This window comes from Crocuta crocuta, unplaced genomic scaffold (genome assembly GCF_008692635.1).
Source record: "Crocuta crocuta isolate KB4526 unplaced genomic scaffold, BGI_CrCroc_1.0 scaffold709, whole genome shotgun sequence".
NCBI classification, from domain to species: Eukaryota; Metazoa; Chordata; class Mammalia; order Carnivora; family Hyaenidae; genus Crocuta; species Crocuta crocuta.
The window spans coordinates 2,564,724-2,636,812 of record NW_027530619.1 but is presented as its reverse complement, the minus strand read 5'-3'; positions in this window follow the sequence as shown (position 1 = coordinate 2,636,812).

The window sequence follows — 72,089 nt, the reverse complement described above, 5'->3', positions numbered from 1 at the left end:
ATATCACATTTTCTTTATCTACTCATCTTTCATGAACAGTTAGGTTGCTTCCACAACTTGATTATTAAGGATAGTACTGCAATGAACATGGGAGTGCTAACATCCTTTTAAGTTCCCGATCTTAATTCTTTTGGATAAAGTGTCAGAAGTTGGATTGTTGAATCATACAGTAGCACTATTTTAATTAAAAAAATTGATTAGTGGTGATGGGAAAACTGGGTATCCACATGCAAAGAATTAAATTGAACCTTATCTTATACCATACAAGAAAATCAACTCATAATAGATTAAAGACATTAACATGCAGTTCTGGAATTGTAAATACTCTTAGAAGAACACATAGGAGAAGAGGTATATGACATTGATATTGACAATGGTTTTAAAGATATGACACCAAAAACACAGGCAACTAGACAAGTGAGATTGCAATAAATGAGAAACCTCTACAAAGGAAAGGGCAAGAGAATCTACAGAATAAATGGCAATTTATGATGTGATAGAAAGTATTTGCAAATCATATGCTTGTTAGGTGGTTAATTTCAAAAATATATAAGAAACCCCTACAACCCAAGAGCAAAATAGCTAATATCCCAGTGAAAAATGGGCTAAGTATTTGGATAAACATTTCACCAAAGAAGACATACAAATAAATGGCCAACATATATAAAGAAGTGCTCAAACATGGAAAGAGCCTAAGTGTCCATCAACAGATGAATGGATCAAGAAGATGTGGTTTATCTATACCATGGAATACTACATGGCAATGAGAAACAATGACATCTGGCCATGTGTAGCAACATGGATGGACCTTGAGGGTGTTATGCTGAGCGAAATAAGTCAGGCAGAGAAGGACAAATATCATATGTTTGCACGTATAGGAGGATTAGGAGGAACTTGACGGAGGAACAAGGGGGAGAAGAAGGGCAGAAATGGTGGGGGAAAGGGAGAGACGCAAACCATGAGAGACTCTTGAATGCTGACAAAAACTGAGGACTGATGGATGTGGGGGGAGGGGGGAATGGGCATGGAGGAGGACACTTGTGGGGATGAGCACTGAGTGTTATGTGGAAACTAATTTGACAATAAACTATTAAAAAAAAAAAATTAAACACTAAAAAAAAAAAAAATTATTTTAACTCTTCAAGGTTCAAAAAAAAAAAAAAAAGAAGTGCTCAATTTTACTGGTCATGGGGGAAATGCAAATCACAAACCACAATGAACCTCAAACTTCTTAGGACAGCTATTATTTAAACAAAAGTTTAGAAGTATAATGAAGATGTTGAGAAATTGGAACACTTGTGCACTATTGGTGAGAATGCAAAATGGTGCAGCCATTACCAAAAACAAAGCTACATTTTACTAAGAAATTTCAGTACCATGGTGATGGTGATTTAAGACAAGAGTGGAAGATATACTTGCCTATGATTGAATTCTTTTTTCCCTAAACTTATATTGTGTAAGGATGGTGACTTATTGTCTTGCAACTTAAAACATAATTATCTCTTTGGTCAATTTGTTAGGGATGGGGGTGTTGCAATGGATTGGTAGTTAAACTGAACAAATCTATTAGATTCTGATCACATATCATAGCATCTATTTTCCTATGTTTATGGCACTAAAGGTTTTCATTTATTTGTATATTATCTTCAGATTATTACAGATGGCTAAGGATCATAAGGATCATAGGAAGGGATCATACCAGGGAAGTAAATATACACACATTCTACTCTTTTTGAAGGTGCTAATCACATCCATGATTGTGTTTTATTTATAAACTATATTGGAAAGATCATAAAATAATATAAGTATATAGAGAAGGAAGTAAAATAACTTGTTAAGAGAGTGGTATAATTAAAGGTCTCTTTGAATGTTTCATTCAGATTTGGCAAGTTAAACAAAGGTACCAATGGACAAAAGCAGTTGAGAGAGATTTATGCTGTAATTCAGAGTTCTATAATTGCTCTTGATACAGCTGCCTTCTATGAAAAGAGTAAATGTAACATGGAAAATAACTTCAGACATCTTTAAAGCTACCATTTACTAACATGTTGAGGCTGGTATTAGTGAGATGTCATGATATTATTGATATTTGGAAACAAAAGCTGAGCAATAACAATGAGTTGAAAAACAACTGAGAAAAATGAAAAAAGGGACTTTTTCCAATTATCTACAAGCAGTAAACAGTAAATTTGATAAATAATTTCAGTCACAAATAGTTAATCTTATGCATAAAGTAAAAATAATTTACTGTATTCTAACATATTATAAAAATATTAATACTATACCAAATTAGCTTGTTAATGAATTATGAAAATATATCCAAGTATGATATTTTTGCTTCTTATTTTACTGTGTAGTTATTCTGTACTAGAAGGACATTAAAGTTGAAAAACAATGATATGAGGAGATTTTCATATATGTTTACTAAAATTGTTACAATTTGTTTTGTTAGTATGTAAATTTAACTAACTTTAAGTTATCTGTTTTATGATGAATTTGCTTTTAGAATACTTTGCAATATTTTATTCTACCTGGTTCCAAATATTTTGCATATTTCTAAGTGATAAATTATAGTAGGAACTTAAACATATCAACAAATTTTCCTTTGCAGAATACATTTTAGTTTAGTTTTTTTATTTGATTTTTTAGAGAAACATCCTAAGTACATGTCATGTGTTCTCAGAAAAAAATTAATAAAGTCATCTGCATTAAAATATGTATATGAAAGACTATTTTTCAGATGTTCCAATCAGCGATTGTAGAAAGATGCTAAGAAGTGTTGTACTGGATAAATATTATGATTGTTATTTTTCTTTTACTGAGCATAATACTGTTTTTTTAATTTGGCTACTGTCTCCTACTAAGGTTATTTGAATTCTTTCTTTTATCTAAATATCTTATTATAAAAGCGCCACATCGACTGAAAATTCTTGATATTATAAATTGAAAAGTTACTTGCATTCATTATATCATCAATAGTGAATAGCGCTGACATTGATCTCCGGGATTACCAGTCTTGAAGGGTGATAATGGCTATGAAGAGAAGCAGAGATATCTTCTAGTTTGTAAATTAAATTTTATAGCAGCAGCTTCTTGTCTGTGATTTGTGTTCTTCTTGTAGGAGGTCTATATTCAAGATTTATTTGACTTAATTCTAAGTTGATTTAGATTTCATGTTCTTGGCTTTTAATGGTTTTTAGTTTTCTTGCTAACTGACAAGTCATATTTAGCACTACCAGTTTATTAAGAGGTTTTAAATCTAAGTAGTCCCTTATGATTTGAATAGGTCAAATAAACCTGTGATGCTGGCAGTTTTCATAGGCTCTGGGTCTGGAGTTCTTTCTTGTCCAGCAAGAGAGTAGGATGCAGGATTAAAAATGTGAGAGAGGCTAATGTCCAGGAGGAGACAAGATCCCCAAGTAAGAGTCTTTGCTCAATTTTTGTTAGGATCAGAAGGCTTACAAGCATGATGAGCGTGCATAGAGAGATAATGAAATCATGAATATTAACTCACGGGTGTGGGGGAAAAGGGGTTCTGGAGATAGTTGGTGTTAGGGCATTGGGTCAATACAAAACAAGATTCTGGTGCTGGGTGGAAGGTTGTCTACAGCAAACATGAGGCCCCACCTCTGTTTACCTAAAATGACCTAGGGAACAAGAAGAGCTAGCATGCTACCTCAGGGTCAACAAGGCATCTTTCTTTTGCTAATTAGCTCTGCTCTGAGCAACTTTGCCCTGCTTCAGTCTATAGCCCTATTTACTGTTTACTTATTGTGGTCCTTTCTTCCTATGAAAGCAGCTTTCTGCTATTGTCCTATACCTTTGTCCTAGACTGGAGGCCTTTGTCCTGGTTACCTAATCTTGTTTACCCAAACTTGGGTGTGTACATCCTATGGCTTTCTGATTCTTTATGCCTCATTAACCCATCAGTTCAAGCTCAGGGAATTTTTAAGCTTATTCCCCACAGGCACCATTAACAAAACTATTAAATAAAATTTAATGACATTTTTAAATTATTTGTAATTTCATTGGAGATATAGATCAGTATAATTTTTAATTTCTCAATTTAAAAAACTCTAAAATTTATGCCTTTAAAATAATTGCAAAAAAGTCTGGGGTGACACCCTGTCTCAGTCAGTAGAGCATGTGACTCTTGATCTTGGGGTTTTGAATTCAAGCCCCATGCTGAGTGTAGAGCCTACTTACAAAGAAATTACATCTATTTTCCTCGATGTTTATAGCAGCATTACCAATTAAAGCCAAATTATGGAAAAAGCCCAAATGTCCATCAGTTGATGAATGGATAAAGAAAAGGTGGTATATATAATACAATGGAATATTACTCACCCATTAGAATGAATGAAATCTTGCCATTTGTAATGACATTGATGGAGATAATACTATGCTAAGCCAAGCAAGAGAAAGACAAATACCATATGATTTCTCTCATATGTGGAATTTAAGAGACAAACAGATGAACATAAGGGAAAGAATAAAAAAGGAGAGGGTCACAAACCATAAGAAACTCTTAACTATTGAGAACAAACTGAGAGTTGCTGGGGGAGAGGTGCGCAGAGGGATGGGTTAAATGGGTAATGGGTATTAAGGAGAGCACTTGTGATGAGCACTGGGTGTTGTATATAAGTGATGAATCATGAAATTCAACACCTGAAACTAATATTACACTGTATGTTAACTAACTGGAATTTAAGTAAAGACTTGAAACCACAAAAAATAAAATAAAATGGCACATTCAAATTTCAAAAAGAATTACAAAAAGTTTCTTTGAACTTATAAAACTTAATTTAGCTATTAAAATGAAACACTTCAATAATTAAATAAAAATATCTGCTTTTTGATTTGGACACTATGATACTATAAAAACAAGTAACCTCCTATAGTTTGCAACAAACTGTTAAATAACTTCAGAGATAAATTGTTGGAGTCAGACCGTTTTTCCCCCCCAAAAAATGTTATTTCTGGTGTTCTTTAAACTCATTTTCTGTAATATGACATTGGCCTTCTGATTGCTTCATTTATATCACTCTTTTTTCTACACAACATTTACAATGACCTTTTCAAACATTTTCTTGACAACTGTGGTTCCAAAGGTTAATATAGTTTTTTCCAAGATGTAATGAATTAGAATGAACAAAACCCCTCCTCTTCCTCCAGTCTGACCAGATGTCTTGATCTATAACCCACAGACATTTTACATATGATGCTCTCTCTGCCATGAATGACTCCTCCTTTCTCTTTGAGTGAACAATGTGAACTCATTTATTAGTTCTAAGCTCAGCCTTGCCTGAGGTCTGATCCTGAAAACATTATCAGGTATGTATATACTCACTTAACATTATATACACTTTTAAGCATTTACCACACTTAAAAATTTATACTTATTTATGCATTTCTTAATTAAATTGTAAAGCCTTTTTCCCCAGTAGACTTTGAGGTCCACAGAGTCGGATCATTTCTTTTCTTGCTCATCGTTTTATTTCCAAAACCCAACACATGTTACGGCACATAACAGATAGTGAATGAATGTGTGTAGAATGAAAGTGCAAATCAGTTTTAATTTTCAGGAAACACAGAAACCTGACAAAAAATGATGTACAAATTCTAAAATATAAAACAATTTAAAACCCCAAATTTTCATATTTTTGGAAAGGCAGCTTTGGAATATAACTTACTGCTAAGGTGAACTCATATCTCCAGATGGATAATTATTCTGGACAATTGGTTCCTAGTTTGAATCTTCTGCTTCCTTATCTCCAAAACTGGAATAATAAACATGCTCACTGCTGAGTAGGAGGCTATTATAAGTATTTAGTGAGTAATGTATATAAGTATTATCATGTCTGCTATATAGAGCTTAGTAGGCAGGATTATTATCGTCAATCCTGATCAAGTGTCAATCATAAGCTAGCTACTATGATATATGGATAATAGTGATCTCTTGCCTTAATAAATATCCTTTTTTTTGGAAGAAAGGGAGAGAGAGAGAGAGAGAGGGCATGTGTGTACAATCAGGGGAGGTACAGAGGGAGAAGGAGAGATCATCTTAAGCAGGCTTCATGCCCAGTGGGAAGCCCAAAACGGGGCTCAATCTCATGACTGTGAAATCATGACCTGAGCCAAAATCAAGAGTCAGACACTTAACCAACTGAGTCACCAGGGTGCCCCCTTAATGAATATTCTTTAATGAATAATTAAATCAAAATGGAATTATAAAGAAATATGGGATAGGGACCTTTCTTTGGGAAAAGAAAGAAGTTGCTATTGATTTTAGCATGAAAGATCAGCAAAAATTCAATGAATAAATAACACATAGAGTTTACTCTAAAAAAGTAAAAAGAAATTCTATCACATAGAGGGAAAATAAGGGTATCTTAGAGAGAAGATTATGGGCAACAAAAAATGGTGTTAAGTGAACTAAGCCCAGATGTAACTATGCCATTCTAAGTAATGTAGATTTTGTGATTAAGCACTAGCATGTTCCAAATTCCCTTTGCATTATCCTAGAAATGTGGTCAGCATAAATATTTTAGAAAAATGTCAACAACACAATTTAATAAAACAAGAATTAGCTAAGTCACATGAAATAGAGAGGAAGGCCTAAGTTCCAGTTCACCATCGCTTTCATGCAAATATTTGCTAAAGGTCCTGGTATTAGTTCTCCACTGTTATTCAACAAGTTATCCTAAAACTTCAAAGCTTAAAACAGTAAGTAGGTATTACTCATTGTTTCTGTGAGTCAATGATTCAAGAGCCACTCTGGCTCAGGATTTCTTATTAGGCTATATTCAAAATATGGACTTAGAAGTTCTATGAATAGAGGGTGTGCTTCTTAAGTAGCTCACCCTTCTGGATGTTGGCAGGAGGCCTGAGTTCTTTGCAATGTGTACCTCTCCATGGCAATATTGAAGGGTTCTCATGCCATGGCAGGTGGCTTCCCAAGGACAACTGACCCCAGCTAACAGGTGGAAACCACATGTCTTTTATAACCTAGTCCTGGAAACCACACATTGTTATTTCCTCAATACCCTAGTAGTTATAAAAGTTGTACAGTTATAATACAAGACTCGTATACAGAAAGGCACCACTATTAGGAAGCAGTGATCAATGTGAATCACCATAGTCTTGGATCAGTAGTTATAGTTACACCCAAATGCAGTTAGTGATATAATTTTGTACACTTTGAATTGTTCTTTGCTAAAATTAACTTATATAATTGAGATATTGTGAATTATTTTAACATGAAAATGATGATTTTAACATATTTATAAACACATAAGAAATGTATTTATTTGTAGCCATATTTGATTTATTTGTACTCATAGTTATTGTTATTCATATTGTCTTACTTTCTCAGTAACTCATTTCATTCTCCAAACCACATAGAATTATCTTCGAAGTTGTAAATTAAACACTTTCACTTTATCTTTGAAAAAGAGAAAATACCCTCAATAGCTTGCCACTATCACAAAATTTAATTGTCTATTATCAACTGTCATCCATATACCTGAACAGGATAATACAAAGTAGTGAAGAGGGACCACACTTTGTATTTACACAACTCATTGCTCACCTACTGGACTATTAGAATATGCCTGTGGAAAGTTATAGCATGGATCCTTCCTAACTCACTTAGAGTAGCTATACTTGAGTCTAAGGGTAGATTAGTATCTTTCACTAAGAACAATTCTTCCAATTGGCTTAGAAATAATTATCTGGCAAGTGCAGTTTAAGGATAATAGTGAATGAGGAGCGCCTGGGTGGCTTAGTCGGTTAAGCATCCAACTTTCGCTTAGGTCATGATCTCGCTGTTCGTGGGTTCAAGCCCCGCGTGGAGCTCTGTGCTGACTGCCAGCTCAGAGCCTGGAGCCTGTTTCAGAGTCTGTATCTCCCTCTCTCTCTGACCCTCCCCTGTTCACGCTGTCTCTCTCTATCCTAGAAATAAATAAAAATATTTTTTAAAAAAAGGATAATAGTGAATGAGATTGCTGGCTTTCCCACTCAGCCTCACTAGCTAGATGCTTGTGTTTTCTTTTTCAACCTAATTATTTCAGAAAACCAAAATTCAAACTGACTTCGTTTCTTCCTGAAAAGCAGTCTGAATATGACCACAGCAAATACAACAAAATTACGGTTGATCATTGAACCTCAAAAAATCCCACCTAGTTATTCATCACCTCGTCTACAGGGTATTTGTTCCATGTTGATCTGAGGCATTGTGCTGCTATACAACAACTGCTTGAAATAAGGGTCTCACACTTCCAGGGGGAAAAAAAAATGTGTCTTACATTTATTCTTATTGACCTTTCCTATGCAATTTTCTTCAAAGGCATTTCATCAATACTGAACTATAGCAGAATAACAATATATATCTCAGAGTTAGGCATCTCCTTAGGATCCATAAATATTATAATGCATGCTTCTGGCTGCAGGCATATGTGTTTAATGGTCCAGTTTCTTTGAGCTAGTGGTCTGCTCTAATACTCTGATGCCACAAGAAGTGAAGCATCTGTTACTATTCATCAGTGACTAAGAGGATTTATGGCTTTTCATTAATCACCTGGAAGAGAGACTATTTATTCACTTAGATGGCAGCTCTTCTGTGATCACAAGCAATGCAGAGAGGGAGCACAATTTCAACAGAGTGAAGCACAAAGGCCAATAAATGACTGACAAATAAGAAGCATGAAGAAAAGTATGTAGCATCACATCCCAGGAGGCCCCCCAGATTTTTGCCTTTCATAATGACATCTTAACATAAGGAAATGAAGTATTCTCATAAGACAGTGATATATTAACTCTATTTCTTTCAACTTTCATTTTCAAAAACTGTTACATGTGTAACTCTTTAACTCTTTTTCAGCATTTAAAACATTAAGGTTTTGGGAATAAAGAAAAGAGACACCACGGGAAGTCTGCCCTTGCACATAACATCATGACAGATCACTTCTAGCTACTTCCTTTTCATTTAGCCCTGTGACGAGTGCTTTTGTAAGGACACACACATGTATACATATAAGTTTATGTAGTAGATGAAATTTAACACATTTTAAACATCAAAAAAAAGAACTAACAATAAAGTAGAGAAATAACAAAAATAGTACTTGTTACCTTATTAAAGAAATTCTCCCAGTGGGATTTTCCAGCCATGCACAGCTTGCTAAGCATTCAGAAGTGAATTAAGATAACCCACAGCATCAATAGGCTAAAGAAGAAAAAAGTGACACGACCATATCAATAGACACACACACACACACATCCAAAAACAGTTGACAAAATATACATCCATATACAGGCTGGCGAGTATGTGGAGCAATAGGAAGTCCTATTCATTTCAGATCGAAGGACAAATGGTACAGCCAGTTTGGCAGTTTCATGGAAAGCTAAACTTAGGTTTATTATATGATCTACTGATCAGACTCCTTGATATTTATTCAAATGAGGTGACAATTTATGTCCACACAAAAACCTGCACATACATATTTATTCACAGTTTATTCACAATACACACACATATAGCTTCTGAAAAAAAAATAAATGCCTTTTCTATCTGAAAGAGCATAACCAAAATGACAGCTAAAGAACTTAAAATATAAAGAATATTATATTAAGCATACATTTGCATTCTTCATTGCAACAGGTATAAAGTAGGATGGGTCAACTGTCTCCATTTCTGATGTTCTTAAGTATGTAAATGGATAAACAAACTGTGGTACATGTATACATTGAAATATTATTTAGTAATAAAGAAAAAAAGGAACTATTAAGTCACAAAGGATAGTGACATGTACCACAGTCACAAACTGTGGCACATGTATACATTGAAATATTATTCAGGAATAAAGGAAAAAGGAACTATTAAGTCACAAAAGATAGGAAGGAATCGTAAATGTATATTGCTAAGTGAAAGAAGCCAGCCTGAAAAGACTACATATAATATGATTCCAACTATATAACATTCTGGAAAAAGAAAGACCATGACAGTAAGATCAGTGGTTATCAATAGCTGAAGGAGTGTAATGAATGATATAATGAAACCATTCTGTATTTCACTGTAATGATGGATAAGTGGCAATGCATTTGGCAAACCAAAAAGCTGGATCCAAATATAAACTATAGAATTGAATTAAAATAATGTATCAATATTGGCTCATTGTATCAATTTTAACAAATATACCACATTACTACAAGATGTTAATGAGAAGGGAAATTTGGTGGGGGGAGGGAGGGATTTGAGTACTCCCTGTTCTTTCTGCCCAATTTTTTCTGTAAATCTGAAATTGCTCCAAAAATATTCTGTTTAAAAAACCCCCACAATTTTATTACTCTCAATGCTAAAGCTGTATAATTATATTTGTAGGATTACTGTAAAAATAAAAGGTAGTGAGAAAGTATCTATTTGTCCTTAAACTATAGTTGATTCTGTGCTCAGTATTTGCACATCAACTTCCAGAGGAAAAGATTTTACCCTTCATTAGAGATTATTTTTTAATTCAATGTGAGTTTAAACTATTGCCTTGGATCTCGTTTTCATTGATATTATTTTCATTATTTTAACAGTCTATATAAAATAAGAAAACTTTAAACCACACTGCATCAGACACACATACAATTTCTGGAAAAAGATGTCATTTGCAATTGAAAGAGCACAAACAAAATGTAGATATACAATCTAAAAGATAAACTATAACTTTTGAGTATATATTTACAGTTTTTATTACAAGGAAAAAGAGGTTATAAAGCTGGAGAAGCACAATGTTTCTTTTATTAAATAATTTAATTGGTCAGGCTTCAAGTAGAATTTTCTAAAAATTCTATTTAGCTATAATATATATTTCCTGTAAAGTTTGTCTTGAATAACATTGTTCATCCACTCACTCCTACATAGTTAGCCCCAGGGCCTGACATAGAGTAGGTACCTTCTTAATATTTAATAATAGTTGGGTTTTTCAGTCAGTTCTAACAAATGTCTCATGATCCGCTGAGCTTATACTCACTCAAGGTCATGAAGTTGCTAATTCATTTGAAACACTATGTCAGGATCATTACTGAGTAAGCATTTCTTCCATTTCTGGATTCAACTTTTCAAATTCTTGGCAATGAAGTACATGATGTGGGGTAACACTATTTCTCTAACAATATTTTGTTTTCTTAACAATTCCTACTCCCCACAATTGAGCTCCTGAATAACAATTACAAGGTTGGATTGCCTTCAAACTTTATCTTCATTAATTTTTAAAGTTTCATCAAAAAAATACCTTCAATTATAAGAAAATTGTCATGTATATAGAACCAAGGTAAATATTAAGTACATTAACATTTCCTAAGTAATATTCTGATTCTAGGAATACAGACATTTTTATACAGGATAGATGTTTATCACTTTAAATTTACTAATCATCAAACTTTAATCATGTTAATTAACAGCAAAATATTGTGGGAATTTATTTTAAAATGGTTTTAATGTTGTATAATAATCCTTGGCTTTCTTTTGAGATCTACTGTTTTCATAGAACATGAAAAAGAAAAAAAAACACTGAATAAGAAATGAACATCACTCACCTCTGGGTTCATAACATTATTGGGAGGGTGTGTTGACAGGGGAATTTCTGTTTGTTCTAACTTGAATGAACAGAAGTCATCACTGGATTAATGTATTTCATTCTCTTTGTCCCTAAGAGGAAGATAAGCTGGCGCCTGTCTAGGGGAGCACAAAGACAAAAGAAAATCTAGAGGAAGAATTAGAGCAAAAGCCATGTTGCAAATCAAAACTCTAGGAAAATCATGTTCGTTTGGATGATAAGACATGCAAGCTTTAATAAACACAATTAAATCCTTAGAATATCACCTGGGAAATAACAAAGATGTGGATCCTACAGGAGAAGGAGAAAACAAACATAACTGAAAAGCCAAAAGAAAGACATGAAAAGTTTCTTCTTTGTTTAAAGGACCCAAAGTTATGAATACCACATCAAAGAGTCAAGATTAAATAGACATCAAACAAAAAGTAAATGTTTCAAAAGTTTCCATTGTGTATTAATGAATCTATTTGATTAAACATCTAAAAGAATAAATACTTAAGGTCACTCTAAAATCTGTATCTCTGTAAGACAAAGAGCTATGGCCCCAGGAACAAAATTTGCACTGGACTTGATCAGGAAAACCACTATATTTTGCTGAAAGCTTCAGGGTAAGCTGTTACAGCTGTGGATGGTTCAGAGAAAGACTTAAATCACAAAGCCAGCAGATTATCAGCATAAATGTTCTAACATAGTATGTAAACCCATCTTACTCTGCTCTCCTTTTAGGATTTTTATCACTTGAGGGAATTGGAAGGAAAGAATAAGAGAATGCAGACGGTATGATATCATATGTTAGCAATGAAAATAGTCTAACAAAGATATTGAGAGATCAAGCAGAGTGTAATATTGCAGACATTAAGATGGAAGATACAGTATTATTTGGAGAGTCAAAACAATTCCGTTTTGTGTTTTGTTTTTGTTTTTTAAACAGTGTAAGACTCATCCAAAAAAGTGAGGTTTTGTTAGTAAAGATTCTTCTTGCAGTTTTACATTTTGTCCTCTTTCAACCTTCCTTCTCACCCCCACTCTGGGAAATATTCACTTCTTTTTTTTGCCCCCAACTTGTCTTCATTCCTCAATTCAATAGTATTCCCATAAAACTAAAAACTTTTTTTAAATCTTAAGTTTTGAGTCTATTCAATCAGTGCTAAAGTTCCTTCTTCACAAATAAGCGTTATTCCACTTTAAAAATTATGAAATTGAAACTAAGAAAACGTAAGTAAATTAATTATAGGTAACAGCCCAAAAATGAAAGGATAAAAATAAGTTTTCACATTCAAGCCTGTCTGAGCCCAAAGGTTGTAGTCAGTCATGTTTCTAAATAATCCCATTTCCATTCCCATCCTATCCATACGTATGTCATCTTTCTTCTCTACTCTTTGCTATATGATAGCAATATATCATTGCTATACGATATGAGTTTAATATATAATATTCTACCCTTTTATTAGAAAAGAGTATAAATTAAAAAGAATATTTGAAGAAACAGGACTATTCTGAATAAAATAGAAACAAAAATGTGTATGATATGCTGAAGGTCATGAAACCAAATATTTTGTTGTCTTACAATAATAAGATCAAGCAACTAAATTCCTTGGGTGAGAAATTGAACATATATGTTAAGGCTCTCTTAATAGCTCTTGGTGCAGAATAATCTTGAGAGACCCAGAGCCACCCTCTTTTTGAAATTGGAGTAAATAAAACATGTAATACATAAGCCTGAAACCAGAACTGAGTCTTGCTGTCTAGAATCTTGTACAAATATATCTAAACAAGTTTTCAGTACATAGGTAATTAGTTAGAACTTATCGAATTTATGAAACAAATATTTCAAGTTACTATCCAGACTTCCTTCTAGTCATTTCAAGGACGTTTCTGTATCAAATTCCTGAATCCTTATCTAATCCTATCTGAACTCTATATATTTCCCAGGAATCCTATTACCATCATATGTACTATATGTACCCAAAAGATTGGTATTAGTCTTAATTTCTAATTTCACTTTTGCTTCTGAGTCTATAATAGAAAAGTTCCTCAACCATTTCATTCCACAAACCTTAATTTATAAAATAAAGCACTTACAACACAATCAAATTAAAAGCTTCCATTTCCCTACGCCTTCAAACCCATTGAATATAATACCTGTGAAGTGAAGACAGTGCCTCTTAATATGTTAAAATAATAATGTCTCTTTGGAAGCAAAGCAGGTTGGTCAAAGTTTGTACAGCATCTCAAATTACTTACGATGTACCAAGTATACTTTTCCTTTTTGTAACATTCCATTAATATGAGTAATCATTATGAGGTAGATGGAGGTAAATTATAGGCTAGAGAATAGCAAACAAACATAATAAGAATAAAAAAAGGATAAGCCATTCACCAAGTAAAAGTCAAACAAACCTCACCTGTTTTATTGTAGATTTTATTAGCAAAGGACATTCAAAATATTTCTTAATTTATAGCCATGTTTTCGAACTAAAGTTTCGAAATAAATCTTTTGCTGTTTTTTTTTAAATGGTTTCTAATAGCTATTTCCTTATTAAGGAACATAAATATATTACAGTGCCAAATACAATTTTAATATCTTTCTCTGGCTATGCTTACATCAGCAAATGTCTAAACACTAAAATGTTACATTATCATATAAATGTACAGCTAAATTGGCTTCATAAAACAATCACCAGGTTGTGCCAATTGTTAAAAAGACTAAATACAAGCCATGCTGACAAAGTTCACAGTAAATTGTGAAGTGGCATAAAATCAAGTCTGTCTCTGTTAGTAATGAATCATTGAAATAACAACGTTTTTCCCCTAGCAGCAGGATATATAAAAACATCTTGATTAACATCTATTAATTAAGGTCAAATATTAAAAGAAATGAAACATGTTACTCACTTTTATGATCATAAAACGGGACTGATGGAAAAGGATTCTAAAGAGTGATGAGTATATTACCATTGAAAATTTCAAGGAAATGATTTTAAAAGTTAAAAAAAACCTCTCTCATTATGAAAACATTTAATATCACTTTGTAGAACTTGTAACTCAAAGCTTCCAATTGGAACTATGTGCATACTTCTTGAAAACATTAAAAAACAGAGTCTGTGCAGTTGAAGCATCCTATTCTCTAACAAAAGAATAACACTGTATTATTGCATTTTACTGAAGAATAAATGCCCGAAACTCAGTTGGACTTAGAGTTATCTTGAAAATTGATAGAATGATGGATAATGATGGAGATTAAACCTTCTCTACACAAAATTAGTCTATCTTATAAATTCCACCTTCATTATACTTCTGTAACTTTGAATTCTTCAACCTGCAAATATACTTCCAACTTTAAACTTCTTTCCAAAATACAAGGTAATAATGCAGTGTCTTCTCTCTTTTGACATCTATGCCATGTGAGAACATTTCTCCCAGATTTGCTTAATATAAGTACATTCTCCAGGATAGTTTTAGAGCAGACACTGGATTTACAGACCTGTGTGTATTCTTAATTTTGAATCACTGAGGTTGGAAATTTTAAGGCATTAAGAAACAGAAAACAGTGAAAAATGTCTTCATTTCCTCTCACATAGCAAGCAAAAGAATATTTGATACTAAATACAATATCTCCAACCCTCTGCAAATGATGCAACCCACCAAAATCTGAAAGCCTGGGTCCTCAAGCTGGTGTTGCTACCTGGGTCCCTAGGCACAGATGGCAAACCCAACTTGGCCCCTTGTCGGCTATACGAGTGCAAGACAAGTATTGGGCAGCCATTTTGGCAAAGGGAGGGGTGTCCCTGGAGCAGAAATTTTTGGACCCTGCTTAAATCCATTTACTACTTTCTGTTACCCAACCTATCAAATAAATAAACAGAGACCTCACTAACATATCTATGAAAATGAACATATAAAACAGAATAAGCATATAAAATTCTTAAAGAACGAGCTTTCAAACTGAAAAACACAGACATTATCCAGTTGCTCTGATGTGCTATCATTCAAGAGGTAAAAAAGCCTGATGACATAGGGTGAACAGCTTGGAGAAAATGGTCATAAACGATCATAGTCATCTGTTTCCACGTGAAGCAATGAAACAGTCCTTATGTTGTGTTGCAGGTATCTCAGCAACAACTTCAGGGTTTTAGCCAAATAGTCCTTGACATAATCTCTTATTGTCTTTCTATTGACTTTATAAGGCTAATAAATAATGGCTTCTATTGTCTCTTGTTTAGTGCTTACAGATTTCACTCAGTGTGCATCTATGCTTGACCATTTTACTCCTCTGTCACATATTAAAAATTCTCACCAGTGAGAGTATGGCCGGAATATCCATTTCCATTCAGAATATAGACCCCTGTTGAACAGCTTAATTCACCCCACTAACTTCTAGCAGTTAGCTGCTCTTAGATGAGCCTTTAATGACTAGTCTATTTGGCTGTGAATAAAGTCACATTATGAGACAAAATATAATAATAAAAATACCTAAGATATTTTTCAGAAGGTATCTATAGACATGATAAGCACTTACACAGTCAATAATGGTACATGAAGCCAATAAATGTTATTTAAATATTAATAATCATTATAATTATTATAACTTTTAAGAATTAAGGGCTACCAGCAAAGATAACAAATTATTTGATAATTTAAAGTATACAATTTAAATTAAATAAATAAATTTATATATTTATAAAATTGTATAAAGTTTTAAAATTCACAAATCATGAATAAATCTATAAATAAAATACAAGAATAAAATNTTGTTTCTCAGCATTCAAGAGTCTCTCATGGTTTGTGTCTCTCCCTTTCCCCCACCATTTCCCCCCTTCTTCTCCCCCTTGTTCCTCCATCAAGTTCCTCCCAATCCTCCTATACGTGCAAACATATATTTGTCCTTCTCTGCCTGACAACCTTTAATGACTCAATATACATAAGGAATAGATCCTGTTTATTTCAGTGGTAGTGATTCAATAAGGCAACATTTCTCAGCTGAGTGTCAGAAAATCATAATTGGAAAGAGAAAAAGTATGTGAATGTGGAATAACTCAGGTAACCCTTAGATCATATGATCATAGATCATATCGTAGCTTGTCACTCTTGGAGTCACTGATTTAGAAAGAACAAGCTTATTTTTTGTACTCATTAGTGCTTTTTAAGCAATTTTTTAAAAAATGTTTATTTATTTATTCATTTATTTTGAGAGACAAAGAGAGCATGAACAGGGAAGGGCAGAGAGAGAGAGGGAGACACAGAATCCGAAGCAGTCTCCAGGCTCTGAGCTGTCAGCACGGAGCCCAACACAGGGCTCACTGTATGATTTTAAGCTGGAAAGTGTCATTGTGAGTTTGCAATATCCTGGAAACTTCCCAGATTAAATCTGAAATCTGGTCCCCTTATAAGGAGGCCAGCAAGAGACCAAAGAAAGAGGCAGACACTCCAGATTGGTAGGTGGCAGGTTTAATAAGCAAAGAAACTTACTTAAGACATAGCTGAAAGACAAGTTGATCTCCGCACCTGCTGCCAAGGATCTTTAAAGTTTGTATGGCAGCTTTAACTGGGTTCAGCCACATAACCAGTCCAGATGGCCTCAACATTACATTTCTGTCTTAAGACCATATCCTTGAAGGAGCTTCTGGGAGCAGAGAAATAAGGAGAACACACATTCCAAGGAGAACCTCCAGTTGCCCCAGTCCAGCCTGGGGATCAACTGGGGGTCATGTCTTCTCAATGATCTCCTCCAACAGTCATGTTCTGAATTACAGTTTAAGAAAACCACTTTGCCTAGTAAGTAGACAATAAAATGTAAGACACTGAAAGTAGAAATAGGCCGACAATAAGGAATTTGTTTTTCAGTGGCCCAGGCAAGAAAAGATATGGATTATATTCCAGACCTAGGGATGGTGAAAGAAGCAGACTTTTTGGAATGTATGTGGAATGCAGAGAAGCAGAGTAGGTAACAAGAAGTCGGAACTGAGACAAAGGGAGAAATCAAGGATAGGTGGTTGCTTTGTTGAGAGAGATCAGAATGATCTTATTTTAGATAAGCTCACAATCCATTTTAGACATGCAAGTGAGCAACTCAGTTGGCATTCAGATTTTGAAACTAGAGTTTAGGGCCTTGGTCAAGATAGGGAGTGATGTGTATTTATTGGTGATGTGAGATGATTGTGTTATATAAATCCATGGAACTTGATAAAACCAAAGGTGAATTATGGACAAGATAATTGAGCTTAGCTTTCTACCCTCATTTGTATCTTTTCAAATATTAAGCTCCTATTAGGAAGTAAACACACTTCTATATAAATAAAATTTATAATTTTAAAAAGACAAAGATTTCACTTTTATTGATTATATTGTTTAGGGGTAAGAAGCAATACCAACTAAATGTAACAATTAAAATATACACTAAATGAAAAAAAATGGCAAGTAATCCCAAATGTAGCAGGATAAAGGGGATCAGGCACACTGGGGCTGGAAGAGGTGCACTTCTATATAGTATATTTATGCTGGCCTATTTGAGGTGATATTAACCACAGACCTGAAGGAAGAGAAGGACTAAATGAAGCCAAGAACTGGGAGAAGAGCAGTGTGTGCAAAGTGAAAGGCTAACAAATAAGTCCTAAAATGGGAGGGGAACTATTGTGTCTGAGAAACAGTGAAAAGTCTAGTGTACAAGGTACAAAATGATCTAAGAGAGTTATAGGACAAAAGAACAGAGTTAAAAGAGGAAGAAGGCAAATCAGGTAGATTATTGTGGGATATTTGAACTTTAATACTGAGTGAGATGGGTAGTCAATGGATGATTGTTAAATAGAGGTTTAACATGACTTTTTGTTTTAAATTAATCTTTTACTATTTATATAATATAATAATTAATTTTTATATATTTTATATATATAAAATTTATGATATNAGTGTGTCTGGATAGATGCAGACAGACAATATTCTGACTATATTCTGGGAAGTCAACAGATGTGACTCAGACTAAGATTATAAATAAAGTGATGAGGAAGAGATTCCAGATACGTTTTGTAGGTAATGTCTCAAGCATGGTTCCAACTCAATTACACTGAAAGACTGAAGCCATGAAGTTACCAGCAACCGCAACGGGGAATACTATGGTTACAATAAGGCTAATAAACTTGACATGCCTAGTCGATGCTCAAGAATAAATGGCAAACAGTTACTTGGTACCATGAGTCAATTCTATAGTACAGGGAAGAGATGTGAAGAAATATAAGGATTTGTATGGTGATTTAAGTCATGAGATCCAAATGAGATTGCTAAGGGAGTACCTATAGAAGTGACTAGAGAAATTGGTCAGTTCAGGAAGGTCAGCTCTAATTTGGTGGTCACAATAGAATGTTTGAGACTGAGATTTTTGGAGACGGTACCCTTATTTGGTGATAATACCAAAGGAAGAACATTCTGAGTCATTAAAACTGATGGGAAGAAAAGTTGCTGGATGTCATGAAGTTAAAAAGTAAGAGCCCATAGTGTTGGACCGATCACACTTGTGGATGTTCTTATATTCAGAATGATGCTAAGAATAATTATAAAGAAGATGGTGGTATAATAACTGCCATGATTTATGAATAAAGGCAGCTAGAAAATTGGTCAATAAGTTACAAAGAAAGGAAAGAGTAATAGTGTGGGGGGAGACATGAGTTTTAAAATATTACATTTTTTGAATTAGGAGTAAAGAGAAACATAAAATAAGCAACAATGGAAAACAAGTAGATTACCTATACCACCTTCAGGGCATGAAATAAGTGTTGAAAAAAAGATAATACCTTTTGCTCAGGAAGGTTATGGGAGGGAAAACTCTCTTCAAGGCATGACCAAGATTCAACAAGAGCAATGAGGGGAAAAGAGCAATTAGAGAAGGGAGGCTATGAATGAGGGAGTAGAAGACTGTAGTAAAGCAGTAAGAGTTGGGGGCTAGGATGACATTAGATTTACAGAATAAAATGGAGAAAATTGTCAGGGTGAGGAACCTGTGAATATTTTCAGTGACTGAGCTGTCCTGGAAAGGGAGGCATAAGATTGGTCCAGACTGTTTCCTAAGAGTTCAAAAATTGACCTGTATATTTAAGTGAAATTTTACCCTTTTTCCACTACATAATCAATATTTGAAGATATAGGCCAAAGTTTTCAACTCTTTTGTGCAGCCTGCTGAGGAAAATGGAAACTAAGATATATGAAGGCCTTAAGAGTTTAAAGGAAATCAGTTTCCAGACACTCAACTTTGGAAAATGAATATGCCTGAAGAAATGGCTATGGTTGAAATATTATGATGGTTCTTCTTTCCCATCTCTTTTCAGAATCATATTTCTCTTTGAAAGCAAATATTATCTCTCCCACAATCTAAATGTCATTATGATGAATGCACACCCCGCATCTGTAACTATAAAAACATTCTAATAGTCCAGGGGTGCCTGGGTGGCTCAGTTGATTAAGCGACGGGATCTTGATTTTGGCTCAAGTCACGATCAATGGTTTGTGAGTTCAAGCCCCAGGTAGGGCTCCATGATGACAGCACAGAGCCTCCTTGGGATTCTGTCTCCCTCTCTCTCTCTCTGTCCCTCCCCCTCTTGCTTTGTCACTCTCAAAATAAATAAATAGAAATTTTTAAAAAATTAAAAAAAAAAATTCTGGTGTTCCAGATAAAAAGGTAATCAGACTCTTTGTGTAACTAAACCCGGTTTTAATCAAGGAGTCTTTAGCCTGTGATACAGTTTATTTCTTTCACTGAAATATAAATTAAGAGTGATGAATCATGTTGTAAATGGATATGTTAGCATAGTTGAAATGTTTTTAATTCAAGTAGATTGACAATTTGGGTAGTATAAGTGTAGATAATTTTTATATAAGGGACTCATATTTCCATTCTCAACTACTGCCAAAGAATTTATTGTTCTTCTTGAGAGTAACGCAAACACTTGGTAGATGGAATAAAAAAGCCCAAATGTTTTTTCTTCTAATTCACAAATTTACAGCAAAGCTTTTTAAAATATATATCTATTTCTTTCTCTCTTTTTCTCTCTCATTTCTGTGTCTATCTCTGTCTAAATTAACATTAGAATATTCAATCTTTGTAAAAATCACGTTGGGAGGGGCGCCTGGGTGGCTCAGTCGGTTAAGCGTCTGACTTCAGTTGAGGTCATGATCTCACAGTTTGTGGGTTCGAGCCCCACGTCGGGGTATGTGCTGACAGCTAGCTCAGATCCTGGAGGCTGTTTCAGATTCTGTGTCTCCCTCCCTCTCTGACCTACCCCTGCTCACGCTGCCTCTCTCTCTCTCAGAAGTAAATTAAAAACATTAAAAAAATGTATTTAAAAAATCATGCTGGGAAATACTAACAAGATATGAGGAGCATGCTTTTTGTATTTTCATCTTTGTTAATAATTTTTAAAGTGTTTAGACATATAACTCATTCATATTACAATCTGTGTCTTGTTATATATTTTCTATAATTTCAAAAAAAGAGAGTGAAAGTATCATGTCTACTTTTGAGAAATCAAACTTACATTTTTAACAAAATAACATTTATCAAAGATATAGTTTTACAGCCTCTTAAACAATAGTTCAGACCCATAAGAAAAAAATACTTTTTTTAACATTTCCCTCAAAAATTTGCATATTGGTAATCAATATGTAATTTTTCTTTGTTGCAAGTCTCTTGATTATTATTGGAAGAAAGCCATATTTCTCCATTCCTAAAATTTGGTTATTACATCGTAAACTACCTGACGGATGTAAATTCTGGCAACAAAATTCTTTAACAAAATCATTAATATAAATTTTAAAGTACTGTATTTTCCAGTGTCCCTTAAATCCCTCTTCTGTTAATGCTGTGGGTATTTTCCATACAAGGTTTTATACTACAATCTCTAAGGGGAGTCAGGGGGAGTATTTATGTAACTGTGAATGGCAAAGTGCAGTCTTAGCTTTAATGTCTTGAAATTTAAAAAACCCAGCTATTTAATTAGGATTAATTCTTTTGTTCCCAATGTTTCTCTGTTTTACTAACCCATTAAAATGTATAATTAAACTATTAATTATTTTCAACTATTAAGAGATGATATTTATTTTCTGTATGTATTTTGATGATACATTTTTTTCTGTATCTATTTACAAAAGATGTACACATCTTTTTTCATAGCCAATTGACAAAACAGTAAAATACAAAATGTCAAATTTTATGAGGTTCATTTTTCATTCATCTAACTTTAGTTCCATAAATAAAACATATTTAAGAAATAGAGTAAAATACATAATAATAAAAGCCTTGTATATAAGTCAGTAAATCCTTCTTGACGTATTTCTGATAAATCAAGAAAGTGAACTATTATAATGACTAAGTAATAAATCTTTTGCAATTCTGTTTCAAAACTGAATAAAATCCTAACTGAGATCTAAGTTGATAGATAATTAAAAATATTTTGGGGGGTGCCTGGGTGGCTCAGGTCATGAGTTCTAGTGCTGTGTCAGGCTCTTGCCTTATAGCATTAGCATGGAGCTTGCATGGGATATTCTCTCTCCCCCTCTCTTTCTCTGCCTCTCTCCTGCTTGCATATGCTCTCTCTCTCTCTCTCTTTAAATTAATGTGTGTGTGTGTGTGTGTGTGTGTGTGTTATAGGCAATGTTAAAGCACAATTTTCAAAATGTCAGCCAGTATAACTTGTATTAAAGACTTTATTTAGTTCATTAATTAAACAGAAAACTGGTAAGATTCTATGGACAAACTCAAAGAAGTACTGAAAAGCTAGTAGATTTATAAGACATTTAACAATGAAATGTTAGGGTAATAATTCTAGGTTAGATATAAAATTGATAAATGCCCTGTAGTTTCATTAACTTTGTTTGGGTTGTCTGTACAATTGGACAGAAATTATTTGCAAGAGTAGGGATATAACTACTACTAACAAAGTAGCTTCATTAAATCTGAGTCCTTTATTTAACAGTAAACAGTGAAAGGAGCTATGTACCTTCCCTTGATAATCTTCGTGAAGACTTTGCTGTCATATGACACTTAAAAAAAAAAAGTGGAGCACCCACCGTCTTGCCTTATGTACAAACTTGAAATAATTTTTCTATTTGATATTTGACATAAAACTCAGAAGGAGTGCAAATAATTCAGTGATATTGCCTCTATTTATTTATATAAAAACATTTCACAGTGCTTAAATCTAAAAAACAAATAAGAATAATACCTTTTTAAAAGTAACAGAATGTAATATTAATCCACAGATACATTGACTGAGAATTAAAAACCATCCATTTCTCTTTGAGATACATTTCCAATAAACTGATCATAGGAAATTATTCGATGAAATTTTCATTCTTACCTGTGTACAGATCTTTTTCAGATGTGTTTAGCCAACATAAGACTTGCAAGCCTTAAAATAATATTAAATTAGAGTAAGAATCTAGGGTAAAATAGAATGGAAATATGAGTTAAAGTATAAAATGAGAGTATACTAAATATTTCACTGTTTTGAAGAGCTTGTCTATATAATTTTTAAAAGGGTATTATAGCATTTACAGGTTTAAAAGTATTTTCATATTTGGATTCCATTGCCTACAATTTTTAAAAGAGCATTATGGATTTATTTTAGCATCATTTTATTTAAATGTTTATTTATTTTTGAGATAGAGAAAGAGATAGAGACAGAGCATGAGTCGGGGAAGGGATGAGAGAGGGGGAGACACAGAATCCAAAGCAAACTCCAGGCTCTGAGCTGTCAGCAAAGAGCCCAATGCAGGGCACAAACCCTCACACTGCAAGATCATGACCTGAGCCGAAGTCAAACGCTTAACGGACTGAGCCAACCAGGAGCCCCTGATAAAATACACATTCTAAAAAAAGTTAATATTGAAGATTATGCCTCAGTCAACAGCCTGTCACTACAGTCATGAATTCTACCTTACAACACCAAGAAAATATCAAACTGTTTTTATTTTTAGAAGTACAGTTAACATACAGTGTTGTATTAGTTTCAAGTGTACAATACAAAATCAAGATTTAACAATTCTATACATGATTCAGTGCTCATCTTCGTAAATGTACTCTTAATCGCCTAACCTCATACTTTTTGAATGGTTAAAGCAGACATATTGGAGTGTGTACCTGTGTGCATCCATTTTAGTTTTTAGTTCTAACGATGATCATCTACATGATCCATTATGCCAGAGACTGGTAGCAGTGTATATTAGTACAATGAGCGTAAAGGAATGGTAAGATTTCCTCCATCATTTTACCTATAAGTCTCATCATAGTTTCCTATAATCAAACAGTCCAAAGATTTACCGTGCTCAACAAGTTCATCCAAGAATTATGTTTTAAATTTATAGAAAATTATAATAAAATTAAGTAACTAGTACCTCAAAATCTTAGAATAAGCATTTAAGAAAGTCTAACTAAAAACAGAAAGGGGTTTCAGATTAAACTGTAACAAAATAGAAGACTTATGTTTAAATTAGGCAAAAAAATCCAAAAGCATAGAAGTCTGAATCTAATTTCAGAATATCAACCATCAGTAAAAAAAACTCAAAAGCATTACCTGATTTTGCTATATTTAGATGTCCATAATGATGACCTCAAGCCATCGTAAAAGCTTAAATTATATTCATTGTTCTCTGTTGAAGATGGCAAATCATTATAAAATGTGCTGTAAAATAATTGAAAGAATTATGTTTATAAAAAGTGTTTCCTGCCGAAAGCCTTAGACTTTTCTTAGCTGGAAAATTTGCTATTTTGATACATAACATTGCCTAACAATATTATACAAAGCTGACATTATTTTACTAGTTCCATTATTTTACTAGTACCTGGAACTCATTACTTGTTAAATTACTTGAATGGATATTTTCATCTTGCATTTATTTAAAGAAAACTGCAAGTGTCAGGAGCTTTCTGGAATCACCTGACAAGAAGAAGATTGCTTGACATTTACAGCATGAGATAATTTCACTACAAGAGATGCTTATTTTCTGATGTTTCTATGATTACACATTTAAAAATTTTTAAATCTATTTGAGGTGAAACAAAAAAATAATTAACATATATAAAGGATCTTTAATAACATAAATTTAAGGTAACTTTACACTGTCAGATTGTTTAGAATAGTACAATCAGGAATGCATAATTTTCCTTTACCATTTTATACATACCAATTATTTTTTTGGTATATCACAGAATACAATGTTAGACTATTGTGTATATCAGTAATAGAGCACCCAAAAAACCCTATTTACATTCATTTTAAATCAATTATATATGTTTTATGTTGAAATGACCTATTTAAATAACCATTCAACCAATCAACTCAACTCCAACTTTATGAACTTTTCATTAATTTTATGAAAATAAATGCAAAAATGAATATACAGCATATGAACAGACTATACATCAGAAATTTCTCATTCCTTTCCTTAAAATTGTTTTAGGTATTCTCTATGGGGACTGAAGAAGAAAATGGATGAAGTTCTGAAGACCTACTTTTATTTTATTTAAAGAAAATTCAATGAAAAAACTATCTTGGTCTTAATCACATAAAATCTTTTAAATGGCATCTAGAAGTAGTCACATATTTGCTGAAGAACTTTCTAAGAGATGAAAGAGAAGCAAAGGTTTCATTCACTGAAACCAGTTCAACTTCTCAAGTGACACTCTATATAAAGAGACATCAGGAAAAATCTGATCACTCAATGCTGAGAAAAGGGAACATGGTATAGTGTTGTGGGCAAACGTCTTTGCTAACATATAATCTAAATATGGTAACAGTTTTTGTAGGGATGTTTTCTGTAATGTCTCTGATTGGAGACCAATGGCAGAACCGAATTTTGTCAAAGCAATTCTAAAAGTGGCCGAAATAGGGTAGTTACACTACTGCCTGATGAATATAGGCCATTGAGTAACTACTCCAGAGTAGTGGTTACACTGGACGTGCTTCAGAAGCCCCTTCAAAATGACTGTTCCCTGCAATAAAGCTGTAGACGAGAATTGGACAGCACACAGGTTAGGGTTAGTTTATCTGACACAAAGGTGGGGTGCAAAGGAGATACAGATTTAAGTCAGGTTCATATGCTTTTCCAATTAATGAAGCAAAGTACACAAAAACTTTTGTGTATAAACAGAGAAAGACATAAATCAAACAAGGATTTATGGATGAAGCTAAAATATTCCCAAAGAATGGAGTCCTTAGAGTTCTGTGCCAATAAACAGATCATAGCTAAGCAGTTGTTCAAAGTTTGCAAAGAAAGTGTAACTAATTGTTTGTCATAGCAATAGCCAGTCTCAAAGTTTTAATCATAACATATACATTTGAAACAAATTAATATCCTTTTGGTTCCTTCAGTATAATAATTGGCAAATATATAGCTAGGAAATAGATGAGTTATTTTCCTATGAAAATGTTAGTTATAAGATTATTCATTGTTAGGGGCGCCTGGGTGACTTAGTCAGTTGGGCGTCCGACTTTCACTTAGGTCATGATCTCGCGGTTCGTGGGTTCGAGCCCCGCGTCGGGCTCTGTGCTGACTGCCGGCTCAGAGCCTGGAGCCTGTTTCAGAGTCTGTGTCTCCCTCTCTCTCTGACCCTCCCCTGCTCACGCTGTCTCTCTCTCTCCTAGAAATAAATAAAACATTAAAAAAAATTTAAAAAAAAAAAAGATTATTCATTGTTAGAAAATGTTGGCAAATTCTTAATGATTTTGTTTTGAAAATAACAGTTCCAAAGGCATTCTCTTACAGTAATTTACTGGTAAGAACACTTGATTCTTGAAATCACTCCAAATTCAGAACAATAAATCAAAACCATAAGAATGTTGCCCCTTCTCTAGTATTGTAGAGATACAACCTGCTTAGTCAAGACGTGATGAAACAATTAATGTACAAATGGACAAAGGAGAACCAAATTAAGTACAATCTTACACCTGAATAGAGTTTCCATAACATTTCTTTCTCTTTTAAAGTTTTTTTTTTTTTTTGAGAGAGAGAGGACAAGTGGGGAGGAGCAGAAAAAGAGGAGAGAGAGAGAATCCCAAGCAGGCTCTGTGCTGAAAGCACTGTGGGCTTGAACCCACAAACTACAAGGTCATGACCCTGAGCTGAATCAATTCAGACATTTAACCAAATGAGCCAGCCAGGTGCCCCAATGACTACAGTCTTATCAAGAAATATATTGTGGGGGATACCTGGGTGGCTCACTTGGTTAAGTGTCTGACTTTCACTCAGGTAATAATCCTGGAGTCCATGAGTTCAAGCCCTATGTGGGGCTCTGTGCTGCTGGTTCAGAGCCTGGAGCCTGTTTTGGATTCCATGTCTCCTCTCTCTGCCCCTGCCCTGATCGCACTCTGTCTCTCTCTCTCAAAAATAATAAACATTAATAAAATTTAAAGACTATTATAGTCATATATTTGGATTTGGTTTGATCTTTTTAGGCAAAATAACCAGGTGATATATAAGGAATATGTACAAGTTAGTTTACTTACAATTCTTCATTATGAANGGGCACTTGTGGGGATGAGCACTGGGTGTTATATGGAAACCAACTTGACAATAAACTATTTGTAAAAAGAAGAAAAAGGAAAAAAGAAAACAAAGTTAAAGAAAATGTCATAAAGCTTTAAAGTATGTAATTATATATGAATCCCCCATTGTTTATATATGGAGTACCAGTAGAATAAGAATGATAGTAAAAGCTTAGAATCCACTAGTTCCTACATAGAATAATTACCTTAACACTACCTTAACACCTTAACACCTTAATTATAATTTTATGGATAAAAATAGTTATCTGTTTAACATCGTGACTATTAACATAAGACTTACAGGGGCGCCTGGGTGGCCTAACAGTCGGTTAAGCGTCCGACTTCATCTCGGGTCATGATCTCACGGTTTGTGGGTTGGATCTCGAGTCCAGCTCTGTGCTGACAGCCAACTTGGAGCCTGGAGCCTGTTTCTGATTCTGTGTCTCCCTCTCTCTCTGACCTTCCCCTTCTCATGCTGTCTCTCTCTCTCAGAAATAAATAAAAACATAAGAAAATAAAAAAGAAAGTATACTTAAAAAAAAGACTCACAATAGGTTGTCCCTTAAAAAATGGAGTCTAATGCATTCTGAATAAGGAAATCAAGCTATGAATCCTATTTTAAGAAAAGCAGTCAGAAATGCTCATATTTGGATAAGAAGGGCAGAATACATTTAAAAGTTTTCATTATTTTGAACTTTGTCAACTACAATAATATAAGAGAAATATTTTCTACATCCTACACAAATTGAGTCTTACAACTTAAAACGTTTAGAGCTGTTGACTTTTGTACATAAAGGAGAGACTAGAGGCACCTGTGTGGCTCAGTCAGTTAAGCGTCTCTTGATTTCAGCTCAGGTTATGATCTTACAGTCTTGAGCTCAAGCCTCTGCTGGGTGTGGATTTTTCTCTCTCCTCCCATTGCCTCTCATCTGCTTGTACTCTCTCTTTCTCTCAAAGATTGTAAAAAAAATTTAAAAAATAAAGATCTGTTTAAAAAAATAAAAATAAAGCAGAAAATAATGAGACTCCCAGGTGTCAATTTATATTTTGGCTTCAATATGCTTCTTCACAAAATGCAAGTCACAGGAAATATTCTTATCTTTCCTCATAAATTATTACCACCTGCTGATATTATAATAACTCATCCCTGAATTTTCCACAGAAATGACAATTTTCTAATAAAATTGAGCTTCATTTTGAAAATCCAGATATTCTTTACCTAAATTTCATGTTTTCATCCTGAATATTTTCTCCATGACATAAATATGTTGTGTGTGTCTATATGTGTGTGTGTTATTAAAATTATCTCAACTGGGATACCTGGATGGCTCAGTCAGTTAAGTGTCCAACTTTTGATTTCAGCTCAGGTCATGAGCTCATGGTCATGAGATTGAACCTGGTTTTGGGCTCCCTGGCATGGAGCCTGCTTGAGATTCTCTCTCTGTCTCTCTGTTTCTCTCTGCCTCTCTCTCCCTCCATCTCTCTCCCCGACTCACACACTGTCTCTAAACAAAAAAGGAAAAACAATACTTCATATTTCTTGTCGACTCAGATACAAGAAAAATGAGCCCCAGGTTTTTATAGACAACAGATGTGATGAAATTAGCTATTTCATCAACAATGTTTTGACAGAAGCAGTAATACAGATATTGCTCCCAAGGCATCCAAAATGTTGTAAGACATGCTCAGCTATGCATTCATTAAAATTTGTTGTAGAAGGATATTTATGTCATTAAAAAGATGGTGTAACAGTAAGTAAAAAACCTAGCTCATTCCTCAGAATATGACTATCATATTTAAATTATTTCTAAAGTATATCTGGAAAATTATAAACTGAAATCATACAAATGATCATTTCTGTGTGGTGAAATCATCCCTTTTCTGTTTTATTTAAGTGTCTCTGTTTTCTAAACTATGCCAAATAAGAACCTGTTAACTAAGAACTTATTATTATTTATTGAACTTCATTTTGAAAATCCAGATATTCTTTACCTAAATTCTTTACCTAATAACTTATTATTAATTATTAATAAAAGAGAAAATAAATAAATGTGAGGGATTTTAAATTTTACCAACAGTTAAAATTTCTTTTACTTCATACATACTGCATCTCATGTACCAATCATGAGTATAAAATGCCCACCAAGATTGCTCCAAAGAGTTAAAAAGAGAAATAGCAACCCCAAGTGGACAACTTTAATTTAGTTTACAAGACTACAGCATAAGATAAAAATGAGAATATAATTTCTTCCCATCTTGTACCATATGATGTGATTCCGTGTTAACAGATCTGCCTGAAACATGGTGAATTACTGTTCTCACTCTGATTGACTATGTAGTGCCCTTGTTACGACAGTGGAGTCAGCCTGCCCTGGGTTGAACCCAAATTCTGCCTTCACTAATTTTGCCACCTTAGCAAACTGTTTAACTTCTACTCCTGTTTCCGTGTCTCATTCATGAATTGGGAACAATAACAGAGTTGTTCTGTGGATTACACCAATAAATGCAAATAAATCGCTTAGCACAGTGACCAGCAAATTGTGAGCATACAATTCACATTTACTAACATGTCTTATTTTTTATTGTTGTTGCTTCTAGTGAAATGAACCAAAATTAAAATCTTTCCTTAGCTCTAGTATTCAAGTATTTCTGATAGGACTCTATTTGGATTTTGACACTCAAATCCCCAAAATAATAAGTCTCCCTGTGTGGGTAACAGGAAAAATGAAATTTAAGAAATACAAAAAACACTAAATGTAATCATTCATCCAGTAAGATGATGTAGCTCTACATTCAAAGGGAATATTAAACATGGATACATTTATGTGTAATTCATTTATCTGAGAACTGGATCAGGACCTGAAAAAAATAATTGTATTGAAATCAGAGACCTCAGCAAAAGATACCCTGAAACAATGTTTGAAGTGTTTAGAAAAACTCATACCTATCAAAGACCCTACAATATAAACTTAAAAGTCAGAAATCTAAAATCCCAGATACATCTTTCCTAAAATGTAGACATCCTATAAGTAAAATTAAGTTAATATATAATATAGAAGAGACAATTTATAATTCTTTCCTTAAAGATAAGTTTATATTACACAGTAATTGTATCAGTCATTGGTACTCCAATGTGTAGGATAGAGTGGAAAATTTACAGGACACAGCACATTAAATCATTTGTTGTTCATTAGGTTCACCGCATCTTTTCTACAAATAAAAGTCCTTTGCAGAACTGCGACACCAATTCAGAAATAATTGAATTACCTCGTCTTATCAGTTAGACTTCAGATCCCTTAATTGTAATCCTGGATTTACAAGTGAAGGCGTCTCCTTAGTTCACCAGGCTTTGTTGACAATATTTTTTATGTTAATAATTTCAAACAAAGGACATAGAGAGTGGACCATGTCATTAAAATTAACTTATGACTCATCAAGATAAAAAAAAAGTCGACAATAACAAAAGAAGAAACCAATGTAGAAATAAACCCAAATGCATAATTAACTTGAAAATATTTTCAGCTTAACTCAAGTCCAAAAAATAAATGCAGTAACTACAGACACTTATTTATCAAATCTATGGGTCAGCAACTGTACTATTTATTGTACAGTATTATCACATTAGATCTTCATTATATCCCCCTATGGGGAAGATCATATTCTCATTTTACAGATGGATAAATTGTGGCAATGACAGATTAAGACTTGTCCAATGTCAAATGGATTATAATTGGCAGAGCCAGGAGTTTTTTCTTGAGTTCTATTCCTGCACACACACATGCACAAACACACACACATGCACACGTGCCCAACTATATTTATTGGCAAACAATCAAAGTCAACCTAAGTATCCATCACTACAGAAACGGTGACATAAACCGATGGACATGCATACTATGGAGTCACTCTAAACTTCATAAAGGATTAAAATCTGTATGGAATGACACTGGCTAATATAGCATATTGCCAATTACAGCATAATATAAATAAAATAGAAATGAAAACTGTAAAAACATGTATGTAGGTGCGCATATGTATGTGTATGGATATATACAAATACATGTATGCAAAAGAATTACTGAGAAGATTACAGTATGTTAAACATGGAAAATGAGTTTAGGGTGTGCTTTATGGGAGGTGGGGCAAGAAAAGAGTGGTGAAGGTTTGACTTACTTTTTACACTTACAAAGAACATACATTATTATTAACTTACAAAAATAGCTTTTTATTGCTATATTTTTTTAATCTTTATTTATTTTCAGAGAGAGAGAGAGAATAAGAGAAGAGGTGGGGCAGAGATAGAGAAAAAGAATCTTAAGCAGCTCCACACTCAGCCAGAGCCATACACGGGGCTTGATTCAGAGCTTGGTCTCAGCATGACCTTAGCTGAAATCAAGAAATCAAAGATGCTTAACTGACTGAACCACCCAGGAGCCCTTTACTGTTTTAGTCTTATAGTGGTAAAATATATAGTTGTTTGTGGCTTTGCTCGTAGAATCCAGAGACTCTTGAGTGAAAACAATAAACTGTAATTCAAATTCAACCCATTCATGCTTTCCAATTCCTAAGTAACTACATAAAAGTAAACAAGAAATGCTATAAACTAGGTCAGGTTGGGGGCGCCTGGGTAGCTTAGTCGGTTAAGCGTCCGACTTTCGCTTAGGTCAGGATCTCGCGGTTCGTGGGTTCGAGCCCCGCGTCGGGCTCTGTGCTGACTGCCAGCTCAGAGCCTGGAGCCTATTTCAGAGTCTGTGTCTCCCTCTTTCTGACCCTCCCCTGCTCACGCTGTCTCTCCCTCTCCTAGAAATAAATTAAAAAAATTAAAAAACAAAACAAAACTAGGTCAGATTGGATTTTAAAATGCAAAGTTCTCACTTTTTAACATGAAAAGTAATTTCTGAGAGTAAAATCAAGATTGTGTTTTAGATTAGCAATGATATGACGGTGAGAGGGAAAATACAAAGTCTGGATGTTTATTTAGGAGAATGTAACTTTTTAAGGATTTAATTGTGCTTGTCTACCATGTGCCTTAGTTTTCATCTGTTGGCATTCATCAGGAAAGTGATACTTGATATTACTATTCTATTTGTAGGAAAAGCTTTTAGTATCCCTCTCTCTCGCTCTCTCTCTCTCACTCACTATCTCTCCCTTATCATAGCTTCGAATTCAGGAGATGGGCAATCCTATGAATTATGATCCTGATTCTTTCAATAATTTATATTCTTTGTCTCAGATAAATTTATCTGCTGTCTTCATTCATAGCACTAAAATGAAGATAAGAGTTTTAACTCAAAAGTTTTTTTTTTCCTGGATAATGTGTAAAGTGATTATGAAACACTTTAACAGCATGATAAGGTTGAATAACTATTTTCATTACAACCATTTTCCTCAGGTTACCTAGCACATCAGGGAGCAACACAATATCTTCACTCAGTTTCATTTCCCACTTCTATACAAGCCAAATGCTTACACAAATGCTTATATTTTGACTTATACAAAAACAAATAATACTAGTTGCCTAACATTTTATAACTTTATTTGAAAAAGCAGTCAAAATATTTACTTGCAACTATTTTTCCTTGTCAAATAATTGTTAAAAGAGGGTTATTATTTTGTTTTCTTTCCAAAGGATATTTCTCAGTGAAATATCAAATGCCTTCTTGGTATGTTCAAATATTATCCATATGGTTTCTTGTTTAAGAGTTTTTCTGTTGGTGGTGGTTTGCTTTTTGATCTTAAAAACTTGACTTCATATTTATTTATTTTTATTTTGTTATGTTTATTTATTTATTTTGAGAGAAAGAGAGAGAAAGAGAGGGAGAAAGAGAAGTAGAAGCAGAAAGAAAGGGAGAGAGAGAATCCCAAGCAGGCTCCACACCCAGCATGAAACCTGATGTGAGGCTCAATCCCACCACCCTGTGATCATGACCTGAGCTGAAATCAAGTCAGATGCTCGATCGACTGAGCCACTCAAGTGCCCCACAAATTTGAATTTAAGTTTATAAAATATACTTACCAATCATACAAGTGAATAATGTGTGATTTTAGATAAAGAGAACGCTCACAGATTGATATTAGAATACTTATGATGCAATTGGACAAAAATACAAGGTTTTTATAGTTGCCCTAATTTTTCATACTTGCTTATCCAAAATGATTTTGATATACCCTCAATCTCTATTATTAATTTCAACTGGTCCTTAAGTATTTCATAAATCAGAGGGCTTTTTTATGGCAAAAAAGACTATTGAGACCACTTGATTTTTAAATTATTTAATTTAATTCAAAATTTATAAAGCTTATTTTATTACCCTTAATTTGAACTTAAGAAATGTATGTATTTTCATATATAATCACCAAGTAATAGAGTTACCTACATTTAGTTATCATTTTAAGAGTACTAAAAAAATTAATATATTCAGTGTTGCTTCTTCCAAAATTGCTAAACTCAAAATTACCATTACGTTTCGTTTGGCCACGAATAAGAAGTAATGTCATGTATAAAGTGTACAAGCATAGAATATCAAGTTACCTTAATCAATTTTTATGTTAATACTGAATATGCACAATTTATCTTTTATTTTTTAACTCAAATTTGAAGTAATTAAACGTTTTGTCATTTAAATCATTAACCTAGTTCATAATTGTATCTAAAGTGCAAGATTCTCGTATAATTATAGGTAATTTGTACATTGCACATATAATCCAAATGATTACTAAACTTATCTAAGGCTGACATAGACTATCAATATTAGAACTTGAAATATTTCATCATCTTTTCATCTATATGCATACACACCACCTGCCTACTCAAAATCCCATGTCTAACAGATAACTGAATGCCTTATCAAATTCTACCGTTGCATGCCCTGCCCCACCCTCTCCCCAAGTCTGCTCCTATAGCAGTCTTACTCATCTCAGTAAATGGACAATCATGTTCTTTTCCTATTTATTTCAAACAAAAACTTGGAGTGTTCCACAGTTTCTATCCTTTTGCTCCAGTCTATACTCAAAGCACAAACTTCTCATACTACCATGTTTTTCAAAACACAATCACTCTTGCCAACTCCATTTTTGTTTTATCTTTTACCTGGAGTACTATACCATTCTCCTAATAAGTCCTTTTCCCTCTTTATAGACTATTCTTACCTTACCTAGAGTGAAGACGCCAGTTTCTTGCTCTATGTACTCCAATGACTTCCCTTCTTAGAGTAAAAGCTTGACTACGTATCAGGGATTACCAGGACTGCAAGATCTCCCTCTCAGTTTCTGCCTTCATGTCCTATTCATTCCCTCATAATGTATTATAGTCACACTAACCTCCATCCATACTAACCTCTTTGCTCTGTGCACTTGGTTTCTTCTATCAGGGGTGTTTGCCCTGGATTGCTGTAGACTTCACTCCATCAACCCCTTCATATTTTTTTGTTCAAATGTCCATTGCTCCATGAGACAACTCATTCCCTTGGTCTCCTTTTTGCCCTAATTCTGGTGATTCCTCTCCATGTTATTTCTCTCTATCTGATATTTAAGTATTTCTTTCACTGTTTACCTCCATAGATTGAAAATTTAATAAGGACAGGAAGGTTGTTGGGGTTTTCCCCCTATTTATGCACCAGTATGTACTCAGTTCATAGAAAAGAACCTGTTATACTGAGTTTTTAGTATATACTTTTTGTATGGACTAGAACATTTTGAAGTCTATTCAAATATATATCTAGTAATATACCAGTGTATGTGGGTAAAGTGAAGTACAAATCTTGCACTAAAATATTATTTGCACACTGGTAATATTTAAAAATAGAAATGGGGGGCACCTGGGTGGCTCAGTCACTTAAGTGTCCAACTTCAGCTCAGGTCATGGTCTCACGGTCTGTGAGTTTGAGTCCCACATCTGATTCTGTGCTGACAGCCCAGATCCTGGAGCTTGCTTCGGATTCTGTGTCTCCCCCTCTCTCTGCCCCTCCCATGGTCATGCTCTGTCTCTCTCTGTCTCTTAATAATAAATAAAATGTTTTAAAAAATTTAAAAAAGAAATAGACCTTCTAGAAAATCAAGTAAGTTCTACAGATAAGAATAAATACATTAAGAGTAATATAAAGTATTTTTCTTATAATTCTAATGTAGCAATTGTGACTGAAAATAAGGGCATATAAACATTTGTTTATAAATAATAAATATAATATCATTGAGGATACATATAGTGAGATTCTTTTTTTACAGAAATATTCATATCAGCTTTATTCAAAATAGTGACGAGCTACAAACAACTCAAATGCTCACTGAATTGATAACTGAAGTGAATTGATAAATGAATTATATTTATGTAGTAGAATGCTACTCAGAAATACACAGGAACAAGTACTATAGATGCAACAACATAGCTGTATCTCAAAAACATTGTGTTGAATAAATAGCCACACAAAAGGACTACTTACAGTGTGACTAAATTTATATAAAACTTTAAAATGGGCAAAACTAATCTTTAATGACAGAAAACAGCTCACTCATTTTTCTGGGCCTCCTGACTACAAGGAGGCAGAAGAAATCTCTTTGGGATAATTGAAATAGTCTTAGTTGTAGTGACGGTTACACAAGTGCACATACATGTCCACAGGAAACTTTAATTGTGGGTAAATTATACTACAAAAAAGTCATTTAAACATAAAATAAGATAACATGGTTTTCCAGGAGACTGGAACACTGCAAACTGAAATAGCAGTCCCTAACTCCTAAATATTTGCTGTAGAACATTAATGACAAAGAATCTCTCCCATGACTAAATTGGCTGTGTTCTCCAATATCCCTAAGTGAACATATCTGATTCTACAACCTCCTTTCCCTTCTCATTCTACCTTGTTCTTTTGACATTACCTAGGTCTTACTTAAGTATCTCCTGAATAAAACAGTATCAAGACACAAATATTGTTATTGATGAGAAGAATTCTTGACATATTGAGGCTGAGCCGATGTACAGATTTAATTTCTAGTTCCATGTTCACATATTATTAAATAAAGTGCACCATGAGTCAACATGAAAAAGAGGCACTTGAACATAGAAGAGCATTTCAAATGTTTAAGTCTCCAACTGGTACCTAATTGTATTATCTATGTACTCTGACATGAAAATAGACTACAAAGAAATGGGCTTAATTGCTCACCACATTCGTTAATGCATTAATGCATTAACAATACATCAAATAGTCAATAAGAATTACATACTTAAACAGGTATTTGTTGTGATTGTTAATTTTATGTGTGAAGTGGGCTAGACAATGTGGTTCAGTTGTTTGACAAAACATTTGTCTGGATGTTGCCGTAAAGGTATATTTTAGATGTGATTAACTTTTAAATCAGTAGATTTACTCTTCATAATGTGTGTGGGCTTCATTTCATGAGCTGGAAGCCTCAAAAACAAAGACTGAAGTTTCCTAAAAAAGCAGCAATTTTGCCTCAAGACTGCATCATTGAAACCCTGCATGGGTCTCCAGTCTGCACATTTCAGACTCGCAACTGCAACACTGATTCTCTCAATTTCCGAACTACTGGGTTTCTCTACAGATTACATACTTCTCATCCCTCACAACCATGTGAGCCAGTTACCTAAAATAAATCTCTTTCTAAAATAAATCTCTTTCTAAAATAAATCTCTTTCTATATGTACACAGACATACACACACACACACACACACACACACACTCGTGATTCACCTTCTCTGGAGAACCCTAATACACTCATTGACTGACTTCTACGTGTCAGCTACTAAGGATTGATTGATGAATATGACAGAAGAGTATCTACTCTCATAAATCCAGTAGACAATAAGCATTTCAAAGCATGATAAATTCTGTAAAGTAAATTTTAAGAAAGTAAAGTATGATGAAATTAAACGAATTGTGGAGATGAGACCAAACTTACATGATAGTTAGAGAAATCCTTTCATGCATGATAATTAATCTATCAATAAATGGAGAAATATAATGTGTGGATTTTGGAGAAGGACTTTATGGGCAGAGACAAGAATATATGTAGAAATAAGTTTGGAATATCTAAAGAATAATAAAAAGGCTAATGTGGCTGAGGAAAATAGCAAAGATGAAAATTGAAGGGTACAGGTTTGGAGAGATGTGCAGAGGTCACTCAAATTGGCCTATAGGCATCATTTGTTTTAATTTTATTCTAAGTTTTTCGAGTCTTTTAAACAGGGAGATGATTTAATGTGAAAAACACCAATTAACGGATCATTTTGGTATGGAAAAGTGCCAGTATGACAAGCAAGCACAAATCCAGTTGCAATTAATGGGATCTCTACGTGATGAAACTGATCATATGAGAAGTGGTGATTAGTAAAAAAAAAAAAAAAGGAATGAAGTAATAGCTGTGAAATAATAACATAAAGAGAGAACATCTCTTTCTCAGAACATCAGTCAGTGAATGCTGCCTAACTTGGTAAATTCACTTAGCAGAAGTCCAGTCTCAAACTCTGTATCTCAAAGGAACATAACAATATTCAGATATTTCATGTGAACACTCATTTTTTTAAATAAGCACACATACACACACAATGGTGCCCTCTAAGCTTGTCAGTTTGTCTTGGATAGAAGGTATAATGTTGTCATTCTGGCAGATAAAAATGTAGACTGCTCTGATCCTTTCCAACTGATACATGTCTTAAATATACATATTTCCTTCATTGCCTCCTTTAGGCTAATGACCAAGGGAATTCTATTTAATCTCTTGACAGTCCTTCTCTTACTGCTTGAAAATTCTGTCTCCTCTACGTACCACCTTCAAAGTTCCATCTCATTGATGGAAAATCTACTTCCAAGTTTTTGTAAGAGTGGCCTGAGGTGTAACTCTGTAGTAATAGCAACTACTGCAATGAGGAGATAGTAAAAGAAAATTAAATTCCCATTACTCTGCTCTCTCCTGTCAACACTGGACATAACTCACAGCTTTATTCTCACCTATGCTTCCCATTCTCTGTCTCTTCCTCCTCTGATAATTCTATTTTGTCACCACCTGAGAATCCTCATACAACACCTGTGGTAAAATGCCAGGTTCAGTCATCATGTTAAGGAGGAGGAAGAGAAGGGAAGTTTGGAAAGATTTTTTAAAATACAGATGGCTCTAGTTTAGTTCTTTGCATATAAAAACACCAATCATGATTATCTATATGACCTTCATCTTATACATTCTGAGTCTGTGTTGCAGTCACAGATTGGGTTCTGCTGGAAACCAACTAAAAGATAAAGATTATTAGGAAGTGCTCCTGCAGAAGATTTATTAGTGAGTACCCTTGGAATCAACACCTGTGAAAGGGACAGAAGAGATGTATCTCAGCTACAGGGAGAAGTTAAGCTGTGATACAATCCCAACAAGGTCCTTGGTTTACGTTTCGGGGTATTCTGGAAATCAGACAGATCTTCAGAGTTGTCATGAATTTTTTTGTTTGTTTTTATTTATTTTGAGAGACAGCAACAGAGTGCAAGCACAGGAGGGGCAGAAAGAGAGGGAGACACAGAATTTGAAGCAGGCTCCAGGCTCTGATTTATCAGCACAGAGCCCAATGCAGGACTCGAACTCACATACCACGAGATTATGACCTAAGCCAAAATCAGACGCTTAACTGACTGAGCCACCCAGGCATCCCCAGAGTTGTCATGAATTTGATCTAGATGGCTTGGCCTTTATAGCTCTCCATTGATTAATCATCAAATGTGGTGAGGCTGATGTAGAGATCTTTCTAGCTGAGGTATCTCAGAAGAGAACCAAAAACTAAAGGTCGTACTCTGACAACATTCTTATCAGCTGAAGCAACAAGTTCTTCACTCTGAAAAGAGATCTGAGGATGGCATCACAGCATACACCACAGAGTGAGGAGATATAGGTTACCTGCGGTCATGGTAAACTGCGGTCATGATCCTGGAGAGAAAAGACCGTTGAAGGGACAATCATATAAATAAAGAAGTGACAGGTCCTGGTATCTACAGAATTCAAGTGGAACCAAAGACTTTTTTTAAAAACGCTCTATTCAGTTTTTCTTCTTTCCTGGATCTTTTTCAAATAATTGGCTTTAATAAACGAGTCAGAACACCACAAAATGGCTATGTGCTTGCCATGGTGATAGGCAAGAAAGATGGAAAGTATGGAATTTTATGCTATTTTTATGTGTTTGGACCTGGGGAAGAGAAAGACTGCTGGCTGAAGGGGAGATGAAGACTAACTCCCCAAGTTCAGAAGAAAAGTCAGTGGATTGCTGTGAAGACTCTCTGAACACATACAATATCTCCAGGAAATGCACACTAGTGGAAGCATGATGTTTCTTCCATGCACAATCCTTGATTTCTGTCTCTTCTCTAACCTCGTGATCAAGTGAAAATTTTCAGAAGCAATAGATGTGTTTTATAACTAAAGCATCACCTACCAGGCTAATGGTTTAGGGCAGACAGCATTCTCTGTCCCGTCCAAGTATTTCTCACATACTAAATTCAAACCATGGGAACAAGTATGAGGACTTTTATAATAAAAATGATGAGCATTTCTTAATTATAGCATACAAAAAAGGAACCAAGGATCCTGAAAAGTCAATATAGAAAAGACTTATGCTGTTGAAAGGTGTCAAAATATAATTAACATAGTTGTCAAGAATTCAAATCATAGGTCTCATATAAATATAAATTGAATGCATGTCAAATATTTTAATACATTAATTAATTGTTGGTTCAAAGAGCATTTGAAAAGCTAAACTTCTTATAAATGGCAAAATTGCTGTGTTAGATAAAAAGCAGCTGCTTAATATCCAAAAAGGCTATAAATTAGTAACTCCAGGGCTATTTTTCTCCACTACACACCAATTATTTGCATCTCTACTGGACAAAAATCTACAAATTAACATGTAGGTTGTCTAAGGCTGAAACATTTAATCAATAGTAAATAAAAATAGAGCTAAATATGTTCTCCTACAATCCAGATAATCTTTGAGAGACATTAAATCCCATAACCACTGAAAAGATGTGGTTTAAATTTTTGTCTATGTTCAAGTTCAACATAATTTTTTTCACAAAGTTTTGTTTGTTTTGAGAAATTTCAAGAAAAATGAGTTAAATAAGAAGTTAGGAAGACAACAGTGATCTAAAGGAAAAAACACCAAAAGTTGTGAGTCAGTGATAAAATGAGTATTAAGAGAATAATCTAGGGATACCTGGGTGGCTCAGTCGATTAAGTATCCAACTCTTGGTTTCTGCTCAGGTCATGATCTCATGGTTTTGCAGGTTTGAGACCTGCATTAGGGTCTGTGCCAGCAGCGTGAAGCCTGTTTGGGATTCTATCTTTCCTCTCTCTCTGTCTCTCCCTGGCTCTCTCTTTCTCTCTCTCAAAATAAATAAACATTAAAAAAAATTTTTTTTAAAGAGAATAATACTATGTTTTAAAATATAAATTTCTCTAATTGGGCCTTCAAAAGATTCTAGTTAACAGTATACTGTGGCTTCAAGTATTTTTACTAAACTACCTATATGCCTGCTTGCTTGCTCCCAGTAGCATTTTAAGATGCTGCCATCACAATGAGAAAGAATGAAATCTGGCCATGTGTAGCAACATGGATGGACCTTGAGGGTGTTATGCTGAGCGAAATAAGTCAGGCAGAGAAAGACAGATACCATATGTTTGCACGTATACGTGGACTAGGAGGAACTTAACGGAAGACCATGGGGGAGAAGAAGGGGATAAATAGTGGGGGAGAAGGAGAGAGGCAAACCATGAGAGACTCTTGAATGCTGAGAACAAACTGATGTGGGTGGGGGAGAGGGGAAGGGGGTGATGGGCATGGAGGAGGGCACTTGTTGGGATGAGCACTGGGTGTTATACGGAAACCAACTTGACAATAAACTATTTCAAAAAAAAGATACTGCCATCATTCTGAAAGGTGTTTACTTACCCAAGAGAACAAGGAACTATTCAGTATTAAATTAGGAGTTAAAAAAAACTGAGCTTGATTAGGAAAAAACATGATGTATGATAAAATGTGGTCAGGAAATATAGGACAAAGACATCTGCAAAAACAATAGAGCTAGAAATGGAATGTAGGATTGTAACTGGAAGAAAAAATAATTTGAATATTAACTCCTATTTTACTTCTTTTTCACTCATTAAATTCTATTTTTCTCATATATTATCTCAAATATTTTCTCCAGCAAAAGTCCTTCACAGACTATGTTAGCTCCGAATGAATTTTAGTTTTCATAATAAATCTTAATGATTTTGTCTTCCTTTATTCATTCAATTATATCATGTTTGATATATTTAATTCTAGTTCTTTTATTTTAGAGAGAGAAAGAGAGAGCAAGTAGGGGAGAGGGGCAGATGGGGAAAAGAGAGAGAACCTCAAGCAGGCTCCATGCTCAGTGCAGAGGCCGACCAGGGCTTGATCCCATGATCCTGGGATGGTGCCATGAGCTGATATCAACAGTGGAACACTCAACCGACTGAGCCACCCAAGTATCCCTATTGCTTCTTTTAAATTGATGCTTACCATCCTAAAATATTTTTAAATTCCTTGATTTGAGGAACCATTGAGTTTTACATGTATATCAAAAAATTAACAGAGTAGACTTTATTCACTTAATTATTTAATTGTTTATGTGAACAGAGCAATTCCAAAGAGAGAGTTCCAGTGCCTGCGTAGAAGTTATGGAGAAGAATTGGAATTGAATAAGGAAATTTGGCCAGAATGTTCATGCAGGCACAGGAGACCTCCAAACTAAAATTACCTCAAAAATGTAGTCCACAATAATGATCTCCAAATAGCACTGCTTATTTATTTTTTCTCATGCTTTATTTTCTGAGTCTGACTCTCCACATGTATTTTTAATAAAACAATCACAGTATATACTTGTGAATTAGATTTGATATTTTTAATAGCTGTATCTTATTTTGTTTGAAAATTTTGAATAGATTTCTCAGCTATCTATGGAACGATGTGTGTTTGTTTAAAAAAATGTCCAAGCAAAGCAGAGCCAACGAGAAAAAAATATTGCCAAGTGGTTTATCAAAAACAAGCATGTATGTTCTTGTCAGTGTACAATCATATGTACAGAAACACATACACCCACACTCAGCATGAAGCATGTACTTCTTAACATAGAATAATAAACTCAAGTGTCTAAAGAATGACAATCTCTGTGAGAAATAGAAACAACAGCAAATAGTCACTGTACAAATGTTATCCTTTCCTTTTTTGTTTCCCTGTAAGTGACAAAATGTTCAGTGTTGTATCAAAGGTGTTCCAAATGGACTGGCAAGACAAATGAAACAGGGACAAATCATGTAAACACTTGCATTATAGGCCAAAAAAGTTATTTAAAGAAGCTAATTTTAAAATGACAAGTAGAATTAAGGATAGCAGCAAATTAAAACATTCCATTTCAATAGTACTCTAGTCATCTAACCATCTAACAGTCATTTCACAAATTTTTATTGAGTGCATCTCAAGATAAATATTACTATTTTTAAAAGGATATTTTAGGTAAGTTTCTCTAGGTTGCCATCTTTCTTTTATTCAGACAAAGCTTTTCAGTGTGTAGTTAGGTTTTTACCATTTCATCTCTGTGAATAATAATGAATTTTGTTTTACATTAGAATTTATTTTTATTTTTTTTAATTTTTTTATTTTATTTCTAGGAGAGAGAGAGACAGCGTGAACAGGGGAGGGTCAGAGAGAGAGGGAGTCACAGACTCTGAAATAGGCTCCAGGCTCTGAGCTGGCAGTCAGCACAGAGCCCGATGCGGGGCTCGAACCCACAAACCGCGAGATCATGACCTAAGGGAAAGTCGGACGCTTAACCGACTAAGCCACCCAGGTGCCCCTACATTAGAATTTATATAACAAACACAGCTTTTTGTGTTTGCTATCACATCTGATCTTCACAACAGCCATATGAGAAAAGTTCCCTGAATTTCCAACTTACAGATAGTTGATCCCATATACAATTGTTCAATATTTTGCTAAGACCACAAGGCTCCTAAGTAGAAGAGAAAATTTTAAAAAAGTAAATTCCTACACCTATTATTATCATAATTGCACCACTTCCAATGTATGAAATTTGAACACTCCACACGTTTTTTTTTGTTGTTGTTTTTGTTTTTGTTTTTATGTCAGTGACTAATTCACTACTATACTCATTATTCTATCCTTTTGGGAAATGCCAACATATTGACTGTAAAATTATTTCATTTATTCATTCCAGGACTGTCATCTTTTCTTAATCACTTTTTTACCACAGATATCCTTTCATTTGTATACACCCTCAAGCGCTGTGGTTATTCAGTGCTCATAAATATCTGATTTTCCTCTTTGTGAGCACTTCAACTACTGTACTTTCCAGTGGTCTTGGGGTTGGGCTGACAAATGAATTCTTTTAATCAATGAGCTGTAAACTCAAGCAACATGTACAATTTCCCTCCTGAAGGATTTCATTGCTGGCAAGGGATGCCCTAAAGGCTCTTTTCCCCTTTTGCGGTCACAGAGAAGGCTGTACCTCAGATGAGGCAGCCAAAGGATGGTGATGTACTGTTACTTTGGGCATCTAAATGACTCTGCAGAGTGGCTCCTTGCTGATATGTATTACACACACAACATAACTGAGAAATAAATATTTTGTGTTAAGCCTGACATTTTGGAATCGTTTGCTTCTCCAACATAATCTGGTAAATCCTAGTATAACTCCCTTGTAGATCTCTCTCTTTTTGACTCTAGCCTGAAAAAACTCTTTATCAACTCTGCCTCCATGCACCTCAGCTTTGGACAAGGCTTAAAGAATCATTCACATCCTCTTTGGCCCGACTTTATGATTTTAAATTTCACATACGTCCTAATAACTAACCATCCAACTTATTACTTTATCAGTCTTATCAGGACCACCCTTCTCCTCTCCCTACCAGACTCCTACTTTCCTCCCTATTGGCACAGTCTCATCCGATGACTTACTTTCTTAATTCCCTGAAATACTGGAACAATTCGAAGTGAACTACCTCAAATCCCTACCTTCACATTTAGTGTCCGCTCAGCTTCTATATTTAATTTCTCTACCTTACTCTTTTGATCAATTGCTCTTAATCCTACCTCAAAGACAGTCTTCCACTTCTCATAATACCTTATACTATTTTGCTAACTCATTCCACCTATTTCTTCTTCCTATTGAAGCACTGATTTGATACTTCTCCAGCATCATTCCAACTTCTCACAAACATAATCCCACACAAAACTAAAGAGCAGCTACAACAAAACCCTGCTGTGGTTCCTGAACCTTCTAATCACTGTCCCCTTGTTCCACTCCCTTATAGCAGAATTTCTTCATATAGTTGCCTTTGGTTATTATTTCTATCTTATAGATTGTCATCTTCCCTTCATCCCACTTTAAGAATATTGAAGATTTTGTTACCATCACTTTTTGAAATTATCTTTGTCAAATTTGGCAATGGCCTCCATTTTACCAAACTAAAATAGTCAGGGCCTACTGCTCATTTTTCTTGAACTTCTTGAAATACATAAACTCATCTTTCAGGAAATTCCGATCTTCTTGATTGCTTTCTACCCACTCCAATGAGTGCTCATGTTTTTTATATCTCTTTGGTTCTTTTTCCTCTGCTTTCTCATCTTTAAGTAATTGAGGACCCAGGGAATAGTTGGTGTCTGTTCTCTATATTCACTATACAGGTGATCTCATTTATCCCTTCACTTTAAATATCATCTTTTCAGATGCATATCTCCAGAGCTGACCTGTGTGTGTGTGTGTGTGTGTGTGTGTTAGTGTGACGTATTTAGTTTATAACCAACTCCTGCCAGACTCCTCCATTTTGATGTAAAATAGATACATCAATCACAAATTATTGACAATCCTGTTTTTCCTAAGTATTTTCATGTACTGAAACACCACCATTCGTCCAGTTGTTTAGGACAAAATTGTTGAAACTTCTCTTTTTTTTCAGACCTCATTTGTTTTTCAACTTCATTCACTATCTTGATTGCCAAATTCATCCAATTCTTCCTCTTTTTCTTACCTCTTCTTCCTTTAGGTGGGAATGTGAGTCATCATTTTCTTTGGCTGCTAGATCACGGTAATGAATTTGTAAAGTCTCCAAACCTAACTGTGGTCTCTCCTCTGCAGCTCTTTGTTGATAAAAATCATGTCAAAACAATCAGTAGACCACAATTTGACAAGAGTTCTTTATAACTAAAATAAAGCCCAAACTCCTTATCATGGGCTACAAAAATCTATATGATCAGGCCCCTGCCTACCTCTTCAACTACTTTTTCTCTCACAGTTATCCTCAACCACTCACATTAAGCTAATTTCAAGTTATTGAACATCCAATTTACTTTGACTAGAGTATTCTCCCTCCAGTATTCTTACAGCTTTCTCCTAAGCATTTTCAAATTTCCATTATTTATCTACATGACAAATCCTGATTTGCTTTTATATTGATCTTCTGGCTTTCTACACATTTCAGTTTAATTATGAGCACCAAATAAGTTACTGGATTTGGCAAATTAGGATATTACTAACAATATTTAACATACTAAAAATAATCCTACATATATAAAAGTGGTTCATAGGTTACACTTAAAATATTATTTGCAACTTAAAAGAGGTATGGTTGGGCCCAATCAACAGTAGAATACAATTGTCTCATTATATTGCCTTAAATAAGATGCTGTAATGCTTAACTATTTTCTCTCACTAAACATCCATTTCACTTTTAAATTTTATTGATTTGAATAAAATTAAACATTACTTGAATTGTCATCTGTATCTTATTTTTCCTCAATAACTTTTAGTTACAAACAAACAAGCATAAAATGGAAAGATAAAGTAGCAAAGAATTTCTTTAGGTTTAGAAATAAATCAAGATCATCCTTTTTTCTTTTGAAGCTACTTTATCTTTTTTTATTAGTTAAAATTTTTTGGACACTTGATTCCTAGTGCCTCCTCTAGTTGGAAAAAAAAAGCACTCTTGGGGTGCCTGGGTGTCTCAGTCGGTTGAGCGGGCAACTTTGGCTCAGGTCATGATCTCACGGTTGTGGGTTCGAGTCCGCGTCAGGCTCTGTGCTGACAGCCTGGAGCCTGAAGCCAGCCTCAGATTCTGTGTCTCCTTCTCTCTGTCTTTTCCCTGCTCGTGCTCTGTCTCTCTCTGTCTCAAAAAATAAATAAATGTAAAAAAAAATTAAAAAATAAAAGTACTCTGTCAGTAGTATAAAAATAGACATTGCATGTTACAGTTGGGATGCATAATGTATGAAAATGTTTGAGTGAGAAAAAGAGAACTAGGAAAACAATAAATATATATCAATCAATAGCAAGATTAATATGTGGCAGTAAATCTATTACTACCTCTTTCCTCTTTCTTTCCTTCGTTCTTTTTGTCTAAACTGGATTTAGATTGATTAGAGAAGTCATCTGCTGATTAAATTGCACCCCACAGGTGAAGCAAACTACTTTCTTCTTTCTGTAATTTATTTTGCATAAATTATTTTAAATCTCTGAATATTTTGTGCATTTGATACGTATTAGAATTAGGGGCACCTGGGTGGAAGTCAGTTAAATGTCTGACTTCAGCTCAGGTCATGATATCACGGTTCATGAGTTCAAGTCCTTCATTGGACTCTGCTGTCAGCACAGACCGTGCTTCTGAGGAGCCTGAAATTAAGGCCTCCATTAAGAGCCACCTCGGGCTGCACGTAGTCCCAGTTCCAGGAAAAGCTTCAGCTGAAGCCACCCTCAGGACCACCCTCGGATCAGCCAATCAAAAGAAATGTGTAACATTCCTGTGGTCTGAGTCAGGGCTGGGAACTGCAGGTAGTTACTCTGTACAAACTAGCCAATCACTCACCGCTTGCCTAAACCCCAGGTAGGCCCTTTGAGCTCACCTCATAATTGGTTCTTTTCAAAGGATTCTCAAAGGTCATGATTGGGTCCCACCAAAAGTAACAGACGCCTCACAGATACTGAATGGTCAAAACTGTTACCATGGGTGTGTACAATTATGACTGGTGCTTATGTGATGATGCTATATGTACAACGCGTGCACTGTAACATCCCCGTCCCTTACCCCCTAAAAACCCTGCTTGCCATTGTTCGAGGCTTCTCCTTGCTGCCGCTGCCCCGGTAGACTGGTGAGCCCCTGCTCGAGCTTGTAATAAAGACCCTTATGTAGTTGCATTGGTGACGGCTCCTTAGGGGTCTCAAGGGGACTCACGATTCGGGCATAACACTTCAGATCTTCTATCCCCCCTCTCTATGCCCTAGCCCCTCTCGTGCTCTCTTTTCCCCTCTCTCTCTAAAAAATAAAGGTAAAAATTAGAATAGCAATTTAGGTTTTTCAATGTAGGTAATACCATTTAAACAAAAGGCTACTTTTATAAACTTAAGTAAGCATGAAAAAGAAAAGAGATAACAGAAATAATCACTTGCAATCATTTTTACTTATGCCGGTTCATCAAAAGAAACCTGTTTAGTGTAAAATAATCAGACCAATGATGCTAACAATATAATTATTTCATGTTTTACAACAGTTAAATGAACAAACTTAAGAGACAATTGAGAAAATCTTTTGGCTAATTGGAATCAAAGTTGTTATGCTATTATAAAATTCACAAACAGTAAAAGCAAAATGTTGTTGTTACTACTATTTTTAGTAGTCCATAAGACACACAAAATGATATTACAACCAAGGGAATTTTATGGTAGACAATTTAAATATGTTCAGTGATAAAGGAAACTACATCACCTATTTTAAAAGGTGATTCTTAGTCCAAAGCACTCTTTAACTATTATTAGTGATTGTCAAAGAAGTGTCAATTTATGCCCAGATGTCAGAATTCTAAATCATTATTAAACTGTATGAGATACTAAGAAAAACAAATAAATTAAAAGAGATGGTACAATGACTAAATCTAATTTAATAGCCAACAAATCCTAATTCTGGAAGTCTTTTCAAAGGACCAGCAATCTGAAACCCAGATGTTAAGGAAAGTAATTCAAGTTTATTGAGTGCCTGAGGCACTGTGCTAAGGACATGCTCTTTCTTTTATCATTTAATGGGTCTGCCATTTCCAGAGATCATTATCCTCATTTACAGAGTAGTTAACCAACCTAGAATCTAAAATATTCAAGTAAACTTTCTCAGGCTTATGGGAAAAGGCAGGGCTCAGAGCTAGGCCTGTCTCTCTGTAAAGATCCAGTTCAGTAAGTACTACATTCTTTCACTAAGAGCTTCTTGGCAATTGAGATATAGAAGTCCACACACCTATGAATATCCATGTGTCATGCACATTCATTTAATTCCAATAATTGCTGAGATAGTCCACAAAAGTTCAAAGCAAAAGTAGTGTATTCAGGGGAAAAATGACCAAACCAAAGCAACAAGAGTAACAGCAACACACTTTGTGGAGAAGTACTATGCTCTCTTATGTCTTTTATTACATGGAATCATTAACTTTTGTATCTCAGCTTCCTTGGAAACAGATCCATTAGGATTCAAAATGTACAAAGAAAGAAAAAGTAAAAGCAGCAAAGGTATCTCAGGTTTTTATTTACAACTTACAGGAAAAAACTAGAAGCTGATGTGTTTCAACACACCGTTGATTAAAAATTTGGTATAAATTAAGTACTGAAAATAGTATAATGATCAAATATTGAGCTATTGTGTCTTTAATTTTTTTTATGTTTATTTTTGAGAGAGAGACAGAGACAGAGAGAGACTGTAAGCAGGGGCGGGGCAGAGAGGGAGACAGAATTCGAAGCAGACTCCAGGCTCTGAGTTGTCAGCACAAAGCACGGTGGAGGATTCAAACTCCCAAATCATGAGACCATGACCTGAGCTGAAGTTGGATACTTAACCAACTGAGCCACTCAGGCACCCAAATTTGAGTGTTATTTAAAACTGGAAGGGAGAAAAACATCTTTTCCATCTACACATTCAAGTTCCTGTCTGGGGATCCTGTAACAAAAGACATACAGGTATCCCCCACTTTTCAAAAACTTGCCTTATGCTACTTTGCTTCTCTGAAAAGTCTACATTAGTACCTGTTTCACTGGCCAAAAGAAATCAAAAAAGGATTTTCACTTTTCTTAAAAATGGCAAAAAACAGGGGCGCCTGGGTGGCTCAGTCGGTTAAGTGTCCGACTTCGGTTCAGGTCATGATCTCACAGCTCGTGGGTCCGAGCCCCGCATCGGGCTCTGTGCTGACAGCTAGCTCAGAGTCTGGAGCCTGCTTCAGATTCTGTGTCTCCCTCTCTCTCTCTGCCCCTCCCCTGCTCACGCTGTCTCTCTCTGTCTCTCAGAAATAAATAAAACATTAAAAATAAAAAAAATGGCGAAAAACAAAAGTAGTGTTTAGTGGTTATTTTGCAGCTAGCTTTTAGAATAAAGGCAGCAAATATCTCCCCAGCAAGAGTGGTGCCACCAGGCCCCTTCCCGAGCAGCTACACACAGCGTTTCAGTGAAGCCACCATAGCTTTAACGGTGTTTGTAACCATCTGCGCTTTGTCTCAATTATTTTGTGCATCTGTTCATAAGGTATGTTCTAAGATATTATAAAAACCTAAGAGAGGTTATTTTTTAAGTCTGGGAATGCTGGAATTTTTTTCATTGTAAATTAATGGTAATTGCTTCTTTCCTTTAAGCCATGCTAGTTTATAAAAGTTTTCAGAGAAATGCTCTACTTTCAGATAGCAGGAAAAACCTATATTAACAAGAGAAAAGCATAGAAATTCATTTAATGTAACTCTTCTTGTGACACAGGATCCTTCATAAGTAAATGAGGACTCCAAAAAGTGGTTCAAGTTGAATGATCTTATGCTAGGTTTGATGAAGAGTGGAAAGTGTTGGGAAAATGTGAGCTAAAGATACTAACTAGGGAAAGTATACTCGGGCTCCCTCCTTTCGATTTTTCTCAGTGTCCACGTGTGTCGTGTAGATAAGGATGCTCCTTTTCCCTGGGTATAGAAAGAATACCTCTCCGGTGAGGCTCTTATGACACACTTCAGGGAAGACTGGAAAAGGTCAGAGAGTCCTTCCTGCTCTTGCCCTTTTCCTCAAATGTCTTCAGCTTAATATATTTAATATGCCAGGCCGCCATATTCTGGAGTAGTGTGTCCTGAAGTAGGCTGCCTCATCAAGATCTGAAGTCCTAGGGGAACATCTTTAGCAAATTTTCTAAGATTATCATAGATATGCATTTAATAGTTTTGAAATAAAGTAAAATAACATGAATGTTATTTTACAAGAGTCAGAAAGATAGGGGCACCCCGGTGCCTTGTCAGTTGTGTCTAACTCTTAATTTTAGCTCAGGTCACCATCTCAGTATTCCTGAGATCCAGCCCTGCATCAGGCTCTGTGCTGACAGCACAGCACTTGCTTAACATTCTGTCTCTCCCCCTCTTTCTGTCCCTCCCCTGCTACTGAGCACTCTCTCTCAAAATAAATAAACATTTATAAAAAAAGAAAGTAACAAAGATGGCTCTATTGAATTCATGCCATGCATTCACACTCATTTGGTGATGAAGATGACAATTGTCAACTGTACAACATTACTTCAGCAGTTTAAAGACTGACAATTTTAGATCATATTGGATAGAATTTGTTTACATATTTTCCTAGATTATCTTCTGTATGATCATAAAATTTTAAGAACATCAGACTTTATAAATTAACAATACCTCATGTCTTCTAGAAATCACCCTGTATTAAACCTAATTTTAAGTTTTTGTTTTTGTTGTTATTTTTTAAGTACAAATGCAAAATAATTGGTTTTTGTGGGCCAAAGATCTTTCACCCAAAGAATTATTTCATTGAAAAAGCCATGAATAAATAAGTAAACATTTAAAGAACACAGATTCTGAAAATACTTCATCATTTTTGTGCTCTATATATATCTTTCTCTCAATAATGTGATCGAATATGTAGAAACCATTCAACCATTAGATTTGTTTTGTTGTCACTAAGTTGGCCAGAACAACAGTTCATATCTACCATTTGAAATGTTATTTTCATAGTAAAGAAAATCAATATTTTTAGGTATTTTGGCTTATGACAAAAAAGTTCAGAATTCTTGTCTAAATTATTTTTCTAGCCGCACCTGGGTGGGTCAGTCGGTTAAGCGTCTGATTCTTGGTTTCAGCTCAGGTTATGATCTCACAGTTTCTGGGTTTCACGGTTTCTGCATCGGGCTCTGCGCTGACAGTGCAAAACCTGCTTGGGATTCTCTCTTTCCCTCTCTCTCTCTGCCCCTCCCCTACTTGTGCTGTCTCTGTTTTTCTCAAAATAAACTTAAATTTAAAAAATTATCTTTCTAAAAAACGGAAATTTTCTTCATGTCTTCTCCAATACTGGTTGTTTATTATGTTTTTGATTTTAGCCAGTCTGACAGATATGAGGTGATATCTCATTAAAGTTTTGATTTGCATTTCCCTGTAGATTACTGATGTTGAGCATCTTTTCATGTGCCTGTTGGCCACCTGTACATCCTCTTTGGAGAAATGTCTGTTCATGCCCATTTTTAATTGGATTATATTATCAGTTCTTTACATATTTTGGATACCAACCCTTTGTCAGATACACCACTTGCAAATATCTTCTCCCATTTCTTAAGTTGCCTTTTAATTTTATTTATTGTTTCCTTCATTGTACAGAAACATTTAATTTTGATGTCTCAGTTTAGCCTTCTAATATAATTTGTCACCCTGAGTGTCACTATTTTTCCAAAGATGCAGATCCATTCTCCAGACTTGTCTGTTTCTAGTGTTTAGAGCCATTGCTTGGGGCACCTGGGTGGCTCAGTCGGTTCAGCGTCCGACTTCGGCTCAGGTCATGATCTCACGGTTCGTGGGTTCGGGCCCCGTGTCAGGCTCTGTGCTGACAGCTCAGAGCTTGGAGCCTACTTTGGATTCTATGTCTCCCTCTCGCTCTGACCCTCCCCTGCTCACGCCGTCTCTCTCTTCCCCTCTCTCTCTCAGAAATAAATAAAACATTAAAAAAAATTAGAGTCATTGCTTGCACAACAAAAGCATATAAACCTGAATAAAGTTCAAAGGGCAATATGTTTAAGGATTAGTCTCTCCTATTTTGAAATTGGCAGTTATCTTGACCAGTGAATCATCAGTCATTTAATTACCTTGCACACACCTACATATACTTTCACACATATACCATATATGCTTACAACAGAGAAAGGTGATTTCACACTTGTGATTGTATAAATTTCTCACATGGAAAAGCACTGGCATTTATTGATATTGTCTATCAAGTGATAGGAAAAGACAATACAAATAGTAAGATTAACAGTGTATTTTCAGAAATCTGATTAATTTCTGAAAATCCATGGATATGTTTATGAGACATTAATGAGCCATTAATTTACATAGAAGATTAAAATGTATTAGTATACAATGGTGTTCATATCTTTCCAGTTATTAGCATATAAATGTTTCCTATCAGGAAAATTCTTCCAGATATCGAGGTCCCAAGGAAAACAAATTAATAAAAGGATTAATTTAAGATTTTTTTTTTCCTGGATGGTCCAGAAGTATATTGAATCCAATTTGGGGCAGACTGAAGACTTTTTTTTCCTCATTACACTACAGAGTTTCCCACTACAATACTTGAGATTGACATTTAAAAGATATCTCTTCTTTATGCATAGGAGCACATGTACCCCAATGTTCATAGCAGCGCTCTCCACAATAGCTAAAACATGGAAAGAGCCTAAGTGTCCATCAACAGATGAATGGATCAAGAAGATGTGGTTTATCTATACCATGGAATACTACATGGCAATGAGAAACAATGAAATCTGGCCATGTGTAGCAACATGGATGGACCTTGAGGGTGTTATGCTGAGCGAAATAAGTCAGGCAGAGAAGGACAAATATCATATGTTTGCACGTATAGGAGGATTAGGAGGAACTTGACGGAGGAACAAGGGGGAGAAGAAGGGCGGAAATGGTGGGGGAAAGGGAGAGAAGCAAACCATGAGAGACTTTTGAATGCTGACAAAAACTGAGGACTGATGGATGTGGGGGGAGGGGGGGATGGGCATGGAGGAGGCCACTTGTGGGGATGAGCACTGAGTGTTATGTGGAAACTAATTTGACAATAAACTATTAAAAAAAAAAAAGAGGAAAAAAAAAGCAAAAAAAAAAAGATATCTCTTCTTTAGAAGTGGGTGATGGTAAAGTATTCTTAGGCCATCACCCTGTGTTATGGCAATAAATTGGACCCACTCAACATTTATTAGTTCAGTTGTTTACATTGTATTCCCTATCATTTAAGGAATGATGAGATTTAAGACTCTTTACCTAGGGCACATGGTGGCTCAGTCCTTAAGCATCTGACTTAGGCTCAGGTCATGATCTTACGGTTCTTGAATTCTAGTCCAACATTGGGTGAACTGTAGCCCTGCTTTCGGTGAGCGTGAGCCCCGCTTGGGTGATCCCTGCTTCTTTTTCTCTCTGTCTTCTCTCTCCCTCTTTCTCTCTCTCTCTCTACCTCTGCCCCTGCTAGGACTCTCTCTTTCTCTCTCTGCCCCTTGCTCACTTGCACCATCCCTCTCTCTCTCTCAAAACAAAACAGAAAAAAGACTGATGTCACTTAATTTCATATTTTTAACTTATTTATATTTTCTTAAAATCAATTCCAAGTCATCTATTATGTTAATGGCCAAAATATGAGCATTTCATTGTAGTCCACAATCCCTACAAACAGACTGCATTTTTTACCCTCAAATTCTGTGGTCTCTTCTTATTATACAGAAACCTGAGAGATGGGGTATTCACTGTCATAAAACTTTGGGAAGAATGTCTTTTTGATATTTATTATGACCAAATCTGACATATGTGCCTATTTTCAGCAATATTTAGCATTTACGGAAATAAGCTTGGAGATAAAAAATATATATATAAATATATAAAAAATATATAAAAATAAAAAAAGATGTATTCTTGCTATTTTAATTCCACTACAAGGCATAATGATTTCTCTAAAAATGCCTTTAATATAACTTCTTTATAAAATATCTTTTAACATTCAGAACATCCACACATGGATATAGCTTCAGTCACCTCTTTGGGATTATATTCTATTTTTATCTCTAGGACCAGTAAGTGCATGGGTAGCTCTTCTGAGAAAAACAGAAACAAAAACTGAAATCTTAAAACTAAAGGCAAAAGAAAAGCTGCCCTCAGGTATGAGAAAGAATGTGGTGCTTTCCCAAGGCCATTAGCACCTGGAAGGACTAGGAAATTTGTGTGGAGACTGTTAACAACTGCTTGGAACTGTCAGCATTAACTCCTGACTTGCAAGCTGAAGCTTTGCAAGCATTTCGGAGCAGAATGCATTTATTTTTCAACAAGTCAGCAATCCGCATAACAAAAATTCACCTATGCAGAGACTTTAGGCTGTGTCTAATTTATTGATGAATTTAGTAACTTGCTGATAACAATGCTTTTCTGGTCCCAGGCTCCTAATATGCAAATACTCAACTGCTCTTTCTTGGGAGTAAAAGTGTTTTTAATTGCACTTTGATAGTTTATCAATAAACCATTTAAGAAAGAAAAAAAGAATAAGACACGGGGAAAAATGAAAATCACTTCACAAAATCTCTGTGGGTTGTATCACATAGCCAGAAAGATTTACTTTTTTCCTAAAAGAGAGATACAAGTTAGAGATCTTATTTCTAGGTACAAAATTTTAGAATCATTTGGAAATAACAATAACATTGCATACTTTTAGATATCGTGATGCAAATTTTAGAGATTAACTACCTGCCTAATAACATGTAACAGGTTTTTAAAAATACAAGATGCCAAAAAAGGTTTGGAAGATAGAATCTCCAGAACTCTCAAGTTTTTGGGTGTCAGTCAGGAAGGGGATGAATGGGAGAAATGTAATTGCTTAATATCTCTGTTTCATTCTTTCTGCATTAAGGTTTCTCAACCTTGACAGTGGGGACCTTTCGAGCCTCATAATTCTTTGCTGTGATGAGATGTCTTCTACCTCATCGGATGTTTGACATCATCATTAGCTGAAGGTCTGTATCACCTTCATTCAAAAAATGTCTCAATGTTTCCAGACATTGCCAGATATCCCCTGGGTAAGGTTGGGGCAGTCAAAATTGCCCAGAGTGGAGAATCACCACTCTAGCGTGAGTACAAACTAAATGGTCATTACTAGATCAAAGAAGAAAATAATAATAAAAAAAAATGAAAAACACAATCACATGTCCCTAAGTTGCAAAATATGTTGATCCTGCAATCCACTAACAAACTGTAAAGTAGATTATTTTTAGAGACAGAGTATGGAATGTACATAATCAAATTACAATCAATCACACAATTTGAGCCAACTCTTAAACAAGAATAGATAAGATATATAAATGATTTCAAAATTTTATTTTTATTATTTGGAATCAATCACTGCCAAATAATTTTAATGGGAACCTCTTTATCTATGTTATTCATTTTCTTACTGAATTGTTTATGGGTGGCTCAGAGCCAAAAAAGATTCAGCAGCAAAAGCCAAGATAATCCTTTGGAAAGGGTCCTTAGTCAATGAATGGTGGACAACTGCCAATAGTTGGGCATTTTCCATAATTGTATTACTCTTTTCCTTGAAGAAATATAAGTAAAATATCAAGATAACTGCTTAGGTTGCTTAATTAATACAGGTCCAAGTCACATAATGACTGATAATTAAAAACAGATTTTTTCCTCATTCTTTTGTAGAAGATAATGAAACCTGTAACAATTTCTAAAAAAATAATATTCTTTTTTAATGTTTATTTATTTTTGAGAGATACAGAGCATGAGCTGAGGAGGGGCAGAGAGAGAGAAGAAGACACAATCCACAGCAGGCTTCAGGCTCTAAGCTGTCCACACAGAGCCTGAAGTGGGCCTCGAACTCATGAACAGTAAAATCATGACCTGATTCAAAGTTGAAGCTTAACTGACTGAGCCACCCAGGTGCCCTAAAAAAATATTCTTAATGTTCATTCCATGAACCCAAAGACAGCTTTCAAAAGAAATTTGACTTTACTCAAGAATCAATATAGTGTGTAAAAGTTCTAGAGGTTTACGCAGAAGTGTCTTGTATGTGGAGCCAAATAAAAAACTACCTTAGATTCTCAGAGTAATGTGTAATCCTCCAAATCAGAAACTGTCATAGGACTGCGAATTTTGTATTTATGTAAGATCAAGATATGGTTATGTAGGACAATGGTACAGAACGGTTTTATTCATTTTGATTTTATACAATTAAAAATATCATAATTATAAAAAGAAAAATATAAAGTAATAATTTGGATATTTTCAACATTCATCCAGCTATGAAGTTAATTGAAGATTTTACTTGTTATATTGAAGTGTAATTTACACATTACTTCATATATGATTTTGCTCAGTTTCTAAACAGTAATATATTAGCAAACATATTAAAATGTTGTTATACCCTTGGTGTGTCATAAAGGATATAACATTCCATAAAGCATTCAGCTCTTAATCTCAGGGTCCTAAATTCAAGCTTCATGTTGGGCATGGGGCCTACTTTAATAAAATGTTGTATGTATACCCTGTCTATAATTTCTGTAAATTTTGGTTTTAATTTCATCTAATGTTAAATGGATTGTAGGTATTCGAGGACTTTGTTGCAAATTCTCATTATTTTCATTGATGTAAGATAAAACAAAAATTAACTTGCAAACCTATTTCTAAATTTTCTAATGAAATATTATTTTTCACAAGTTTAAAAATTCAGCTGTATTTTATTGCTACAACTAGTAGTTTTGAGTATTTTCTTGAAATATGCGATCATTTACATATTCTTTATTTTGCACTTTTTTCTTTTAGCACTATGGCAATATTCATATACTCATATGGTAATATATTGGTCTGTATTCACATTATTTTTTTTGCCTAGCTAAATGTTATATAATAACATTGTCAAAAATACCTGTCATCATATCTTTCTCTGACCAATTTTTATAACTTATCTCCTTCCATTTCCTTTCACAGTGTCCTTGAGTAACTATAAGTTTTAATTTTTCTGAGTCTGCACATATTGTTTCTTCTGGCAAATACAATCCTTTTCTCCAAGATAATATTAAATGTCATCTTCTCTACTTTACCCAGAATGAGATGTTTCTTTCTGATGTTTCTGTAGTGTCACCATCATACATCAAGTATATAAGTCAATGGGTAGATTTTCTTATTAATTGTTCCAGAGGAAAGATCATACCTAAATTATTTCTCTATCTTTAATCTGTAAAACATAATCTGGCATATACAGAGTGCTCATTAAATGACAGAAGAAATAAATGACAATTGAAGTGGCTTATAAAGACACAGAGACTTCAGGGTCATTTTTGGATATTTAGTTTATTACTTGAAGTTGTAAGGAATCATTATAAGCTACTGATGATATAAGTTAAAAGATACTGTGTGATTTCTAAGGTAACTGCCAGGAGATTGAAGTCTAGCTCAGTGAGAGAGTAAGGCAGAAAAATCAAACTGGAAGTTATAGCAAAAATTTAGGCAATATAGGATAAAGAATTGAATTAGGCCAGTGATAGTTGCAATGAATAAAAAGGGATAGAGAAATGATGTGTCTTTGTTTTCCCATAATCTGGGAAGAGTGAAGCGTACACATAGTTAATTAATAAATGCAGTTATCAAAAGTTGTTATTAATTATAATTACATACATCCAATTAAAGTTTAATAAGACTCAGGTACTAAATTAAATGGTTTACATACTTTATTTCATTAAACCTCTAAGCAATTTTATGTAGTAGGGATCAGTAATCTTATTTTACAAATAGACCAATATTTGTAGGTCACAAGTTAATTAATGCTAGAACTGAAACTTTAATGCAAATCTATCCCTTGATCTACAATATCTTGTGAAATATTTAGTTAGTTTGATGAAAGCAAATTAGACTTTGATTAAATATGGATAATGTGCAGAAGAAAAAGAATTTCCTGATTTCTTAATCACGTGTTGTTATAGAATATCTCCTTTAAATCATTATTACTCTTTCATCCAAATCACATTTCTTTATGCTGTAGTATTTCTGATGACTGTTGAACTTGCAGTTTTTAGTGGAAAATTCTAGTTCATTTACAATAAGATTTATCTAAGCCTTATGAATGAGCAAACCACTAAGAGTTAAGTAATAATGGTGGTGATTAGTAGATGTTTGGAACTTGGAATCATGGGAATTGTATCTAATCTAATTGTATGACTATTAGAAATTTTAATCATTTGGATATGCCGCACCAGTGGTTTTCATCTTATGAGATAAAAAAATAGAGAGGGAATTGCACACATAACAGATGGTAATAAGAGAAATTAAAGGTAATCGAAATAAAAAATCACTACCCGCCCATAATATAATTATCAATATTAAGTAAATAGCCTGTGGTAACTATCAAATATAAGCTAAGGTAATAACATGGTGAACATATATTCTAGTTTGTCAAGTGCAATTCCTCTTCGTGCTTATTGTACTGGTGTGTTGTGCAGCTTAACCACTCACTGTACAAGAATTTCCAGTTTTTATGAAAAGTTATTATTACAAGTTGCCTTACTATCTGCCAGATGGATTTGAATCCTTCACTTTGACTTCCACCTTTTACTATGATCTCATCTAATAGAATGTGAGAAGCATGTGTCTATTTTTACATGTGGTTAAACTAAAAGTCAATCAGAAATAATGAATCTTTCGTTTTCCTCCCCCTTCTAAATATGATGTATTTAACACTTTCTCTTCAAGGACAATCTTTAGGATGCTTACTATTAGAGAAATCTTCTTGCATAGGAGGCATTAAGGAAGGCTAACTCATTCCAGACTATAATGTGAGTCGGAGCAGGTTTACATATGGCTGCCCCAACCAATCACTTGACATAGCAACCAGTTGCGCTGTGGCCCATGATGCAAACTAAGATCTGCACAAAGCTATCAGGCCACACTAAATAAGGTTAGTTGAGAAATAGGCTAAAGTATAGATTTGCTATACTTTATAATATAAAAATACAATAAAAATAAAATAAAAACAAAAGTCAAGCAATTCAGCTATGGAGTACACAGAGATCAGCCATAGTGCTCTTGTTATATGGTAGATACTATATAGCTATACACTAATTCAATCAGGTATTGTATGGAGTCCTTCTATATTTCTTTTTATAGCAATGCCTTTTATTTTGTAATATATATATATTTTTAAAATTTTTTAATGTTTATTTATTTTTGAGAGAGAGATAGAGTACAAGCAGGGGAGGGGTAGAGAGAGAGGGAGACACATAATCCCAAGTAGGCTCCAGGTTCCAATCTGTCAGCACAGAGGCTGATGCAGGGCTCAAACCCATGGACTGTGAGCCAAATTCAGACGCTTAACTGACTGAGCCACCCAGCAGTCTATATTTTGTACTGTATTTTTGACAACACAACAATAAACTTAAAAAAAGGAAGGAAAGAATATAGCTTAATGTTTAATAAAGCTATATTTAANCCTGGTTTACATGAGTGTCCTCAGATTACTCAGTAGAAAATCACGTTGTTGTTGTTGTTGTTATTGTTGTTTTCCCAGTGAGGATTTTATGTTTTTATAGAATTTATGGGGAAAGCTTTCAAAATTTATTCTATTATAAATGGGATGCCTGGGTGGCTCANGTATAAAAATATCACAAACTACATAAAAAAGACATCTGCTCAAAGTTGCTTCAGCATTTTTTTCAAAATTTATTACTTACAGTAAAAAGATGTACAGCACACAAATTTTTAACATGTTCCCTTGAAGAGTACACATTTACATAGCGCCCTGTGAGTATGATTTTTCATTTAGATCAAGTGATTTTATTTACTTTCCATTTTCAATTACAGGTTTTATTTACATTTTTCATGTGTGTATGTGGTGGGGGTGTTTTAAAAATTTTTATTTTTTATAAAATATTAAAAATAGTATTTTTATAGAAAAATAATAGATGTTAAATGCTGGCTTCATTACCTGAAGAACATTTCAAAGAGTTAAATTATGCCTGGTTTACATGANTCACAGAACCTGAAACAGGCTCCAGGCTCTGAGTTGTCAGCACAGACCCGACACGGGGCTCAAACCCAGGAACCACAAGATCACGACTTTAGCTGAGTCAGTCGCTTAACCCACTAAGCTACCCATGTGCCCCAAGCCTCCAACTCTTGGTTTCAGCTCAGGTCATGATCTCATGGTTCATGACTTTGAGTCCCATATGGGGCTCCATGCTGACAATGTGGAGCCTGCTTGGAATTCTCTCTCTCTCTCTCTATCTCTCAAAAATAAATAAATAAATAGATGAATAAATAAATAAATAACTTAATAAAAAACGTTTTAAAAAGAGACAAAAACTCAGACTCTTTAATACAGAGAACAAACCAGTGGTTGTCAGAAGGGAGATGGGTGGAGCAGTGGGTGAAACAGATATAGGAAATTAAGAATACACTTATCTTGATGAGTACTGAGTAAAGGAAAAAAAATGTTCTGTTTACAGAGAAAAGTCAATTACAATCTTCAAATTTATTAATCTTATATGTAAATTTGAATAAGATTGAAAGATATTTATTAAAAGGAAGCTTAGGGGTGCCTGGGTGGCTCAGTCAGTTAAATGTCCAACTTAGCCTTATATCATAAGCTCATCATCTATGGGTTCGAGCCCCAAATCAGGCTCTCTGCTGGAGCCTGCTTAGGATTCTATGTTGCCCTCTCTCTGCCCCTTCCCCACTTTCACTTTCTCTCTCTCAAAAATAAAAATAAACATTAAAAACTTAACAAAAATGAAAACTTAAAACTAATAAGGACTTACATTTTAAATTTAAAAAATAAGGGTCACACAGATATTTAAGACTGAAAATTGATTAAAATCTTGAATATGCATCAAAAAAGTTTACTGTGTTTATCCCATTAATTAATCTTCAAATAATCAACATAAATATTGTATCCACTTTAATGTAGATGTGTGTGTATAGATAGATGGATAGATAAACATATACATGTACATACACATGTCACAAAAGTTTTATGCATGACCAAAAGGGGCATATTAGTACACATATCTAGAATAGCATAAAGCAGTTTATCATATCTTACCCTTAAATTTAGCCTTTATTTGTAGCAGAGGATGTGATTGTCATAGGGAAGATGATGGCATAGTCATCATTTGGATATATCTGGCACATTTCCAAATTGTATGCATTCAGATTTATTTTCAATTAAATTAAAAAAACACAGGTAATACTTTTACAACATATTTTTAAGCCACTGGCTAATTTCATCTGGATCTCTTCAGTCACATTGTATAAATGAGTCACAAATAATCAGGTAAATCACAATAAGTCATTTTAGTAAACAATTAATTATACTTCCTATAAAATTTCAGAGTTGATTTTTTTCTAAAATATAATTTCCAGTTTGGTATGTACCTGAATATTGTCCACTATCTAAATCTTTAGATGTTGAATAATTGATATGTTCTTATATATGATATTTGAATTACACAAAGTCCCTATGCTAAATTACAAATTTATATCAATCTCCTTTTCTCCATATGTAGACCAAATTGACAAATTAGTAGATAAAATGTGTAATCAATGATACCAAGAGAAGTCATAAACAAAAGGATAAAATTAATTTCTAAAAATAAATGCAGTTATCAATTTCAGCTTCTGTTAATTAAGGATACTTAAATCTAAAATAAATCGTGCTTATTTAGCATTTTAAACAAAGACATTTTTAATATCTGTTGAAATAAGAAAGATTACAGATGACAATTTCTCTTATAATAAGCCACATTTTCTTAGAGTCAATTTCATTCCTATTGTCTCAGAATAAGAAATCACTAACATGAATATTCTATAAACAATACCATATGATGTGTTAACCTTCCAAGTATGCAAATATATTTCCTGTAAGATGTTTTCCAAATAATGGTAAAATATGAAACTTTACTAGTCTTTGTCATCGATTTTGATACACATAAAACTTTTCTTAGCTTCTATTAGTTTTGAATATAGCATGAAATCATCAGAAAAAAAAGTTCTTTGAAATCCAGTTATACGCAGTTTCAAGTTCAATTCATATAAAAAATGAGAAAATTATTGGCCCATTTTCAAGACATTTTCCTATTAACAAAATTCTATAATCAGCTATGAATGTGAGTTATATGATGTGTGCTATGTGTAGTTTACTTAGATCCAATACTAGATGCTGGGGTTTGCAATTGTGGACCATTAAGAAAATATGCTCCTGTCAGTACATTCTATTGGAGAAGAGAGTTATCCTTTCTAGGACAGTTTAATATCTTTTGAATGGGGAAGGGATGATTCTTGCTTAGAATGAGGAGAATTTTGACATGAAGTTTTGGTGGAGTTTTAACGCCTTCCATAAACATTGAACTCCAATCCTGCTAATAAATTCATGTTAATTCATATTCCTCTAGCTAAACTCATATTGTAGTTTATCCTGTTTGTGAGTTTTAAAGAAAACTCTTTGTTTACACTATAGATTTTGATGAAATCAAGTGTTTTATTCAAAATATATTAAATTGTATCACCTCATAAAATGGGACTCTTCAGAAATCAGTGTTACACCAGAAGGAAACCAGTGTTATACCTGAAAAGCTGAAAATTATAGGTATTTGGATTTTTTCTAATTTGTGTTGAAATTTCTCAGGAACACAATTAGGTAGTTTGTGACTGGCCTCATTTTTTCCTAGGCGTTAATTTTATATTTGGGAATTTGTTAAGAGTTAAAGTGATTATTTCTATTAAAATCTTACCTAGCTCCCATAGAAAACTCCTAGTTCTCAGGTAAAACTGTTTTGATATATAAGTTGATTGGAATGGAAGAATGCATGAAAGTCACTGTTCCTCTCAGGATACAGGATTATTAAAATGTATTTAGTTATAAGGGAAAATAAAGTCTGAAAGTGATCTAATTATGAATTTAGAAACTCAGTGCTCCTGCACATTGGCTGCCTCTCTTGGCAGTCAGCTCTCTCATAGGAATCATCCACTTAATTACTCTATCTTCCTGTAACAAATTCTATGCCTACATGGTGTTAAACTTCAAAAATTGCCTGTAGTTACATATTGCTGTCACCTGGTACAGATGCCCAGTTTCAACCTTTATATCATTCTTACTATTAACATTTAACGATGCAAACAAGTTTAGCAACTTAATTACAACTTACCCATTTGGATCTTTTTTAATTGCTGAATTAGTTTTAAAATCTAAGTACTCCCCAACAAAAGACATACGTGAAATAGTTATATATGACCTCCAACAAAAATATGTCATAATGATATTTTCAATGTCAGATGCAACTAACTGTATCTAATGAAGAAGAACAGAAGTTCATTATCCTACATAATTTAAAAAAAATTTTTTTTTAATGTTTTATTTATTTCTAGGAGAGAGAGAGAGAGAGAGAGACAGCGTGAGCAGGGGAGGGTCAGAGAGAGAGGGAGTTACAGACTCTGAAACAGCCTCCAGGCTCCGAGCTGGCAGTCAGCACAGAGCCCGACGCGGGGCTCGAACCCACGAACCGCGAGATCATGACCTAAGTGAAAGTCGGACGCTTAACCGACTAAGCCACCTAGGCGCCCCACTATCCTATATACTTTTAATAATTCACTTTTGTGTGACTAAGGCACCTGACTATGTATGTAAAGATAAAACTAGAGTGCTTACTTTTCTTTACAACTAATTTCAAGTGAAGTGTAATATGCAGTTGTGTGTGTGCATTTGGAGGCAGGAATTTTAATATCAGTTTGTGGATAATTCTAAAACAAGATTCATGGTGTGTGATTTTTTAATTAAAAGTAGAGGATGTTTATATTACTTACATTTACCAAAGGCATGAAACACTTCTAGCAAATTTGGCTGTAAGGTGATGGTTTTGATGTTCCTTCATCTACTCTAATAATAGAGAAACCAAAGTTTAGACTATATGAACTATTAGGTAGAGGAAGCATAGGTTTTCATTAATAAAATGAATTTTTAAATAATTAGAGATAAACTTAAATAGCTAACTTAATTAAAATAGAATTTATTGATCAATGTTTAGCTTACTTTATAATAAATTATGGTTATCATGGAATAAATAATAAAATGCTTATGCCTTCTTACAGTAGATTCAGACTATTAACCAATAGGTAGAAAGTTAAATTTAGAAATACACAGTGGTTTATTTTTAATGCTGGATAATGGTGATATTTATTTTTTTACTCAAATAAGGATCTGTAGGTACAAATAGCATATAGTAGGAGATGTCATGGTCTATCAAAAATAATAGAATATCTCATATAATATTATATGCCACTAAAATATTTTAAGTGACTCTATACTTGGTATCAAAAAAGTCCATTGATGGTGCAGAGGATTGAGGATTCCTTAAAGTATTAGTTATTTATGACTCACAAGTGTAGCTACAAGGAAAGAAAACGATGGACAATGATGAAGGCATTTCTTGACTTACATAAAATATTTTACTAGTATATGATAAAAAGCCAAGAGTTTTTAAGATTAGACCTGATGTCAACCACTGGCATAGAAGGTGGGACAGACATTGGTCCTTTGAGAAGGACCAGGGAGTCCCACAGCATACATAGGCTGTGGGAACATTTCTCTAATTCTTTCCTGAAAGCAGTTAGTCATTTATCAAGTTAATGTGTATTAAGCAATAGGAAATACCTAGAAAGTCTGAAGACTACTGGATATGTCTGAACAGAAAGTAATAACAGGAAATCTATAAAACTTCATTATTACCAATTACAGAGAAGGCTTATGAGATCTAAATAAAAAGTGGACTTCTAATTCATGTATATCACATTGTATCCAATAGGTGTTTGGGGACCAATTCTGTGGTTATTTTCCTCCCCTCGTGTATAATTAGGGTAGATATATTCAGTAACTGCCCACAGTGTCTTATTGATTTCCAGATCTGTGGACTAAAAGCCTTTATGAAGGCTTTTCCCACTCCCTAGCCAATATAACAATTCAGAAACAGTATAGTACCCCAGGAGGTATTGCAGTGGTGAGCAACAACATAAAAGCCTTAAAAGATGCAGAGGTGTTAGTCACCATCACAAATTCTTTCTATTAAGGTGTTACTATTTTTGAAAATGGATCAGTCTTTTAGTAACTCAAACCATCAATTTAATCATTTTTGTAGGGCCCAGAGCAAGTAAGAACCCTGAAGCACACAAGCAATCTTCCGTATGGTCTGGTGATACTAGAGGATTCTGTGTTGGACCAATGTGCTATGTGGTGTAATTTTGAAGCCTCTATACAGTAACATTTGATAGATTCCTAAGGTATTAGAGCTAGTCTATGCCTTTTGGAGCAGGCAACTGGTTTCAGGTTGAAAAGGAAGTCCCTGACATAATACAAGACTTTGGAAAAGAATCATGACAGATCTGTCTGTGGGTACCAAGCAACTGTGTAATCAGAACTTCCTATCATAAGCTGGTCAGCATAGATCTACTGAGTCATAAAGTCAGCCAAGTGCAGTGGTAACCCACTATGTGATGGAAATGACAAAAAAAAAAAGGATTTGGCATAATCTGTTTCAAAAAGCACAAATAAATCACATAAACATTTGGCACTGATTCCTTGACAGATACTATTGCAAAGGGATCATGCAGAGAATGCCTGCGACAACATTACCGGAAGGAAAATATCAAACCTGCTTCATAGTAGGGACAGTGCGGTATGCTGTTGATGTGAGCTGTAAATAACTACCACCGTCTAATGGTGGCTCCTGTCCCACCCTCTGTCCCTTGAGCACTGCCCTCCAGAATGCAGTGTATTTGCTAAATCCACCCTTGACAGAGAGCATGAGATTTAGGAGACGAAAGTTGTAAGTAGGATAAGCCCTTCTCACATGACTCCCTGAGACCCAGCGCAGAATTTTTGCTTCCCATCTGCACCACCTAAGGAGCTGCCATATCTGAGGAATTGTTTTTAGAGGAAAGGATGCTTATTTTTTTAGTAGTTTCAAGTTTTTATTTAAATTCTAGTTTGTTAACTGCTGGGAGCCACACTGGCCTCTCTGGTTGGCAGTCACAGCAAGGAAATGGCAGTGTTTGCACAGCTCCTGCTGTGAGAAATGAAAACTGGTATCTCCTTCTGCTACTACTGGCTCATATTAGAAATGAGCCGGCTGGTATTGACCAGGCCTCACAATATTCCATATCAGACCAATATTCTGAACACAGATACCACATAAGGAAAAGCATATTCCTGCCTTTACAAAAGAGATTTTAGATGAGAGCTCTGTGGGTGATTGTCAAAAGCCTCTTCCTATGGGCCTTGCATATCAAGACAATTGAGCCTGGGCCCAAGACAAAGAGCCTAATTTAGAGTTTAGGAACAAACAGGGGTAGAACTTAACACGTACAGCTTCTTCTAACTGACGGTGTATGGCAGTCCCTTCCCAAAGGCATACCATCTGCAAACATCCTCCCTTACAGGTGGCTGGGATGAGGATAGAAAAGAGTAGCTAACACATAACCCAAAAGCAAAAGGCTAACACATTTAGGGCCCCCGTGGTGTTCACACATTTAGCATCAAATAGGTTTCCACAAACTAAACAGTTCAAAAACATTCATCCTCTTGAGAGCCAAACAGAATAATTCCTAGCCTAACTATTTACGACTTAACATATATATGTCATCCTATTTTTTCATTAAGAACATCCTGTTATTTCCTTAGTCGTACAATTCAACTTCACTATGATTGAGGTAATTCACAAAAAGCTTCCCATTGTAAAAATTCCTTTTTCTGATCTCATGTTGTTCTTGAACCTTTAAATAAAGACACCAAAACCCACAGGGCAGAGATGCCTGCCTGGTGATCAGAAAGAATCTCGGGGCTCTCTCACTCTCTCGCCGACACCGTCCATCCTTCAGGGACCCCTGGACCTGTTGGAGCCGGCCTCCGACAGTTAACATACAGTGTAATATTAGTTTTAGGTATAGAATTTAGTGATTCGCCTCTCTTGTACAACACCCAGTGCTCATCACAAGTGCCCTCCTTAAAGGACACTGCCATAGGGACCTAGTTAAAGCTCCATTGAACTGGAAGAAACAGCCACTACCTACCTAGTCACTTTTACCTCTTGCTGCCTGTAGACTGGCGGATGCATGTAGGAATTACTATAGCGATGGCAACAGTGACCCCGATTTCAATGCCATTCTAGTTGTCTCTATATTATAAGAAAGTGGTGTGGTATGTCTAAAATGAAGGAGATTCACCAGGGTATTTCTTGGTGTTTCCTTGACAAATGACAATTATGAAGAGTAATTGCAACAACCCAAGCCTGGCACAGATGGGAAACTAAAGTTTAAGATACTTTGGGGGTGAAAGTCTGAGTCATCCAACCAGGTAAGCAACTGGGACCATCTAACTTGCAGGCTACAGAAAGGACTGTAAAAGACCTAGATGATTACTAGGCTGGAATGGCTGGAAAATACCTGAGATGATTACTCCCAGTCAGGGCCCCAGGACAAGCTGCAAGTAGCAAGGGTCAAGGGTCTGCAGCTTGTCCCATGAACCCCCCTCCATTTTCATTTCATTTTTGTAGAGATTGGGAAAGCTACTATCTACACTGGGACTTTGTGATTTTGGGGGAATGGAATGTCTAACTAAGTGAAGGGAAGTGATGCAAAGGTGGGATCCCTCTTCTCTTGGGCATCACTTCACTTCTACTCTGACCCACCTCATCAGTGATGACTCAGTTGCATCAACCAGCTCTTCACAGGTGCAGATTGATAACATCTCACCACTGTCTGGTAGCATGTACACATCATGTCTTGCTCTCAGGCTTACCTCATACAAAAATGTGGGCCACCTGGAGAAACCTTGGCAGTCACACTTGGGCAACTTGGAAGTGAGGGCAACTTTATGTGCAATGTGTTGTCCTAGCAGAGAAAAGACATAAGTTAACGAATACATGCTTCATCGTTTTGATACCCAGAAGAACTGTGCTGTGGCACATTTCTTAGGATGTCTTATATAGGATGAGCTTATATGGAATTAAGCTCCAGGCACCTGAAGCAGTGGCCAACTTGTATCCTTGTATGCTGTATCTTTTTGACTGCCTGTCCCCAAGGGCCATTTAAGCCTGCATCTTGGAGTTACAATTCTAAAGAAGCCACGTGTACACAACACTCTCAGGCCCTGTTTCAAATCATCCCAGACTAATTACTCTGGTAGAGAAAATCCTTGTGACATACAATACGAAGAAGTCAAGGAAGAAAAAAAAAGAAAAACATTAGAAGAAAAATGACTTTATAATTATATGGCAATATACTTTTCTACAGAGATACTTATTTGATCAATCAGTACATTTATTAATTAACAATCAACTGAATATTTGTAGATGAACTAACACTTGCTAATTGCAGGTGCTATTGTGGTAAATAAGATAGGATTACTGAAATAAGGCTTAGATATGCTTAAAATGTATTGAAATTATAAATTCAACATAACTACCATGGAAAATGAGTGATGTTAAGTAGGAAAATAATGAATAGGAGAATACTAGCTTTTAGATGTTCAGGCAAGAAATGATAGTGGTTTAGACTACATTATTTGCGTTGAGAAGTTTATTTATTTTTAATTCTTATTTACTGTCTATCTCTTGAAAGCTGCCATCGATTTTGTAGAATTTTAGTTCACATCACTCAGCTAAAATACTTAAATAAAGGAAGTTATTTTTATTACGTTCTATTCTTTTTCCTAGTAGAATACTCTTCTTCAAAAAGTAGGTAAATATTGGAAAAGTAACTTATGCTTTGGAGGTAAAAGCTGAAATTTTTCATTCCTGACATAGCATTTACTTGCCATATTAAATATATTGAGTTAATCTCTAGTGTGTGGTAGGAACCCCTCCCTAAGGAGAAAGAAAAAAATGAAGAAGAGAGAAGAGAAGACTTCAAGGTCACCTAGATATGAGTCCAGCTGCCTACATCCCCCATGTTCCTGTAAACTGAAACAACTTAATCAGACTGCATGTTTATGTGTATTACCACATATGGGAGACAAAGGAATAGAAAATGCATTAAAAAACCTATGCCATATGATGTGGGCCGCTCAGTTCTTTTGGGTACGAACCCAACTGAGAGGTGCCGGCAAAATAAAGTTGCTTCCTGGAAAGAAAAGTCTCGGTGTCACGACTCTCTGAGCGAGAATCCTGCAACAAGTGGAGCCTCTGTACATTCACTGTAAAGTGTGTATTTTGATGCAAAACTTGAAGTATAGTTCTAACTACTAAGTAAGATAAAGTACATAAAATTCCTGGTTCATAGTAATTGCTAAACAAGTAATATCTATGAAAAGGCAGGTAAATGATAATTCTGTCTATTTTTGTTTTGTTTTGTTTTATGGTAACAGAAGACAGAATATGTGAAAGTATATGCCATGTCTGATATAATACAGGTATTTGAAGAATATTCCAGTTACTTTTCAGGCTATATGAATTTATTCTTGGGCTACAGCTACCTAACATCCTTATTTACAAGCAAATCATATGTTTCAGTCAAATTTCCATCTATACAGCAGCAAGCAAAGTGATCAATGTAGGAAATTAGGAGTGCTTCCTTACAGTCCCAGACAACTATATTTTTTATCTGATTTGTGAGTGTGTGTTTTTTTTCTTTTTTTTTTTGTACGCTGCAACTGGAATTTTAAAAGTTCTCTCTCATCCTATTGATGATATGAAAATCATCTGCAACATTTTTGTCTTTAACAGAACCTTGTAAAATTTTCAGCTTTATCTCCAAGCCTAGGATTCATTGTTTGCTTCAAAATAAATCTTTAAGTAGAAGGGTTCAAGTGTATAATTTTAGTCTAGTGGTCTTCTTATAACTGATACACCTCTTTAGTTGGTTTCATTTCTATTTTAAAAGCACAGACCAGTGAAATAAAAACTTACTGACAATCGTGAGATGCACTATGCTTGTAAATATTTACCTCAAGTCAGCAAGGGCAAAAAAAAGCACACCTTTTAGTGGAATGCAATTTATTATCATCTCCAAACATGAGATTTGCATAGTGGCTTTTCTCCTTTTGCTCTTCAAAACAGACAAAGAGTAAGTATGATATTTGAAGGGTACATCAACAGGTGATAGACCCACAATCTGTAACTAACCCTTTTTTCTTTTACACTTACATAGTATTTCTCTTTTTTTAGTTCTACTTTTAATGCTTTTCCCATTTTATGGTGTGTAGTAAATGATGTTTGCTATGCATTTAAGTCTGCATATAAGACTGAATGTTTTCTTGTGAAAATAGTTTGAATATGCATTGTACTTTTATATTCTCCTTTATTTCTATTTGTCTAATGACAAAACATCAGTTTGGGTAAATCTCAGTATTTTAATTGATTAATTAATTTAATTTAATAAATTTTGCAAAAAATAATTGCCATGGATATCCATCATGTTTATATTGCTAGGCAAATTATTGTCTATCAATTATGTTGGTAGGGAAAGAGTATACTTTTGACATATATATAACCATTAATGGCTTACTTTTAAGTAAAAAAAAATAGAGCATGTTTAAAGAAAATAGGATATTTAGTTGAAAAATTATTTGGGGGCAGCTAAGTGACCATTATAAAAGAACACCATAAATCATTGGGCAGCATGTTTAGTCTTTTGAAAAATAGGATTTTTTCAAGAGCTTCTTGAAACATTGAACATCTAAGCATTTTAATACTACATTTCAAACTGATGCTAAAACCCACAATTCAAGTAATATTTTAGATAAAAAACTTGATGATAGAAAATAAGAAAGATTGTCAATAATGAAACTAATTAGGAGGCTGTAACATCTTTAAAGCATAAAGACACAAGACAAAGGGCCAAAGCTACCGTGGCTCTCTGGGAATGGAAATGAAGATACCGATATCAAAGAAAACCTCATCAGGAGTTTGAAATAAAAAGATACTGGTTCAAAGCTGTTAGAAATCTTAAAGCTGTGGGGAGCTGGGGAGCGTGGGTGGTTCTGTCCATTAAGTGCCTGATTTTGACTGAAGTTCGTGGGTTTGAGACCCATGTAGGGCTCTGTGCTGACAGCTCAGATCCTGGAGCTTCGAATTCTGTGTTTCCCTACCTCTCTGCCCCTTCCCTGCTCATGCTCTGTCTGTCTCTCTCTCAAAAATAAACATTAAAATTCTTTTTTTTAAAAAAGGAAGAAATCCTAAAGCTGTCTCAAATATTTTAAATCTTGCTGAGCTAGAACAGTTGTGGTGATTTTAACACAAGTAGAGAAGTCAGAGGGATAGTTGGTTTCAAACCTGCTGAATGGGAATTAAGTAAATGAATTAGCAAACGTGCAATATTGCTTGTAAAGTGATTAAATAGTACAAGTTGATCAAACTGATTTAGGAGTAGAGGTAAATGGAGATTTATTCAAGATTATATATTATATATTAAATGCTATGGTACCCTGGGAAGGAAGACTCATTCTTTTCACTTACCTTTACCAGTTTTGCTAAAAGAAACTGTAAATGTTTCTCTAGGTGCCTCAGTACACAGAATAAGAAAAGGAAAATCTAATTGCAGCCAAGAGAACATGATATACAGATAGAGCACATTTGCACAAAGAGCTATCACGTTAGAAAAAGAGGTAAACTTATTTCATGCATGTTTAAAAAATAAGGCAACCAGCCAGAATTTTGTAAAGCAAAGTGGAAGGAAACAAAGAATCCCATAGATGACAACTGATAAAGAATTAGTACTCAATGTACTTTGGGCAGGTGCAAAGGAAGTCATGGCATTTTTGCTTATTAGTAATAAAGGCCTTGAAGCAAGTATAGTTGAACAAGACAAGGGAAAAATGGGATCCGAATAAACTGATCCATATTGATACAAA